Source organism: Danio rerio, chromosome 21 (genome assembly GCF_052040795.2).
Source record: "Danio rerio strain M-AB ecotype USA chromosome 21, GRCz13ab, whole genome shotgun sequence".
In the NCBI taxonomy this organism is placed as follows: Eukaryota; Metazoa; Chordata; class Actinopteri; order Cypriniformes; family Danionidae; genus Danio; species Danio rerio.
In genome coordinates this window covers 12869056-12941144 of record NC_141041.1, presented here as the reverse complement: position 1 = coordinate 12941144, position 72089 = coordinate 12869056, and the positions used below count along the sequence as shown (strand labels likewise).

At 35.6% G+C, this 72089-nt stretch overlaps 1 protein-coding gene and 3 long non-coding RNA genes across 6 annotated transcripts in view; 2 read left to right on the top strand and 2 right to left on the bottom strand.

Annotated features, from left to right (window-relative positions):
• The window catches only part of LOC141379995 (uncharacterized), a 26285-nt gene extending 25508 nt beyond the window's left edge, over window positions 1-777 (top strand). Inside the window, exon 2 of the long non-coding RNA XR_015520107.1 lies at window positions 732-777. This is a non-coding gene — a long non-coding RNA (uncharacterized LOC141379995). The remainder of the gene's footprint in view (window positions 1-731) is intronic.
• An 18540-nt stretch (window positions 778-19317) lies between these two features.
• pcsk1 (proprotein convertase subtilisin/kexin type 1) lies at window positions 19318-62638 on the bottom strand. Of its 2 annotated transcripts, none has more exons than XM_087299063.1 (14): window positions 62286-62638; window positions 60516-60620; window positions 59952-60077; window positions 47706-47852; window positions 45603-45679; window positions 38688-38776; window positions 38215-38387; window positions 34383-34595; window positions 33761-33861; window positions 30857-31090; window positions 28932-29089; window positions 26151-26284; window positions 25897-26058; window positions 19318-25567 (listed from the first exon to the last, which is right to left on the bottom strand). In XM_087299063.1, exons 1-14 carry the CDS (start codon window positions 62457-62459, stop codon window positions 25196-25198), a joined length of 2265 nt encoding a protein of 754 aa, XP_087155189.1. In that variant the 5' UTR covers window positions 62460-62638; the 3' UTR covers window positions 19318-25195.
• On the top strand, window positions 53041-54754 carry LOC108180799 (uncharacterized). Its single transcript, XR_015520056.1, has 2 exons — window positions 53041-53252; window positions 54361-54754. It is a non-coding gene; the product is annotated as an uncharacterized LOC108180799 (long non-coding RNA).
• Window positions 62639-66969: 4331 nt separating the features above from the next.
• The window catches only part of LOC147838793 (uncharacterized), a 25010-nt gene continuing 19890 nt past the window's right edge, over window positions 66970-72089 (bottom strand). The window contains exon 4 of one of the 2 annotated variants that reach the window (XR_015520080.1): window positions 66970-68822. This is a non-coding gene — a long non-coding RNA (uncharacterized LOC147838793). The remainder of the gene's footprint in view (window positions 68823-72089) is intronic. The other variant, XR_015520081.1, reaches the window with a different exon arrangement.

The window sequence follows — 72089 nt, the reverse complement described above, 5'->3', positions numbered from 1 at the left end:
CGTCCAGCTTTACCTTGCTCAAAAGGAGTGTTTTCTTCACCATTGCTAAAACTTGATTTGCCAGCTGTCATTACCCCTCCCAGTCTTCACCTTGGTATACACTAGCATAGAGATGTCAGACAAGTGGTTGGATCCAGCCTGCACATGTATTACTGTACATGTCTCAGTGTTTGTACACAGTGACAGACTGCAGTCATCAGCCAGTTGCATCAGGGTCATCCTGAGTCATGGTCGGTCCATGGTTTCATCACAGTAATACGGTGATCTGCAGGAACAAGTTAAACAAGAAAACCACAGTTTGCAGACATGATTGATATATGCCTCTGCATTTTTACATGTAGGTGTGACAAACTATTGCATTATTTGTATTCCAGCTGAAAACCAAGCCTTGCAAAGTTATTGGAGAGTTGAAGCAAAGTGGAGTGAAGGTTTTTCATTTGCACATCAGCGTTCAAAGTATTCAGGCACAAGAAATTTTACCATTTTGAACTTGAATAAAGCATAATTTTATCGAATTTTTTATAAAATAATTTTTTTAGTGTTATTTTACATTTGATTATTCAAATTCTGTGCCTAAATACTATTTGACTGCCCAGGAAAACAATAAATCACTGTTTATTTCACTGTTATCTTTGCTTTTAATTTATTTTTGATCATTTTTATTGAATGATTAATTTCCCTACTAAATCATTTCAATCAACCTGAATAAATAAGTTCTTTTTAATTAGCAGTTTTCAAGTCATCTGGTGAAATTGTATATAAATCGCAATATTTATCGCTAAAAAACAAAATCTTGCAATGTCAAATTTTTCCATTATCGTGCAGTTCTAATATAATAGTTAATTTTTTTGAACATTCATTCATTTTCTTTTCGCTTAGTCCCTTTATTAATCTGGGGTCCCCACAGAGGAATGAACCGCCAACTTATTCAGCATATGTTTTACGCAGCAGATGCCTTTCCAGTCGCATCACTCTGAAACTCTCATAGACACTCATTCACACACATACACGAAGGACAATTTTTAGCTTACTCAATTCACCTGTACCGCATGTCTTTGGACTTGTGGGGGAAACCGAAGCACCCGGAGGAAACCCACATGAACACGGGGAGAACATGCAAACTCCACACAGAAATGCCAACTGACCCAGCCGAGGCTCGAACCAGCGACCTTCTTGCTGTGAGGCGACAGCACTACCTACTTTGCCACCGTGTCGCCCCTATATTTGAATATACATGTATATATTTGTAATTCTAATGGCTGAAAGTGAAGATAGGTTAACATATGAGCCATTCTTGATTTGTAAATGTATACAGTTAAAGTCAGAATTATTAGCCCCCCTTTTAATGTTTTTTCTTTTTAAATTTTTCCTAAATTATGTTTAACAGAGCAAGGAAATTTTCACAGTATGTCTGATAATATTTTTTCTTCTAGAGAAAGTCTTATTTGTTTTATTTAAGCAAGAATAGAAACAGTTTAAACTTTTTTAAAAGCCATTTTAAGGACAAATTATTAGCCCCTTTAAGTTATTATTTTTTTTTCCAATAGAACAAACCATCAGTATACAATAACTTACCTAATTACCCTAACCTGCCTAGTTAACCTAATTAACCTAGTTAGGCTTTTAAATGTCACTTTAAGCTGTATAGAAGTGTCTTGAAAAATATCTACTAAAATATTATTTACTGTCATCATGGCAAAGATCAGTTATTAGAAATGAGTTATTAAAACTATTATGTTTAGAAATGTGTTGACAAAATCTTCTCTCCGTTAAACATAAATTAGGAAAAAAATTAACGGGGGCTAATAATTCAGGGGGCTAATAATTCCTACTTCTTCAACTGTATGTGCTGCATATATTGCTGATTCTCGAATTCTCCAAGGTCTCCAAGATAAATCTTCTATTTTTTCAAAAATACATTTTTTTTTGTTCATTTTTAAACAATAACACAAATTATATCTAATTATCTCTAAAAATAATGTTTGTATGTGTATTTAGCTGTTATATTTAACTACATTTAGCTGTCTAAATGTCATTTTAGATGTCATCTTTAATTTTTGTTGCCACTACCTAGTTACTTTCATCAGGTCAAATAAACATTTGCATGAAACATCTATTTTCTGTATTGTTTGTAATTTTATCTATAAAGCACTCATATAATGCATACGATGTGATGTCACTTCTCCTGGCGGGATATTTTAGGAGGCATTGAGGCATATTGTTTATTCTTCTGTCATTAATTTGTATAAAATATTTAATGATAGACCAGAAGTAGATTAATTATGTGTCAACTCTGTTATTATGATATTTCAGCAAATTTCTCAATCACTCTTTAAAAAACAACATGATGAAAATACACAAAATTGTGCTTTAGACATGCCGTGTGGTATCTGCTTTGAGGTTAGCATCTTGAGCTAAATCTCAAAATGGTGGAAAGTCAAGTCTTTTTCTGTTGCACGTCATGATTTTACCAAGTATGATGCGATCCTGATTAACATCTATGTTAAACCTGGAACATATTTTCGTTCGAAAAAATGTAATCCATACCTTTTCCCTATCCCTAAACCCAACCATAACTGTAAATTATTCCTGAAATCAGAAAGGAATAATAGTTGCATAAAAAATCATGTAGAAGTGCATAAACCGTATTTTAAGCCTAAACTTATACTAAACGGTAAACATGTCTCTCAATTCTGATTGACTGATTGGAATGTTGTTCCAGATTCAACATAGATGTTAATCATGTCCTACTTGGTGAAGTCAGGTTGGCGGTTACTGTCAGCTTTGTTAGTGGTTTAAAAAGTTTAACAATTAGTAAATAGAGACAGAATCAAATGTTCCCCATCACATTTTGCATTGTTTTACAATAATAATACATATGTTGTGTGTCATTCCAGTTTAAGGAAAATGATTGGAGAAACCTGTATCCGCGATTCTGAAATGAATATAAATATGAAATTCAAACATGCACTGTTAACAATTTCCTGTAAAATCTACAGCAACTTACTGTAATTCACTTATACCAAAAATACTGTATTTATATTTACAGCACCATTTATCTTGCTCTATATATATAGAATTGTATGTATATCTTTACTGTAACATATACAGTAATTTTCACAATCTAACTTTAAAATACTGTAGCATACTGCAAAAATGTAAAATACAGTTCAAATCACAGTTAAATACTGTGTAATTTACAAAAATCTTTAACAGTGAGTATGTGATTTGCATATATTGCTATAAACCATATTTATAAACAGTATGGGATCTGAATATATAGATCATCTGAAGCAGATTGGGTCAAAGTGTCACCTAAGAAGGTCAGCCATTTTTCATGAGTCTCACTGTAAAACCTGCTTGGCAGCTTCTGGCCATTTTCCCCCCAGCACACATTCACACCTGCTGTTCCCTACAGAGTCTTTCTGGGACGGAGTGATTATGCAGAGTGTTTTTGGTGTGGTAGTTTTAGGTTGGGTGCAGGGAAGCCACTGTGAATCCTTGAGATTAGGCCTGCGTGAAGAAGCCAACCACACCCTTGATTAAAAACAGCTTTCAATCAGCCCTTCAATCCTAGCTAACAAACATACCAGCTATAGCTCACCAAACCTTTATATGTAATGCAAAACTAATTTTAAAGGGATGCATTGAACTCCTCAGGTGTGTATTTGAGTCTTTGATGCTAGCTAGCTAATGTATAGCAACCACATTAAACACATTATCATTTTTTAATGATGTTTGGTCTTTTTGTGATTCTAAACTATGTTTATTTGGATTAGTAGTTAAGGATATACATAAATTACAAAAATACTTCCATTTTTATAAACTTAAACACTTTTTGGAGGACTGCTAGCTATAGTAACACTAGCTACGTTAGCTAGCTCATTAAACTTCCCTTTTTGTCAATCCTGGAGGCTTTTTTGTATGTAACAGAACACATTTACTTTAAAGAGACTGTAAACTGTCTAAAATGATCAAGATGTAGAAATGCCAAACCACTGAAGTGATGTTATTAATTGTCAGAGATTGTTTTCTTAATCATTAGCATTTTAGCACATTTATCATGCATAAAACATACACCTGACACACTTTAATTGAAGCCTAATGACTTTTATACAATATATATCTTTTTAATAACTTACTATATCTTACAAATCTGTTATTTTTGTTAATGTCAAAGACGTTTTTTTTTTTTTTGTATATAGCATGAAATATTTACTTGAAGAGAAAGATTTCTTTACCTGTTGGCATTGTAGCAATAACGTTGAAGATAAAACACAACAAAACACACAACAGTTTTGCTTTTATTTAGTTGTTTGTTTTTATACTTAATATTATAATATTTATATATTATTAATATTATTAATATTTTATATAATATAAAATGTAGGGTCTTTCAACCACTCCAATTCATAAATGTATTAAATGGGATTTTTGTATTAAATTTATATGACATGCAGAGAGTCTATAGCAGGCGAGTGTGTGTAAATAATGTTGACTTGCTATTCTCTTTATTAAAAATATATAATTTTTTTAATATTATGTGTAGGGAAGCCGCCGTGAATCCTAAAGATTAGGCCTACATAAAAAGGAAAGTACTGTAATAAAAACAGTAAATTAAAGGGAACTAGTTTAGCGATTAAAATAATAAAATCATAAATATGTTTCTAAAATGTTATCCTAATGTTTCTGAAACATTATCATCTCATCCCATTTTCATCTGCTTTTCCGGGGCCGGGTCGCTGGGGCAGCAGTCTTAGGAGAGAACCCCAGACTTTCCTCTCCCCAAACACTTCCTTCAGCTCCTCTGGGGGGATCCCAAGGTCTCCAAGGTCAGCCAAGAAACATAGTCCCTCCACCGTGTTCTGGGTCTTCCCTGAGGCCTCCTCTCGTTGGGACATGCCTGGAACATCTCCCTAGGTAGGTGTCCAGTAGGCATCCGAAACAGATGCCAGAGCCACCTCAGCTGACTTCTCTCAATGTGGAGGAGCAGCTGTTATATATAAGGGTGCAAAGAAAACTCATTTTGGCCGCTTGTATCCTAAATATTGTCCAAAAGCTTGTCTAAAAGTTCATGACCATAAGTGAGAGTAGGAACCTAGATTGACCGGTAAATCGAAAGCTTTGACTTTCGGCTCAGCTCCTTTTTTTACCACAACAGACCGGTAGATCAACCGCATTACTGCTGCCGCTGCATCAGTCCGCCTGTCAATCTCACATCCTTCCCTCACTCGTGAACAAAACCCCAAGATACTTGAACTCCTCCACCTGGGGTACGGACTTTCCTCCAACCTGGAGATGGCAAACCACTTTTTTTCCGGTGGAGCACCATGGCCTCGGACTTAGAGGTGCTTTTTCTCATCCCAGTCGCAAATCACTCTGCAGCAAACTGCCTCAGCGCATGCTAAAGGTCCATGTGCGATGAAGCCAACAATACAACAACATCGTCTGCGTATAACAGAGATGAACTCCTGTGGTTGCTGAACCAGACCCCTCCAGCCCAATACTGCACTTTGAAATTCTTTCCACTAAATTATGAACAGAATTGGTGACAAAGGGCAGCCCTGATGGAGGCCAACACAGTCGGCAATAAAACATTATTATAAAAACAGTATTTCTGATCATATTCTGGAAGCCCATAAAAATGAATTAAGTAAAATAAACTGAAAACATGCAGTGAATTATGTTCATTTTTAAAACCTGGAAAAATATTTGTTGATAGCTTTGAGAGAACTTTTCCAGAGTGATTCCTGTTTGTTTGAGTCTTTTTGCAGTCCGGAATGCGACACAGACAGAGTAACGAGCTTATAAGAGAAGTGTTTGTAAAGCAACACTCTTAAAGTGAGTTTTAGCTGAACAGCATGCGTATAAATTAAGTGGGCGTTAATTAGTTTCTCATCACGCTGATGCATCTGTCAGCAGCACAATGGCTGAGGAGTGGAAACATTCAGGCACATTAAAGTCACCGCATCTGATTACATTTCCTCTGATTTCCATGGCATTGTTGACACAGTCAGCGTAGGGTGTTGTCATGGTTCAGTCCTGAGCAACTGGGCTGCTTTTATGAGTAAAGCCGCTCTGGAACACAACAAAGAACATCAGGTAGGACTGAAGCAATTAATTCAGTCACCTCTGATTAATATGAGAGACTCCGTAGAGATTCAGCTGTAAGTCCAGCCTATAATGTTGAAGAGCAGATTTATGAATAATTCTTGAATAAGTAAGTACTTAAGTGAATAAATAAATAAATAATTTATAAAATATTAGAAATTTTACACTAAATAAATCAAATCTGAAAACATTGTATTTACTGCAAAAACCCATTGCCTTAAAAACGACAAATTGATTTTTTTGTAAAAACAAATATAAGTATTTTTGTTGTAACAGAACTGTTTAGTAAACTTAACTTAATTTTTACAATTATGCACATAGTTTAATTGCTTAATAATTTGAAGCCAATGAATTTACTCACTTTTTCAACTAATCACTTTTACAGTGTATAATATATTGTCTGGTTTATCAGTAAGACAAAAATAATAAATGCATATATCCTTGAAAAAGGTATAATTTTCAGCTACACTGTAAAGTTAGCTGCTGCCTTAGATGTTTGAGTTGAATCAAATACATTTTATAAGTCATTTCATTGCATCGATTTAAAATAACTAGCTAGCTAATGTAGTAAACACATTAGACATTAAACATAATTTTTTTGCTGAGGTTTGGTCTTTTTATGATTCTAAACTATGTTTATTTGGATTAGTAGTCATAGATTTACATAGGCTAAATAACAAAAATACTGACACATTTATAAACTTAAACACTTTTGCATGACCGCTAGCTATAGTAACACTAGCTACGTTAGCTAGCTCATTAAACTTCCATTTTGTCAATCCTGAAGGCTTTTTTTTGTATGTAACACAACACATTTACTTTAAAGAGACTGTAAACTGTCTAAAATGATTAAGATGTAGAAATGACAGACCACTGAAGTGATGTTATTAACTGTCAGAGATTGTTTTCTTAATCATTAGCATTTTAGCACATTTATCATGGATAAAACATACACCTAACACACTTTAATTGAAGCCTTATCACTTTTTTGATAATTTATAATAAATATATTTCAATCTAACTCTATCTTACAAATCGATCATTTTTGTCATATATTAGTAGTAATAGTTTGATATATAATTAATTATAATATTTTTGATATCATATAATTTTATACAGTGCAATTTTATTTACATTTTTTCCATTGTCAAGATCTTACATAAAAGACTTTTACACTATATAGATAGATACTTATTCATATTAGATATGCATATTCATATATACAGTATACAAGTATACTAGGCCCACATGGAATCTGCATGTGCAGAAAGCCGCAGATTTTTAGCCCATCGTTGAGTTTATTTATTTACTTGTGTAAATGTGTGTAAATTTATATTCAGTTTTTAAATTAATTTCCCTAAAATGATAATGATATATTAACAATAATATTAAAATGTTCATATTATTTATTTACAATACAGTTTGTAAAGTAATATTTCCAGTTTTTTAGTTGCTATATTATTATGTGAGAGCTTTGTTTACCAAATAAATGGATCTAGATGGATTTTTATTGTAGATGTTAAATAAAAGTTAAAAAATGTATTATTTTTATATTTTGTATATTAGGTTTTTATTAATGATACTCTCAAAATCATTTAACATAAATCCACAGATCTTTTTTTTTTACAAAATTCTCAGGAGAAATAGTTAACAATGTCCGCAGATTCTGACTGGCTCTACTTATAAGTAACTATACTCATATTATTCTGATTGATCTTAAAGGGATAGTTCACACAACATCCGTTTTAAATGTATTTATTTTTATTTAATTTCTTTTTCTTTCCTAAACAAAAAACGAGATATCTTGTGGATATCCTGCGAAAAACTGCCATTGCCTTCTACAGTATTTTTTGTTTCTACAATGGATGTTGATGTTTGCTTTTCCCCCAACATTCTTCAAAATATATTCCTTTGTGTTCAACAGAAGAAAGATATTTATAAAGTTTAGAAAAGTGAATAAACGGGGGGAAATTATCAAACAAGTCACTGAGCTTTAGAAACGAGTAAATCTTCAAGGAAGCCTTTTTGGTTGTGTTTACCAACAGATATTTAAGATTGTTCACATGGGTGTGAGTCTGTCTGTAGTCACTTCAACACTTTCCGCTTACTTTAGTCTGCTGGTATTAGATTACAGAGCTAGATTGTGGATCTTTTGACCTTAGTACTCCATGTGGGACTGAGACACATGTCTGCGTCGGCAAGCAGAGAGCGCAAAATGTGGGAGAAACCCAGCTGGACTGAAAAATAGAGCTGAAAATAGTAAACATTGATAGCACTAGATAATGCCAATGACATGCTGTTGAGAATATAAAGGAAGCATGCTTATCAATAAGGTCTAATGTTTATCTTTGTTTTGTGTGTTTGTTCTACTGGGTTATATAAGCATTTGCATGAAAAAAATCTGCGTTTTCTGTCATTTTAGTTATAAACAAATACATTTTGTGTCTGTCCCTATATGTTCTGGTCATCTCTGTTACATTTTGAAAAGGCATAATAGTAAATCACTGATAGAGAAAGCATGTGATTTGCTAGTAATGTCACTTCCTGTGGCGGGAAACTATGGAAAGCATAGAGGGATGTCAATTAATCTTCTCTCATTCATTTGTACAAATTGTTTAATGATATGCCAGTAGTATTATTTTATGTCAGCTCTGTTATTGTTATATTTAGGCGAATATCCTCATTCACTCTTTAAAAACAGTAATATGATGAAAATACATACAATTGTGCTTTAGACATGCCGTGTGGCATCTGGTTTGAGGTTAGCATCTTGAGCTAAAGCACGAAATGGTGGAAAATGTCAACTCTGTTAATGTCAGCTTCAACATGGGCTTATTCTGAAAACGTAGCCCTGTATACGTTTCTGGAGATTGCAAACTTTTAAACTACTTATCTTTAAAACGAACGCTATGGAGTGGTATGACGCCGTTCCTTTTCTTGCTAACCAGCTGACTGCTTACTTGCATTTGGATGGCTTTCCTGCTGCCACCTGTTTGTTCAGTTAGCTTGACACGTACGTAGGATTTGAGATGCAGTCGAAGTTGACCACGACGACAGGTTTCGAGTCTGATGAAGAATGGTTCCAGAAAGTAGGTAAGACAAAAACAGAAGCTATAAAATAAAATAAGCAAGTAAATAACAGGGTGAGAATGTGGTAAAAATCAGGCGAGGGCTTTTCTTTTTCTCGACTGCTTATGAAAACATTGTGGTTGGGTTTAGGTAAGGAGATGGATGGGTCAATCTGTATATTTGAAAATACTATTGGTTGGGTTTAGGGAAGGGGGAGGGTGGAAGATCGGTAGGTTGGTCAGTCAGTAACTGAGTTAGTTAACAGCGGCCTCTGGTGGATTTACGTGAGAAGAGCAAGCGCAAATGGCACTCCCGAGAGAAATTTAAGATCTGATAAAGCATACACGGCGGCCTCCGATGGTTTCATGAAAACACAAACTGCAAAAACATGCACTTCCTGGGACATATTTTTCTCTCTGCAGAAATGCATCAATGTCAATATTTTAATAAATAAAAAATGCTAAAATGAAATGACTGAATCCAAAATCAAACAAAAAGTGCTCAGGGGTAGCTTAATTAATGTGTCGGTGCTCTTTGGGTAAGGGATTCATTCAAATAAACAGCAAACGTAAGTCCAAGGCACTTGAAAAATGTGGAAAAAATGTTAAAAAGGCTTTATTGCCATGGATATTGCTTAAATCTGCACCCACGCATTTCGGCAAACATTTGGCTTGATCAGGGTGATGAAGGCAAGTGTTTGCCGAAACATGTAGGTGCAGATTTTAAGGAATAGCCATGCCAATAAAGACCTTTTAACATTATTTTCCACATCAGGACTGACTGTATTGAAATGACTGAATGTTTGATGTTGAATAAAAAGCTAGAAAAGCGTGTTTTACAACGTGACAAAACAAGGAATGACACAAAGAAATAATAATTGAATGAGTTTATTGTGGCTCTAAAGTACTGTTTACATTAGCAAACTCCACCCATAGAAATCACATCAGCCTAAACCAGTTCCCTCTCCTGGAAAAATCGGTCCACACTATAAAAAGCGATTTTATTTCTGAAAAAGAAGTTGATTCAGTCCATCTAAATGGTCCATGTAAGATGCAGTGTTAAACACGATTAGTTGACTTTACTTAAAAAAAGTAAGTAAACCCCTTGCCCTAAAAGTGACAATTTGACTTTATTTAAAAACATTGTAAATCCATTAAGCTGATCTAACTTTTATAACTAAGCACTTAGTTCATTTTAAGCACAGTTAAATGTCATGGCAATGGCTTTACTCAGATTTTCATATAAAGTCAACTAATTGCATTTAACAGTACATCTTTCATGGACCATTTAGATGGACTGAATCAAGATCTTTTCCTAAATAAAATAATTAATTCAGTGCATGTAATTCTGGGTCTATATTTGTCCATAGTTTCTACTCAGTGGGCATCTGTGCAAAATGTTGAAAAAGCTATAACATATGAGCTTAACTCAGGTTTACTCACAATTTACTCACTTTGAATTAATTTTAGACCTTTATGAGTTTTTTTCTGTTGAACCCAAAAGAAGATATTTTGAAGAAAGTTAAGTAGTTAAGAAAGTTAAGTAGTTTGAAGAAAGGCCAGTAATCGTTGACTTCTATAATAGGAAAAATAAGTCAAAGTCTGTTATTTTTTCAAAAATTCTTCTCTTGTGTTTAACAGAAGTAAAAAGAAAAAACACCAAAAACAAACAGGTTTTGAACAAGAAGTGCGAGTAAATGACGACTGATTTTTCATTTTGCATGAACTATCCCTTTAAGGGAACGTTCCATTTTTCAAAAATTACAGGAATGTCACCTTTGACAGCTTTTTAAGTATTCTAAAGCATGTGTATTGTTATGTAACATATATAACAATGCTAAAAGAATGTCCAGCAGAAATACTTCACAAATAAAAATGTCCATGGACAATGCAGGAGTCATATTTTGTATTAACGTTTGAATCAGGATTTTTTAGGGTCCTGGAAATGATAAAAAATGCACCTAAGATTCATGATAAAGCTACTGCACAAACTAAATAATAACTAATGATTGCATCATATTAGTTTACTAAATTAAACTAAATTATTATACATTTACACCACTATATATATGTATATATATATATATAATTATTATTTATAATGTAGTATATTATATTACAATATTATACATCACTTTCCAGTAGTAAATTCAGAACAGCTTACCTTTTATTTTACATCTCTCTTTTATGTTACGATTGTCTTCTTTTAGATGTATTTATTTTATCTATTTGTGATTTTTTAAATATATTTTTATATTTGATTGAGGGTTAACAATATTATTTGGGAGAAGTATTATTTTATTTTATTTTATTTTATTATTTTTAAAATCTTATTTTAGATTTGTTTATTTAATTTATTTGTGTTTTTTGTATATTTTTATAGATTGAGGGTCCGCAATATTATATGGGAGAAGTATTGTTTTTATTTATTTATTTATTATTATACCTTATTTTATTTTTTATTTTGTTTTATACTTATCTTTTGTGTTATGTTTATCTAGTTTTAGATAATTTTTGTGTGTGTTTTGTTTCTATTTATTATTTGTATTTATAAATTATTCTTTTATTTGTATTTATAGATTGAGGGTCCACAATATTATATGAGAGAAGTATTAATTTAATTTAATTTCATTTAGTTTAATTTTGTTTTTTTATTGTATTTTATACATCTCTTTTAAGTCATGTTTATCTTATTTAGATTTGTTTATTTTATTTATTTGTGATTTCATTTATGTATTTTATAGATTAAGGGTTCATTTTTGAGGGTATTGATTTTATTTTATTTTGCTTTTCTATTTTTTTTATATTAAAAATATGTTTTATTATAACCTTTTCCTAAGTTCTTAACGTTGCAATTAATCCCTATAAAATTTGCTGAAGTAATTATTCATCGGTAAAAGTCATTCATAAATATCTAGGGCTTCAAAGAAAACACAACCACCTCTGTTTTGAAACATGACACCAGCCACGCCGTCTGTGTCTGTTGAAAGATACCACTGGAGCATTAGTGTTTTTACATGATAAGAACCAATACAGCTGGTGCCACTTGTATTTCCAGATGATGGTCAAACATTAACAGGGTTAGCTGTGTTCAGGACCTTTTAAAATGCCGGAAATGACAGAGAGGAGCTGACAGCAGGGCATCAGCGTCACCTGAAGACTTAAAACAACCCGTCATGTGCTTTCTGAGAGACAGCCTGTTCTGACATGGAGAACTCAGGCTGTCCTTGCATGGCTTTTGCAGGACATTGTGCTAACAGAGCAATGAATTAGTGCAAAGAACAGATTTGTGCGGTTAATAGATGGATTTAGGCAACACTGACAGCACTAGCAGGCCTTCAACTGTCAAAAACAGTGGTTCAGAAAAACGGGCTCATACACACCATAGAAAGAACAGGGCCAGCTAACAGGGAATGTTTTCTGAATGTTTTAGCTAGACTCCCTCATTGTTGTGAATAAGTAGTTGGTTGCCTCGGCCTACATTTTAGTGAAACTGTATGTTTGACTGCAGTTTCTAGGGAAAATGAACACTATATGCGGCATTATCAACAAATCTCTAATCTATTAATCTCCATATTGACAACTTTTCTGGTGTAGTTGTACTTGCGATGCAGAGTCTTTGGGTTTCGGATTCAAAGAGAGGACAAAAATAATCCATAAAAGCAATGTAAAATTAAAGGTAAACTACAGCATGTGATTGTAGTGCACTTTTTCTGTACATTTGTTTTTGAAAACACTATAGGTTGGGTTTAGGGAAAGGTGCTTCGTTGATCTGTACTATAACCCCCACCTTCTTGTGGATCTGTACGATAAGGAACAAGGGTCTGGCTGCGGACTGTGTACACATGCACTGTCAGACATACGGTTTTTTAGCAACGGCCACACCTGACAGTTTTTATTCACATGACCTGTGCGGAGACCTGGTGGACAAAAAAAAAAAAAAAAAAAAAAACTATGGGCAGACTTGATTTTCTATAGAAACACATACAAACCAGTCATATTTCTTTCTATTTCAAGCTACAATAATTTGGATTACATATTAACGGAACAAAACAGAGATATAATCACAAGCTGTAAATTTTGGCATTCATATTCTGCACCTGCAGCTGTTTTTTATTATTTTAAAACTGTCTCTGTCAGAGCTGCAATTCAGCATTGTTTACATCTATCTTTTAACTATTGTGCAGCGATTTAGTTATTAGTGACGGCGTTATAGCATGAAAGCAGTTTACATTTTTGTAGAAATATAGAAACAGTGCCCTCTAGTGGATTTGTCTTCTGAAACTTGCATTAAAACGTACCCAGAGCAACATATTTCAAGTCAAAAATGTAGACTGAGGCATGTATTTTTCAGTGAATTTCAGCCTTGGTTGGATATTGAGTGTGTTCAGTATTGAATTGTTGATTCAAACCATTTGTTAATAGCAGCTGATTCATTTTAAAATCCCAAAATCACATACTAAATAATGGGCAAAAAAAAACAAGTTGTATGTCTTTAAAAAGTAGGTGTTTTACGCAGCAGATGCCCTTCCATCTGCAACCCAATGCAGGGAAACACCCATACACACTCTTGCTTTGTGAATACTTATAACAATAAATGTAGGCTCAAAAGGCTCCAGTATAATAATATTCTTTATATATTAAAAAGACATGATTTAAGCAATCATTTGTATGCATAACTCAAAGAATGATAGCTTCAAGAGTAAATCAAATGAGAGCTTCCTCAAGCATTTTGGCACTGGAAGTTTTTGTTTCTCAGAAAATGTCCACAGGTTATTGAGATCTCCATTATATATTTGTCTGCCTGGGAGAAGTATTAGTTTCAAGGCTATAAACTTTTCCAGCATCTTCTTTTGTATAATCTAGCAAAGCTCAGATGTCTCCGCACATTTTCATAACTTCCAAACAACTTTAGCATTACCTCCGGCTGGACGGAGAACGATGGCATTCTGATGATTCCGGAAAAATGCTAAATGCTTATTCTGGATGCAAAGCAGGCAATGAGAGAGAGAGAGAGAGAGAGAGAGAGAGAGAGAGAGAGAGAGAGAGAGAGATTTGATCTTCATTTCTGCACTCTTATCTCTCATCCCCACCAATCTCTTCTGTTCGCACCTGCTCTGTCAGTGTTATTGTAATGTTTTCTTTTCATTTTGCTGCTCTTAACTCTGCTTGCGCTGCTCTTTATTTTCTGTCTTCATTTTCATCATCTGAGCTGTAGGCTCTGTTTCTCTGGCTCGTGTCCAAAACTGGCAGATTTTTGGGAATGCAGGCAGAATGAACTCTTGATGCCAGTGAGAGAAGAAGCATGAGAAAATGAGAGCACTGAAGAGATCGAGAGCGATAAAACAAATGTTTCTAAACATTCATTCATTTCTAAACATTCATACAGACAATTTAGCCTACCCAATTCACCTATAGTGCATGTCTTTAGACATGTGGGGGAAACCGGAGCACTCGGAGAAAACCCACGCCAACACATGGAGAACATGCAATCTCCATACAGAAATGCCAACTGACCCAGCCGAGGCTCGAACCAGCGACCTTCTTAAAAACGTAAAATCTTAATTACAGCAAATTTTGGTGCAACACATTCTGATATGCAGCATATGTATCACTTCATATTTCATTTTATTATAGCAGACATTTTGGCATTGACATATATATTTATGAAGAGTTCAAATGCAAAAACCTCTAAGTGCCGTCTGAAATTTCCATCGAAAATGAACATCTTTTCTCAGCCTCCGTTATTTATGCTGAGTTATTTCACTTTAAAGACCAGAAAAAATTCTTTGGCATAAATGTGATATTACTGAAACTACACACATGAACCTGATAAAAATTATATATATATATATATATATATATATATATATATATATATATATATATATATATATATATATATATATATATATATATATATATATATATATATATATATATATATATATATATATATATATATTTATTTATTTATTGCAGGCTAATATTAAATAAATAAAAAAGAAAGAAATAAGTTTTTAATTTTAATATAACATGGTGAATAATAGTATGTGTATATATGTACACATTGCCTATAAATATAAATAGAAAATATATTAATATTTAATATAGAATATAATAAATACTGTTCTGTATCTTTTAAAATAATATATTATATTATAGCTTATTTAATATTTGCAAGAACTGTTTTGTTTGCAGAATAAAGCATTAAAGTAACAATGCATAGGAAAAGAATAAAAAGAAAGCATATAATCTAGATGATGTCGTTATGATGTCATCCACTAGCGAGCTGTTCATTATTTTTAAAGCTTCTACATAGGTGGCAAACTCATTTTTAAAGACAATCAATTGAAGAGCTGCTTTTAAAATGTTGCATTTATGAATGAAGAATTTAAGTAAAATGAGTAAATAATTTGCAGTTAAGTCATCCTCTTTGCTGTCCAAATGTACTTCAAATGTCTCAATGTTCCAACAAATAGAAGGAAACATTGAAATATATTGTTTTATCCAGTTGCCATCAGACCAGAAAGGATTAACCAAATAATATTGAAGAAATGAATGTCCAACAGTTTCAAAATCACTATTGCACAGTTGGCAAACATTACAATTCACATTAAATCTTTTTCTCAAAAACTCATTTGCAGGACAAATATCATACATCGTTTTAAAATGTACTTCTTTGTATTTGGAGGAAGAGGAAATGTCAAATATTTGCATCTAATTTTCTCAACTAAATTCTTATTATGATAATATGATTTCTTTTGTTAGGTCCAGGATAGCATTCCTGTACAACAGTGGTTCCCAAAGTGGGGGTCGGGACCCCCCTAGGGGTCGCGGTATAATGAAGAGGGGTCGCCTGGTGATTTCCAAAAATCTATTTATTTTCAATTAACCACTAGAATTACCATTTTTTACTGAAGAGAAAAAAATAGTTGTTTATAGTTGCATGCAATATTGTTACTATAGTAGCTTATAGTTACTAGTTCTATTGGATTGCGACCCCTGGGGTAATTACATAATATTAAAGAGACAGCAATAGCGTCAGATGCAGCAAACTGATTTTATGGCACCAGGTTAAACTTTCTGGCCCATTTACAGCACTGACATACATTAAAAAAATTAAACAAAGAATAGACTTGGGTGTATTGGAGTGTGTGCACCATTGCATGCAAGGTTTCTATATTTATAACCACCTCAGATGATATGGGGGGTCACGAGTCACTGGCATTGTCATTTTTGGGGTCGCAGGCTGAAAAGATTGGGAACCCCTGCTGTACAAGACCCCTAATTATATGGCCCTATCTACCCTCTACTGGATGAATCAGCAACAACACAGTTCTAGAAATGCATTTAGGCATGTGCAGTAACATACTACTGCCACCAGCACAGCAGAGGCAAATCCGTTACCTGATCGACATCATGCCTTTTTGCAGCACAAGATGGCGCTACGTTTCTTCATGAAATATAAACATGCTGACAGACTACAAAACAGGTTATTTGGGTTTTGCTTGTTCTTAACCAAGAGTCTACCGATCAAAGGTAACAATTCAGTTTTCACTTCTTAAAACAGTTGGGTTAATAATAACAGGTAACACAATAATAGGTCGTTTGATCGGTTATGAAGCACGCGTTGTATCATCAAATTAAAAAGTGCTGGTAAACGTATATAAAAAACAAGGCAGACAGGTAATTTGATGAAAAATATTATCGTGTTAGAGTTTAAATAAACTTTATAATGCAAAAACAACATTACTTAAGCATATTAATACAGCTGTTCTGTGTCAGTTAAATTCAACATTTTTAACCTAACTGGTTGAGTTAGCCTATTATTAAATAACCCAATAAAGGTTTTAAATAGCCCAACAAAGCACCAATTTTTTTTTTTAATTCCACCAATGGGTTAATTAACTAACTCAATGTTGTTTAGAGTGTGGCTAATTATATTGCAGATTAATGTTAAACTATGACTAGATTTATTAACGAGATCATTGTTAATTTGTGGTTGAGTTATAATTTTTTTTAGCCATGGTATTTGTAGTAACTTTTCTTGGTAGTAACTGATAAAAGTCAATCTGTCAATGTAAAAAATAAATAAATAAATAATCACTACAATTTTACTATTAAAACATGGTCAATTTTTTTAAAGGCTACTTTCACTGCAGTTCTGTGACCATTTAGGCCTTTGTTGAACACAAAAGAAGATATTTAAAAAATGTTAGAAATGGGCAATCATTAACTTTCATAGTATTTGATTTTCCAATTGCTGCTTAACAAAATTCTTCAAAATATCTTCTTTAGTGTTCACCAGAAGAAAAAAAAAAACTCATAAAGCTTTGGAAAAACCTGACAGTGCGTAAATTGTAATTTTTAGGTGAACTATTCCAGTAAATGTCACCATAAAGAAGTTGTTGAAAGAATTGTTGAAATTCCAATTTCACATCAGAAATACAATTCTTGTTAGTTAAACCTTTTTATACATTGTTATTAGTACAATTGTGAATTTCTGACATCAAGAATTCAGTTGTCACTAGCTGAAATGTTATTTCTTGATATCTGTAATTGCATTACGACATATAGCATTTGGCTTTTCTGATATATGAAAATGTATTTAGGATATCAATAAGTTATTTTATATTTATATTGCCTATATGGTGCAAATACAGCTCTTGATAACAAAAACACATATAGTTGAAGTCAGAATTATTAGCCCCCCCCCCACCCCACCCGTTTATTTTTTTCCACAATTTCTGTTTAACGGAGAGAAGATTTTTTTTCAAAACATTTCTAAACATAATAGTTTTATTAACTCATTTCTAATAACTGTTTGTTTTATCTTTGTCGTGATGACAGTAAATAATATTTGACTAGATATTTCTCAAGACACTTCTATAGAGCTCAAAGTGACATTTAAGGCTTAACTAGGTTAATTAGCTTAACTTGGCAGGTTAGGGTAATTAGGCAAGTTATTGTATACTGATGGTTTGCTCTGTAGATTTTGTCCCTAAAATGGGTTTTAAAATTTTTAAAAAACTGCTTTTATTCTAGCCGAAATAAAACAAATAAGAATTTCTCCAGAAAGTCTGTGAAAATTTCCTTGCTCTGTTAAACATCATTTGGGAAATATTTTAAAAAGAAAACAAATTCAGAGGGGGGCTAATAATTCTGATTTCAACATTTTAAACCCTTTAGATAAATATAAAAGTCAAAAGAGCTTTCCATAATCTGTGGACATACTTGAGTGCTGTTACACAAAGCTCTCTCAAGGCAGAAATGTTTGAATTATTAATGATGTGCAGCAGGAAATTAAGCATTTAATCTCCATCTCCACACGTTAGTGTCTCTGCGCTCCAACATGCATTTATTACGGTACTTGAACTGAAAAATGGTGTTTACTCCCAGCAGGCACAGGACGTCAACATGACGTCAGATTGATGTTATACCCCAACGTCATGGGGACGTTGCATTTTGTTAGGAAATGAAAATCGGGTTGACGTCAGAACCCAACAACAGATCGACATCAATGTCCAATGAAATATCAACGTCTAATGATGTTCCAGCTATCAGACGTTGGATTTTGGTTGCCGTATCTGATGAACAAATGTCAGTATTTGACACCAATATGATGTTGGTTTAAGATGTTGCCTCGATGTTAGATTTTGGTAACTTTCAACACAACCTAAAATCAACCAAATATCAACGTCATTTGATGTCATTATTGAACGTCAAAATAACGTTCTCCTTAGATGCTGGCCAGACTTGAATTTTGGTCACCTGACGTCACGACCTAAATCTAACCTAATTATGATGTTGTGTGCCTGGTGGGCTGAGGCTTACACATAGCACCGCACACGCGTATACATACACATTATACAAAGGCATGTTCGCTTGCAATATTAATGTTCAGTTTATTACGATAAAAGTCATTTAATGTTGATACATTATATATTTTGTAAACAACTTTGGACAGAAGCGTAAATTGGTATAAACACTGACCACATTGAAAAATTACAGGGTGTGTCTGTGTGTAAACGTCCCCTTTATTGTCATCACCTTAACACAGGCCAGTTATATAATATATTTAATGTACAATTCATAAAAGACTTCTCTCTAAATCTAAAAAATAAAACCAAGGATGTGCTGAACCATGACAGACATTTATTAAATCACTTGTTATTTTGACAAGCCGCTATACCTCCAGCAGTTTCAGATTATATCAAAACAAAGGGTTTCGAATTTATGTTTTGCACTCGGATTAACATAGTAAACTAGGTAGCAGTAGGTTGTGCGAAAATAGAACAGCCTGTTTCACAAATGCACACCACAGACGGTCCCTTTCAGAGCAACATCACAACAGCTGGAGTTTATTCATTGGAAACCAGACATTCAGGTTAAAGGTACAACAACACGTACAGGAGACGAGTTAGGAATTGCGATTTAGGCTTATGAGGTAAATGGCGATTTAATATATTAGGGTTCTATATAGATATTACTCTGTTTACTCTCATAAACTACTATGAACTCTTAGAAAAATAAAACTTTATCTTTGTTTTATGAATCGTTTTAAATACAAAATCAGTCGATATATAGTCGCTTGGGATGAAAAGCTCTCGTTTTTCATGATTGAAATATAGAAGGCTTATCGGAAAGCGCATGTTTTGTGTAGAGCAGGGTAAAGAGGTATGTGGTAAACGTTGTGCAAAAAAAGGGCAGAGGAATTTAGGCTTTAAGGTGTCCCCCAGGTAAATGTCCTCGGTACAATACAGTTTACTGAATGATAGGTTTATATATCGAAATGCTGTCATCCTGAGCATTACGGTGATCTGAAAGCACTCAGTTGTAGAACCAGGTGTTACTGATGTTTGTTTTTTAATGTCTAAAGCAGGGATTGCCAACTTTTTTTTTAGCCAGCAGTAAAAACAGTAAAAATGCTACAGTAAAACTATGATATCTGATTAACTGTAAGTGTCCTTAATATTTAGGGTGAATATCCGTAATTGGACATTTTCAAAATTCCCTGCATGACACTTTTTTTTTGTTATTGTTGACATTACTATACACTCAAAAGATTTTAGCTGATTAGTCAAACTAATTATTTAAAACAAGTTTTTATTTATTTATTTATTTATTTATTTATTTATTTTGGGGGGAGGGGGGTACATTTATTGTTTTACATTTACATTTAATCCACTTAAATTTGCAAACAAAACTAAGTTAACTTAAGAACCCAGCACTTTTTTCAGCTCTTTTTTTTTGTTTTTCTCCTCATCAGTGATCTAATAAAAGTTCAATAACGTTTACTCCAATACTTTAGTGTAGGGCTGGGCGATATGGCAAAAATGCAATCTTGATTATTTCTTTTCCATATTGAACAATAGCGATATATATTTCGATATCAGTTGTTTATGCTTCCAAGTTTTAAAATAGTACCCCAACATTGACTGAAGCCACAAATTAGAGGGTCCACTAAACAGCATAACTTTCTTTTGGTGGCATCTCTAATTCTTAAATTTGGTTCATCTCTAATATAAAGAACCTTTTAGATTCCCATTGTTGTACATTTCTGCTGTTTGATTGGCGTTAGATCAATATAGAGTAAAAAAGTTCAGAGCTTATTGTTATTGACATCAATTATTATCATGATTCGATATAATATTGTTTATCAGCCCAGCCCTACTTTAGTGTTTAGATAAGCTGCTTTTGTCTATGTAACAAATGTACAATGTGTAGATGTTAGTACTTCAAAATAAGGGCGTATTAACACTGTATAAATTAAGGAAATACAGTAGTTTACCGTAGAGTTTGAAGGTTTCTAGCTTATGTTTATCTGTAAATTCGTTACCATCAATTTTATTGAACTATTTTTACTAGAAGTACCTGAATAAGTACAGATTCATTTGCAAAGTTGTATTTGAGCCATTAAACCAATATACTGTACAAGTGTTTAAATAAATTATATTCCAAGTAACAACTAGGATTTAAACTATTAGTAATTTGTTGTGTATTTTCAAATGGGTCTATAAAGTTTTAGAAATTTTATGTTTTAATATTAGTCGTTTTAGGTCAAGTTAAACAAAACAGAAATGTGCTGAGCTTACAAAATTGTATTTAATGGGATTAGTTTTAATTACCAGTATTACCTCTAAAGCAAATTATGCACCACCTGACAAAAGCCTTGTCGCCCATCCACGTTTTAGGAACAGAAAATAATAACTTGTCTTCTAGTTGATCATTTGGTATCAGAAGAAGCTTATGTGAAAGACAAAGGCCTCTAGATTACGCTTATTTTTCTTAAATAAAATATGATCATGCCTCGATTTTTAATTATTTAATTAGGACAGTAACATTTAACCTAGCTTAGATAAAATTCTTGAAAATAAGTCATAGTGCAGTGGAAAAATGATTAATATAGTGTATGACTTCCATGAGCTTGGAGGACTGCATCCATATATCTCTGCAATGACTAACGTTCTTGCAGGACTCCCAGAGTTCATCAAGATTCTTTGGATTCATTTTCATCTTACCCCAGACATGCTGAATAATGTTCATGCCTGGTGACTGGGCTGGCCAATCCTGGACCACCTTGACCTTCTTTGCTTTCAGGAACTTTTAATGTGGAAGCTGAAGTATGAGAAGGAGCGCTATCCTGCTGAAGAATTTGCCCTCTCCTGTGGTTTATAATGTAATGGGCAGCACATATGTCCTGATACCTCAGGTTGTTAATGTTGCCATCCACTCTGCAGATCTCTCACATGCCCCCAAACTGAATGTAATCCCAAACCATGATTTTTCCTTCACCAAACTTGACTGATTTCTATGAGACTCTTGGGTCCATGCAGGTTCCATTAGGACTTCTGCAGTATTTGTGATGATTGGGATGCAGTTCAACAGATGATTCATCAGAAAAATCTACCTTCTGCCACTTTTCAATGATCAACTAGAAGTCAACAACTGGGATCGACGACAAGACTTGTATCAGGTAGTGTAGATGAATCAGAAAATTTAAATGAAAACATTTCAGTTTTAACACAGTATACTAGTTTACGAACCCTAGTTGGAAAACCCTGCTTTAGAATAACAACATAAACTATTTTAACTATCAGTCTAAATGACGACAATTGGTTGTTTCATGTCAGAAAAGAACCGAAAAGCAAGAGAAATCTCTGACATCAGTCAAAAAGGCAAGTCGTTTTAGATGCAGAGAGCGAGTTGTTACATTTAGCTAAAATATCAAGACGAACACCGAATGAATCGGAATAGCGCGCACTCACAAATCGTGCACAACACCAGGAACGTGCACCGATTGAATTTCACAATGACTTTTTTTTGATTGCAGTTTCCTCACATGGTCACAATTTACAATCTTCATCTTTATAGTAGAATATTGGCGTATCACCCTACATGTAAACGCTTTGATAGCATGCAGAAGTTGGTGGCAGTGAAGGCAACATGAGTTAAATCAGCAAGAGGGCAAAGGGCAAGAGACGCCATGATTGGTCCTGACATTGGTTTTTCTATTAGCGACCTGGTTCAAAACTGAGGGATAAATAGAGCTGGCTGTTCACCACAGATATATACGAACACTCACACTGACAGACACAGGCCGTAAAATGCTTATAGTCGATAACTACATGTGCAGATTAAAACAAGCTCGCCTGGAAGAGAACAAAACGCAGCGCTCCTTTCTGTCTTTATTCATCCCTCTCAAGTTGCTCTGTTCAGCAGCTTACTTTATTTTCTTGGCCCTTCATCCTGCTGAAAAGACCAGATTGGCTCGTTTACTTGCTGAAGTTCAGATGTTGTGATGTATAACTGGCTTATTTCCCTTTAACTAGCAACACAGCCTTTGTAGTAATAGTGCAGCCTTCAATAATAGTACACTGTAAAAAAATGTAATGACAAAAAGTCAAGACAACATATTTTTTGATGTGGCTTTAACTTATTTTTATAAGTTAATCAGGTTTTGACTACATTTTTAAAGTTATATAGAGTTTAACTTAATATTTTTAGTCAGTTTGACTGACGTAAGTTGAGGCGGCTCGAAAAGTCAATCTGATTCAACTAAGAAAGTGAAGTCAGCAAGAATTTCTAAACGTTCATAAATGAAGATGCATTTACTTGTGACGTGAACTCAAATGAGTCTTATTGTCTGAAAAAATGTATCAAAGTAAAGTCTATTTTTCTTAGCCTGTTGGCAGATTTTTTATTTATTTTAAGCATAAATTTGATCATTTAAAAAAAGCTATTTATCACAGCATGTACATTATTTTTTTTATTATTTTTTTTTTACATTTTAAGTTGATGTTAGGTGGTTCATTCCGCTGTGGCGCCCCCTAATGAATAAAGGGACTAAGCTGAAGAAAAACGAATGAATGAATGAAGTTGAATGAATGAATGAATGATGTTAAATTTGAAGTGTGTTTTAAGTATAAACTTGCTTGATTTAGATTTTCTTTTAAGAAAAAGTATTTTTTTCCTCATAAGCAACTGTAAATTAAAGAGCCTGGATATGTTACTTTATCACACAACACTTTAAAAAATTACTGTAAAATGTACAGTATTACTGCCAATTTAGGTAGCCAGTAAGGCCGTAAAATTTACAAGTGCACTAAATTAATAATTACAGCACAATTGTAATTAAAAATTTACAGTGAGCTTGTAAATTTTGGTTGCCAGTACTACTGTAAATTTATAAGTACCTTGTAAATTAACAGTTACAGTTGTGCTGTAAATCTACAGCACAACTTATTAATTTACAGTACGCTTGTAAATTTGAATATTTCTGGCAATTTTTACAGTATTACTGGCTAAATTTACAAGCGCACTGCAAATTTTCAACTACAATAATGGTGTAGATTGTACAACAAGTGTACTTATAAATTTACAATAATACTGGCAACCAAAATTGCCAAGCGCACTGTAAATTAATAATTACAATTATGCTGTAAGACTACAGCACAATTATAATTATTAATTTAGTGCACTTGTTAATTTTACAGTATTACTGGCAACCTAAATTGCCAGTAACACTGTAATTTGAACAGAAATTTTTTTTTAACAGTGTTTCATTATAAAAATCTGAATTTACTCACAAATTTATGCTTAAAACAAGAATAAAAATCTGCCAGTGTGAATATAAATAAACACAAACATAAAATATAAACAAAAATAAAATTTTGCTTCTGCCAGTGGTAAAATAAAGACATGTAATTTACTTTTATGCAGATTTATAATTCATTGATTTTCTTTTCAGCTTGTTAATCGGGGGTTGCCACAGCAGAATGAACCACCAACTTATCCAGCAAATGTTTTACACAGCGGATTCCCTTCCAGCTGCCACCCATGGGAAACACACACGGCCAATTTAGCTTATTCAATTTACCTATAGTGCATGTTTTTGCACTGTGAGGGAAACCGGAGGAAACCCACACGAACACGGAGAGAACATGCAAACTCCACACAGAAATGCCAACTGACCCAGCTGGGGCTCGAATAAGAGTCGTTCCTGCTGTGAGGCGACAGAGCTAACCACTGAGGCACCATGCCGCCCATAGAATTATAATATCATTGTAAAATCAAACATAAAACATAAGCTACATTATCTTGCTTCTCAAGTATCTTGATTAAAGGATGCGTAGGTATGAATACTGTAAAATCCAAATGACTAAATAAATGACTGTTTGCACAAAATAACAGTTTACTAAATGTTGGGTATAATATAACCACAAACTGCGGCTCTGAAATGTTTTGGGCTATTTAAAGCAGCATGAGGCTGTCAATATATTGTCCATCAGCTGCAAAATAAATTATTCTGAAACTAATTTCAGTGACATTGCTCCACAGTGTCATTATTGTTATAATTATGTTATATATTTCACCAATTATATAAAAATTACATTGTATTTTCATTCGAATTGTAAAAATCTTTCAGCAATAGTAAACCAGCACTGGTGTTTTCAGCAGGACGCGGAGCTTCTTTTACCTACTCTTCCTGTCTTTCTCCACTTGCACAAGTCTCACTGCTGGTCGTCCCGGAGCATGTCGAACAGAGCCTGCAGCAGCCGGTCGTCTCTGTGTCTGTACGGCTGGGCTCTGTAGAAGTTGTCGCTGTAGTCATTGAACAGGCCGTTTTGGGAGGCCCTGTAGCGGTTCAGCAGGTCTAGGGCCTGATACAGCTTCTGTGGCGGGATGCGCTCCTGCTGGAAGCTCTTCGGGGGAGCCGCCGGCATCTGCCTGTTGAAGGCTGACTGAAGGAGACGCAGCAGGGCCAGGTTGGCAGTGGACGGGCCGGAGTTTACTTCTGGGATGCTCATGGAGGCAGTGGAAGGCGGAGAGTCTGGGATCGCTTGATTTGGAATCTCAGGTTTGAGAGCTGGAGTTGGAGCTTCCTGCTGTAAGAGGGAGAAGGGAAACAAAGATGTAAGATTAGAGGAAGAGGAACAGTACATATTACATGTTTTAAAGGAACACTCCAGTTTTTGGAAAATAGACCCATTTTACTGATTCCCTAGAGGTAAACGGTGGAGTTTTACCATTTTTGAATCCCTTCAGCCAATCTCTAGTTCTATCACAGTTGCTTAGCTTAGCATAAATCATTGAATCGGATTAGACCATTAGCATCTCAAAAAAAAAAAAAAAAATTTCTGCCGTACCATGGCTGCGCATATTAGGCTGTAATGAGAGAGTATATACACATTGACATTTCTCCTGTTCTGACCTTCATCATGTCTTCCATCGGCTCCACTCCTCTGCGATCATTTTGTACGGCGTTGTACGGTGTGTATACTCTCGCCTTCTTCATGTGTTCAGGCTTCTCAGACGTCCCGTGCAAAATTAACTTCCAGCTGATGATCTGACCCTCATTCTCCATCCGTCCTGACTGTGAGCAACAGAAAGAGAGAGATGAAAAAGTATTTCGATTAGTGAAAGCTCATATTTGTTAGATATTAGTTCAGGGATGCTGGTCTCTACCGTATCAGTAATCTTCAGGATCCAAGTGCCAGTGGGATTCTCTCCCCATGTGTGCACAGACATGAAGGCCCAGTTTCGGAAACCATTAGATGAAGTGTCCCTCTCTCTCTCCGCCAGTAGGACTGTAGTGGTACCTAACGGAAAAAAACAACAACAGTCAGTGGGCTCTATTTTGACGGTCCATGAGCAGAGTGCAAAACGCAGGGCGCAAATGCTTTCAGGGCGTGTCAGAACGCATTTTTGCTAATTTACGGACGGGAAAATCTGCTTTGCGCCGCGGCGCATGGTCTAAAAGGGTTGAGTTTTTTTTTTTCTTAATGAGTTATAGGTGTGTTTTGAGAGTAAACCAATTAGAGTCTCATCTCCCATTCCCTTTAAGACCCAGCTGCGTTGTGCCAAGAGCGCATTCGCTATTTACAGGACGCAAAGTAAGTCTAAGTGGAAAAAATGAGCATTTCACAAGTAAACAGTTAACAGTTTTTTAACAGAAAACTGTTAAACAGAGCATCTACTGCATGAGAATGAGAGATAAATGATCTACTTTCACATTCGCTCTTGGATAGGGAAACCTTTACGCACAGACATCAATTAGCCTATAAATAATTAATTTCGTTTGTTAAGCGCAAAGATTCGTTTCAAAACTATTTCTAAATTTCTATTTCTAGTTCTAATTTCTAGCAAACGAATAAATCAACAATAATGACCAAGTGTGGTCAAAATACTGAGTTATTTCCAAATACACCTGCCATGCCCCATATGGTCTTAAACCTAACAGGTGGGCAAATCTAGGCTTGTTTTTAATAAAACAAATATAAATATGATTATATTAAATAATACTGCTAATAATAATAACATTATACAAAAGCAAATTGTTATGAATGAACTGAAAAAGCCTCCCGAGATGAAGAAGACATAAAAGCAGTGATTTTTCATATTTATGTAGGCTAGAAAATAATATGTTTTGTAATATTTTAATCCTTTATATTTATATCCTATATCTATTCTTATTATATCCTATACATATTCTTAATATTTAAATTTTTTCATATGTAAAGATATTTGCCTATTGCTCTTTTGTGCGTATTAAGCAGTGTGTAAGCGAGGCGCAACTCTGCGCCGGAGTTTAGACTGGGTTTGTTTTGGTCTAATGAAAAATCTATTATAGTTTCTCAAAATAGCAATGCGCCAGCAGTCCGCCTTAGAACGCCTTCCTTTTTAGACCAGTACGCCTATGGGCGCACAAATGAGCGCTAATGCATTTGCTATTTAAACAGCGTAGCGCAACGCCTCAAAACCACTCTTGCGCCAAGCTGAAACTACCAAAAGACTATTGCGCCACTTCTTGCACCACACTGCGCCGGGTGTTTGATAGGGCCCAGTGTCTGTTAAAGTTTAGAGGGATAGTTCACTTGATGAAAGACTAAACTGTATTATTATACATTTTTTATTTCTTTTTATTTCTTTTTCTTTTTTCATAAAGTTGTTTGCTGCAGACCTCTTGGCCAGGTCAACCTTGTAAAGAGGTATATATGAAGAAACATATATAAGATGGATCTAACTTTTTTCTTCAATAAATTGTGACCCTGGACCACAAAATCAATTAGTTATATTTTTACCAATAATCAAAAATACATTGTATGGGTCAAAATGATAGATTGTTCTTTTATGCTTAAAGCCATTAGAATAATAAGTAAAGATCATGCTCCAGAAATGTATTTAGTAAATATCGTACTGTAAATTTGATTAAAACCCAATATGATTAGCATTGTACACTGCTAAAAACTTAAGGCGAGTTTCTCAATATTTATACCCTCAGATTCCCGGTTTTCTAATAAAAGTATCACAGCCAAATATTGTCCTATTCAAACAAATACATCAATGAAAAAAGATTTATTGAGCTTTCAGATAATAATGTCAATTTTTAAACATTTCAGAAGGGTCACAAATATTAAAGAAGTTAATATTTAGTGATTTAAAAGCTGCTTCTTTGATAGTACAAAAAAATATACAGGCAAAACATAATTAATCCCTGTGGCTCCTGATAATACAATGAGGTCTTACAAAGCAAAAGGATCAGTATGTAAAGAAACTGAACATTTACAAAATTATTAACTTTAATTTAAAGCCTCAGCAAATATTCCGAAGCATGATCGTGTCAGTCGGAAGCACAAGCTTCCTGTTTATGAAAATGTATAGGTTATTGTACGGACTGATCATATTTATGTATCACCAGAAGCCATTCAATCAGGGTTTCCACAGGTTTCATCAAAGTCAGACGTTTTAAGATCCTTTTAAGAGCCCTTTCTTAAGGCCCGGTATTTTGATGAGGAATCATGTAATTGTGCTTACGTTTTTTCCCTGATTAAGAAATTTAATGTGAAAAAATTGGCTTTATGAATGTCTAACGTTGTTGTGAATTATGTCTCTTTGCAATGAAAACAACTGAAATATAAAAACTTAAGGTTTTATTGAGGTTTAATTGTTGGTCATTGTATTTAAGACCTACAACACCATTTCAGTGAATTTGAAACTTGTTAAAGCCTACAATTTAGTTTTTGAAATACTAAACTTTGAAACTTTTTGAAATACTACTACTTTGAAAGACTTTTTAAGACCCAACAGACACCCTTATTTTATGTATTGCCTGAATATTTTTTGACCTTCAATACGCTTATTTAACTTTTTACAGAAGAAACAGTGACCTACATCTCAGATGAGTAAATAACCAGCAAACTTTCATTTTTAACAGTGAATATGACTATAAGAATGTTTAAGTCTCACCTGATGGAGATGTGAGTGTGATGTGGAGGTCTCCTCTTCTTGTATACTCAATGCTCACCTCCACCTGCACATGCTCCAAGGACATGACAGAATTTGCCTGTCCTGCACAGGCTTTAGTAGGGATCTCAATGGAGATCTCGCCCGCAGCCTTCAATGGTCTGTAAACACAAAAAAAGCACAGGTTGTAATATCATTTCACATGCTGGCAGCCTTCATTCATTTTCCTTTAGTTGATTATCATTGGTCGCCGCAGCGGAATGAACCACCAATTATTCCGCCATATGTTTTAGGTAGTGCAGGGGTTCCCAAACTTTTCAGCCCGCGACCCCCAAAATGGCAATGCCAGTGACTCGTGACCCCCAATTTTCTCTGAGGTGGTGGTTATAAATACAGAAACCTTGTGTGCAATGACGCACACACACCAATAGACCCGAGTCTATTCTTTGTTGTTTTTTTTATGTATGTCAGTGCTGTAAATGGACTAGAAAGTTTAACCTGGTGTTACAAAATCTGCTGCATCTGACAGTATTGCTGTGTCTTTAGTATAATGTAATTACCCGAGAAGTCGCAATCCAATAGTACTAGTAACTATAAGCTCCTATAGTAACTATATAGTTTATAGTAACTATAAACGACTATTTTTTCTCATCAGTAGGTTATTGATAAAATACAGTAAGTCTTAAAGTTTAATAAAAATTAATTGATTTTTGAAAATCACCAGACGACCCCCCTTCATTGTCCTGCGACCCCTCGGGGGGTCCCAATCCCCACTTTGAGAACCTCTGAGGTAGTGGATGCCCTTTCAGCCGCTCATACACTCTCACATTCACACACACACACACACATACACTACAGACAATTTAGTTAATCAAATTAACCTACAGTGCATGTCTTTGGACTGTGGGGAAACCAGAGCACCCGGAGGAAACCCACAGAAATGCCAAGTCAAGACTCGAACCAGTAACCTTCTTGCTGTGAGGCCACAGTGCTAACCACTAAGCCACCATGCATGCAATATCTCTTTAATTTTTTTAAACAATATTCCCAAACCTGTTAAAATCTAAATCTAAAAAGCTCTATATCTAAAAAGTTTAATGAAATACAGAAAAAAATAAATACATTAAAATATGATAACATCATCATCATGATCTATGAATGAGTTTGAACAATTATGAGGGGATTTTTTTTCTCTCTACTGTTCCCTGGACAGATATGCATGAGTGATATGAACTGTAATCCCAACAGATTATCTAGAAAGCCACGGACTTTGCATCAAACAAGAGCCATGGTGATAATGCACACATGCTAAAACATGACCTTATGGATGGATGAATGGATGGATGGTTAGACATAAAGTATAGCACAACTTATAGTGTGTCCCACTTTCTCATTCCATAATGCTTTATCTAGGCTACATCACATGCCCAAAAATAAAAAAAAAAGATTCCACTGAGAATTTGCCAATGGCAGCTTGCACTTTATGTTATTGCGTGGCATGCAATAAACACAATTATAGCGTGTCCCGACATTTGCATTAGCATCAAGAAATGCAGTTCCAGGAAAATGAAACATCTGTTCAGGTGCACTTTTATTCCAGCTAAGCCTCACAATATCCAGAATTTCATGACGTAAATGTAAGAGGAAAAACAATGCATGAGTCAAAACCAGATTCCAGTTGTTAATTCCCCAAATATAGCGTCCTATTAAATCCTTCCGTTTGAATCACAAAAGCAGTTGTAAAGAAGAAACAGATGGGCGTAAATGCACACGCACACATACTGGCTCTGCTGAAATTATGGGGCTATTAATGAATAGCATGGCAGCAGATGGCAGGAGATCAGGGTGGCTTTGTCAAAACTCTGCTTTTGTCTCAACTGCAAGCAAAAAGAATTGGTGCTTTTTTAATATCTAGAAGCAAACTCTACCTTGGTTGAAACGTCTCATCTCTGACGATGCACTGTTTCTTCTCGGGAACGTGTTTCCAGACTTTAGGATCGGCCAGGTCCACCAGGGCTTTGGCATTCAGGAGACCAAACCCAAAACGACTGTTGACCATCAGTCCAGCTCCGTTCCTTTTCCAGCCGGGGTTATTGGCGAGAGGGTCAAACTCAGACGTCCAAACCACCAAGTGCTGAAGGTCCCGCCATGTCAGATCGGGACTAGTGTGGAGAGAAAAAAAACACACTATAAAAAAATTCTGGGTTCCACACAATTCCTCAATTCAGGCTCTTTCTGAAAACGTACCACTATATACATTTCTAGAGATCGCAAAATACATCCCAGGAGGTCGTTTTTTTTGCAGTTTTTGTTTTCGCAAATCCAACAGAGGACACTGTGTATGCTTTTTAAAATCTCAAATTTATCTTGCGAGTGCCATTTACGTCTGCTCTTCTCATGTGCCGCTGTCGACTGACTGACTGAGCGATCGACTGACCCACCTCCTCCTTCCCTAAACCCAGTCAATAGTGTTTTCAAAAGCATAGATTGACCCACCCATCCACTTCCCTAAACCCAACTGACAGTTAAAAAAAAAATCCAAAAAACGAAAAGCCCTAGCCTGATTTTTACCATGTTTTCATATTTTACCACATTCACACCCTGTTATTTACTTGTTTATTTTATTGGCCTGTGTTTTTGTTCTACCCAGTTTTTGGAACCGGCATTCACCGAACCCTGTCGTCATGGTCAACTCCTCTGCGTCTCAAGTATGCTGACGTAAACGGTGAGCTACTGTAACTAGACAAACTGGTAACAGTGCAAAAGCCGACCATTCGGAGTTAAGCAGTTAACTTGTAAGTGAGAAAAGGAACAGTGTCATATCGCCCTGTAGCATTCATTTCAAAGACAAAAATGCAGCCATATGTAGCTCTGGCTACATAATTTGCGATCTCCAGAAACATATATAGGGCTACATTTTCAGATTGAGCCTATGTTGCAACTCCATGTTGTCCCAATGCAGATCGATTAAGTTAACTCAATTGTTTTTACAAATTTAAGTGGATTGAACGTAAAACAGTTCAGTTGTGCCCCCCCAAAAAAATGCAAGAAGATTCAGCTCATTTAAGTAGTTTGAAAAAGCAGTAAGTCTTTTTTTAGTGCATCTAGATTTGTACTGAAATGTACACTCAAAATAATAAGCAGGTATTTGATTACATATAAAATGTCCATCTAATTGGATCACACACTTTTAACTTAAACTAATGAACTTAACGTCAGCTGATTCAACTTCTAGCAACACCTTCTGACCACCTTCATTTAAATGAAATTTACTTTATTTTATGCTTGGTAATGCAAATACAGTTGAAACCAGTTTACATACACTGTATATAAAGGCACATAACTATTTAAAAAAAAAGTCAGATGTTAATGTGACTAAACATTTCCTCTGTTAAAAAGCTCAGATGATGGTGTCAAGGTTTTGGAAGTTTCTGATTGGCTAATTGACAACATTTGAGTTAGTTGGAGGCACAACTGTAGAATAGTATTTAAAGGAAACCTCAAACACGCTGCTTCCTTGTGTGACAACATGGGAAAATCAACAAGCCAAAATCAACAAAAAAGTCAGATTACAATTTGCTAAATTACACTGGGATAAAGACTAATTTTTGGAGACATGTCCTCTGGTCTGATGGTACTAAGATTGAACTGTTGGCCATAATGACCAGTGTTACATTTGGAGGACAAAAGGAAAAGCCTATAAGCCTAGGAACACCATCCCACCAACTGTGAAGTAGGGGGGCGGCAGCATCATGTTGTGGGGCTGTTCTGCTGCAGGAGGGACTGGTCCACTTGACAGCAAAGATGGCATCACGAAGAAAGAATATTATGTAGAAATACTGAAGCAACATCTCAAGACATCAGCCAGGAAATTGGAAAAACTTGGCCACAAATGCGTCTTCCAAACAGACCATGACCTTAAGCATGCTAACAAATTAGTTCAAATGTGTTTTAAGGACAACAGAATGAATGTTTTGGAGTGGCCATCACAAAGCCCTGACCTCAATCCTATAGTAAATTTGTGGGCAGAGTTGAAAAAGCTTGTGCGAGCAAGACAGCCTACAAATCTGACTCAGTTACACCAATTCTGTCAGGAGGAATGGGCCAAAATTCCTTCAAACTATTGTGAGAAGCTTGTGGAAGGATACCCAAAACATTTGACCAAAGTTATACAGTTTAAAAGCAAAGCTAAAAAAATAAGAAGGAAATGTTTGTAAACTTTTAACTGTCTAGAAGTTAATTAAATAATTCTCAAAAAAAAAAATCTCTCATTATTCTGGCATTTAGCAAATGTAAATCATTTAGGTAATCCTAACCGACCTAAAATAGTATACAGTATGTTCAGTATGATTTACTATCAGACATTTTTCAAAAATGGTTATGCTCCTTTTTTTAGAGTGTATGTAAACTTCTGGTTTCAACTGTATCTAATTAGCCAATCACGTGGCACCAACTGCATTTAGGCATGTGGGCAAGAAGATCTGCTGAAACTTATTGATTCAATTTAGTGGCATGATTGTTGATTGAGTATTTCTGAAACTGTTGATCTACTGGAATTTTTACCAGTTCAATACCAGTAATAATAAAAGGCACATATGCAAAACAGCTCAAATGTACCAAACAGTTTAACCAGTCAATATTTTGACCCTAAAATTGACATTTTCAGCAGGGTATAATAAATAAAGTATTTCGAGCTAAAAAACCAAAGACACCAATGATTGTTTTACGTTGTACAAAAATGGCATTACATGAGCCCTTTAATAAAGTTTACAATACAAACTGATGTACTAAAATTCTAACATAACGTGCAAAATGCTAAATGTTTGACATACTTTTGCTCCAAAGCCAGTGCAAATATCCCAGCAGCCAGTGGGGCAGATGCAGATGTGCCAGTGTGTGTCTCTGTGCATTCATTGTGCAAATCAGCACTAGTCTGCAAGACAAATAGATAAAAGATGACATGCTAGCACAACAAAACCCAAACGGAGGACAAACAAAAACAGCAGTAAAATCTATGCTATCTAGTAAAATATTATTTACAGTCATCATGGCAAGGATAAAAGAAATCAGTTATTAGAATTTAGTTTATGTTTAGAAATGTGTTGAAAAAAATCTTTTCATAAAACAGAAACTGGGGGGAAAATGTACAGGGGGCAAATAATTCAGGAGGGCTAATAATTCTGATTTCAACTATAATTTGGTCATTCCAGACCATAAGCCAGGGGTGTCCAAACTTGGTCCTGAAGGGCCTGCATAGTTTAGCTCCAAATTCCTCCAACACGCCTGCCTGGAAGTTTTTAGTATACCTAGAAAGAGCTTGATTAGCTGGTATAGGTGTGTTTAATTGGGGTGGGAACAAAATATGCAGGACACCGGCCCTCCAGGACCGAGTTTGGACACCCCTGCCATAAGCAATGCAATAATAACAGGAAAAACATCTAACTGCAGACTCACTATTCTCTGGTCGGTGTAGTCTCCGCTGCTGTAGGCCGTGGCCAGCGTGGAGGAGCATTTCTCAGCGTACCACGGGGACAAACCCTGCTGGGATGCGCTGCTGATGGAGATGGTGTACAGACTGTCTGTGTATCCATCACAGTCACAGTTATCGCCCTGTCGACCCCCGTTACCAGACGCCCACACAAAAATGGAGCCTTTACCACCACGCCCCTGGAACAAAACCATTTTTTACAGCTTATTAGGTTATAATGGGTTTGTGTTAAAGTAAAACATTGCATTTGCTATGTGGTTGTTGAATCCTTGCTGGATGGTCACTAGAGTGTTCTGGTCATTAGGGCATTCTCGAAGGTTGCTGGTTACTTGTGTGTTCTCCCCGTACAAATCATGTCCTTGAGGGTACAAACTGCAATGGTACAAATTTGATTCTTTGTCTTACAGTACAATTCTGTTCCATGAAAAGGTACTGCCCCAGTGACAAGTGTCTGTACCTTCTTTGGTACAACATACTATTTTTTTCTGAGAGGGTAGCCATACCTGCCAACACAAAAGGGGAGTCTCCCCTATTTCAGACCCATCTGCCAATTTGTTCTATCTCCCGGAATTTCACCCCCATGACTTGCAATATAAGTGATGACACAACAGCAGTTTAAGAGCCCATATGCTGTATTTTGCTCCTTAAGACACCAACGTTGGCTTTTTCTACATTAAAACGTTAATATGTTGTAATTTTAAACTACATACCATCACTGCATTGTACAATAGGCTTTTATTTTGCAAACATATTCAAATGCTGTATTTCAAAGTACAACAAAAGCAGTGCATTGCTGAAGTAGGCTTCTTCTACATTTAAACACATTCATATGATATTGTTTACTGCGTAACAATAAGGGATGCAACAATTATAGATTTTGGTTGTACGATTAGTCTGATGAATAATCATGGTTTCACGGTTATCACCATTATTAGGCATTTATTAAATTCTAAACACTCCTAGTTTAGAAAATCACATAAAAACTGCTCATATTTTAGTGTTATTTATCGCCACTCAGTAATCAAATACAGCACAAAATATTAATAAAAACAAACAATAGTCAATTTCTCTTTTTTGACTTAAAAACAGTTTTTGATTTAAACATGAGTGATAATTTTACAATGAAAATAAATGACAGAACAATGAATAAATACATAAAATAAAAATAAATAAAAAATTGTATTTGTCTAATGTTAATTTAAGCAACATATTAGCAAAGAATTTAAATAAACTGTTGTTATCATCTGCGTTCGTACATACATAATCATGTTAAATAATTCGTCTAACGTATCTTTCGTTTACATTGCACTGAAAGCCACGCACAACTCACCGATACTAGGTGAGATCATTTCTACTGTGTCTACCTGGAGTGCGCGAGTGCGTCGCCCCACTTGCAAGTCACAGGCACACCGCTCCCAACATGCGCACTTCTCCATTAGAAATAATAACTTGCGTGCGGAAAAAACGCAAAAGCGCAAATAAGAAGAGCGGCCTGCTGTTATAGTTAATCCAACGTGTGTGCGTACTGGCATAACTTTGTTTAGTTGCAGCAGTTGTGTTGCGTGAAACAGAATCGCGGCGTCGAGAAACCTTTCTAATGAATTTCATTTAATTCGTAATTAATTAAAGCGTGGTTAATAGTGGAATCGGCTAATAGTTGCATCCCTATTAACGATATCAGTGCATTGAACATTTCTTTTCTACAAACGTATCCAAATGTTTTCAGCTGCTCAAGCCACTCGCTTGTTGTCAAGTGACTCACACTTTGCGCAGCCTTCAACTGCTGCTTGTGCTCTATTGAACAGACGCACGTCACTTCACAACTACAGCGGTTGTTTTTGATGTCTTGGTCACATTTTCTCCACCAATTGAATAGCCCTGTGGTACAGACTTCCCCCTCTTCAGTTCGCAAACCCTTGGTTGGATGGCTACTAGTCTAGTGCGTTCTGGGTGGTTGTAAAGTTTTGGCTTTGATGTTCTAGATGATTGCTAAGTGGTTGGCAGTGTGCTCTGGTTGTTATGGTGTTCTGGATGGTTGCTAGTGTGTTTGAAGAGTTTCTAGTATATTCTAGATGTCTGGATGGTAACTGGTTACTTGTGCTTTCTGGGTGATTAAAGGGATTTGTTAGGGAGTTGTATATCTTTGCTAGATTTTTGGTTGTTAGGGTATTCTAGATGGTTGATAGTTTGTTTTTAGTGATTTCTATGGTGGTTTTGATCAAGGATATTTTAGTAAACAAAATCTAAAACTACAACGAAAACTGTTGGTCAACAAAAAATTTTCGCTAACTAAAATAAAATTGGGCGTCATAAGTTGACGGTTCATTCCACTGTGGGGACCCCTGATAAATAAAGGGACTAAGTTGGAAAATGAATGAATGGAACTAACTAAAATTAGTGTTTTGGTTGTTCTTGATGGTTGCTTGAATAGTTGGTAGTAAGTTCTATGTGGTTGTAAAGTAATTGTTAGGTTTTTCTGGAATCTAGATGATTGTTAAGTGGTTGGCAGTGTTCTCTTGTTGTTAGGGTATACTTGATGGTCGCTAGTGTGTTTGTGGTCATTGCTGAGGTGGTTTAGACGGTTTCTAGTGTGTTCTGGATGGTTGCTACATGACTGAATGTGTGTTTTTGGTAGATGCTACCGTGTGTTGGATGACTGCTAGTGTATTAGGGGTGGCTGTAAAGTGGTTGCTATGATGTTCTAGATGACTGCTAAATGGTCAGCACTGTGCTCTGGTTGTTAGGGTATTATGAATGGTTTCTAGTGTGTTGTTGATAAGGTGGTTTCGAAGTTTCTGCTATGTTCTAGATCAGGGGTCACCAATCCTGGTCCTGGAGGGCCGGTGTCCCTGCAGGGTTTAGCTCCATCTTGCCTCAACAAACCTGCCTGGATGTTTTAAGCATACCTAGTAAGACCTTGATTAGCTTGTTCAGGTGTGTTTGATTAGGGCTGGAGCTAAAATCTGCAGGACACCGGCCCTCCAGGAACAAGTTTGGTGACCACTGTTCTAGATGATTGAAAGTGTTTTTGGTAGATGCTAGCATGTGTTGGATGGCTACTAGTGCATTCTGGGTGGTTGTAAACTGGTTGCTATGATGTTTGCTAAATGGTTGGCAGTGTGCTCTGGTTGTTATGGTGATCTGGATTGTTGTTAGAGTGTTGTTAGTAGTTTATAGTTGTTGGCATGTTCTAGCCAGTTGTTAAGTGGTTGCTATGTTGTTCTAAATTGTTTTGGGTGTGTTCTGGATAGTTACTAGAGTAATGCTACTAGTTGCTAGGTTAGTTGATAGTTGTTCCCTGCTGAAAAAATCCAGCTTAAACCAGCTGGTTGGCTGGTTTTAGCTGGATGACCAGCCTGGTTTTAGAGGGGTTTTGGACATTTTCTGACTTGTTTCCAGCAATTTCCAGCCTGGTCTTAGCTGGTCAGGCTGGTTTTAGCTGTTTTGGCTGGACTCCCAGCTTGGCTAGGCTGGTCAAGCTGGTTTTAGCTGGTCATCTCCCAGCCTGACCAGCTAAGACCAGGCTGGAGATGGCTGGAAACCAGGCTGGAAGTGGCCAAAACCCCTCTAAAACCAGCCTGGTCAACCAGCTAAAACCAGCCAACCAGCCTAGGCTGGTTTAGATTGGATTTTTTAGCAGGGTTGGCATGTTCTGGCTAGTTGTTAAGTGGTTGTTATGTTGTTCCAAATGGTCTTGGGTGTGTTCTGGATGGATAACATAGTGTTGTGATGGTAGATAATGTAGTGTAAATGTATGTGGTGCTTTGTGGTTGTTAGTGTTTTCCTGTGGATTCTCACCTTCTGAATACCGTACTCAAAAGCTTTCTGGGCAAGGCGTCCAGGCCCCTCCACAGTCTTCCCATCATCATTAGGACCCCAGCTAGCACTGTAGATGTCCACATGGTCAGGGTTATAACCAATGGAACTGGCTTCAATGGCATCAGTCACGATTCCATCCAGCATTCGTATCCCTACAGATGAGAAGCACAATAGCTGACCTTCACTGAGATGTCGAGAGAAAGAGTGTACAAGTGATTGAATGGTGCTGTTAAATGCATCGTGTAATCTGTGCTGCTTTATTAGGTTATGACTTACTAAAGCTTTTATGTCCAAATGGACATGGACAGGTGGGTTATGTACGTGTATGACTCGTTGTACAGGTCATTGCTCTTATATAATTATGCTGTCATCTCCTCGCTGCAGGGTACACACACCTGACCAGCAAAAGCAGAGAATGACAGATACAAAAAAGACAGCTTAATGAAACAAACCTCCCACTTTCGAGTTGTAGGCCACTCCAACGCCACATTTGTTGTTGTCTGCTTGCATGGCAATCTCTCCAGCACATCTGGTACCATGCCTGAGGACAAACACCAGACAATATGGTTACAATTCGGTTCCATTCGAATTTAATACAACTGGCATGCTTAAAACTCATTATACCTAAATATGAAGAGCGACACAGATTTTCAATAGCCAAATATAGCCAAAGGATTGTCTTTGTGGGAATTACTTGTTGACTTTTAGACTATATTTTAATCATTTAAACAAAAAAACTACAATAAAACTAATAAACAAAGCAAAATAATACAACAACATACAAAACTATTTTAATTTATAGATGTCCTTAAGAGAAAGGCACATGCTTATTTAAAGTGACCCCTTTTCTGTTCTACATCAATTATAAGTAACAATTCATAACAATAAATAATAATCCATAACAATAATCATCAAATTAACTCTAATACACTATTCATACATATACTGTATAACTAAAATAAACTGTAGGAACACAATCCAATATGTTACTCTGTTAAATCTGTTACCAATCAATTACTACACAGTTGCACAGTAGATTCTGTTGTGTCTATAGCTAAGATCCCCAAACTAGGTGGCCAAAGTTGGCCCATGGTAAGCTTTGATTCGGCCCATCATCCTATCTGAGAAGAGAGGGGGAATTTTGGGAAGAGTTTGGGTTAATCCTTTAATACACATTGTCATTTCTAAATTATCGTAACCTTTTTCTGGTTTATTTTACTGTTAAGCTACAAAAAAAGCAAATATTTCAATTAAATGTTGTAAATGAATCCTTTTTTTTAAGACCACAATTCAGTCCTCAGTGAGCAAATCAAGGCAAAGGCAGCTTGGCTAGTGTATTCAGCATTTGACTCCATTGTGTTATAAATTGAATTACAGTTGAATTCAGAATTATTAGCCCCCCTTTTAATTTTTTTTCTTTTTTTTATTATTTCCCAAATTATGTTTAACAGAGCAAGGAAATTTTCACAGTATCTCTGATAATATTTTTTCTTCTAGAAAATGTCTTATTTGATTAATTTTGGCTAGAATAAAAGCAGTTTTAATTGTTTTATGAACCATTTTAAGGTCAAAATTATTAGCCCCTTTAAGCTATATATTTATCTGATAGTCTACAGAACAAACCATCGTTATACAATAACTTGCCTAATTATCCTAATCTGCCTAGTTAACCTAATTATCTAAGTTAAGCCTTTAAATGTCACTTTAAGCTGTATAGAAGTGTTTCGAAAAATATCTAGTCAAATTTTATTTACTGTCATTATGAAAAAGATGAAATAAATCAGTTATTAGAAATGAGTTATTAAAACCATTTTCTTTAGAAATGTGCTGAATAAATCTTCTCTTTTCTCATAAATCTCTCTCTTCACTTTTAGCCCTTCATAAGAAAAGGTTTGGCACCCCTGGTCTATAGGGTGCTACTGATGTTGCTAGACAGTTGTTAAGATGTTCTTGGTTGTTTCTGGGTGTTCTACAAAGTTGCTAGGAGGATAATTGGTTGATTGGTGAACTCAAGAAGGTTGGGATTGGTCATTAATGGTAAGGTCAAATACTAAGGTCATTAATGGTTACAAAGTCATTGCTAGTGTGATTACTACATGGATCCAAGTTCTGTTGTTTCAAGGGTGATATTGATGGTTGCTAGGTGGTTGTTGGGATGTTCTTGAGTGTTTCTAGGTGCTCTATACAGTTGCTAAGTGAGTGCTTGGTGGATTGGTGAACTCAACTAGGTTGGGATTGAATAAATAGTTTGGGTAACTGCTTATAATGGTTGCTATAGGGTTGTTAAAATGTTCTTGGTTGTTGCTATGTGTTTTAGACAGCAGCTAGATGACTTTTAAATAAGTAATATTGTGTTTGGGTGGTTGATTAATGGGTGTTAGTGTATTTTGAGTAGATCCTGATCTATAATTTGGTCCCTGATTTTGTGATTGTGCTTAGGATGGTTGCTAAGGTGTCCTTAATTGTTGCTAAGTAACTGCTAGTGTGTTCCAGGTGGTTGTCAAGGCATTTTGGATGGTTGCTAAGGTTTGTAGCATGTGGTTGATAGGTGGTTGTTGCCTTGTTGGGATGTTCTTGGGTGTTTCTAGGTGTTCTATAGAGTTGCTAGGTGGATTGAAGAACTCAAGAAGGTTGGGATTGATACAATAGTTTGGGTGACTGCCAATAATGGCTGCTATGAGGTTCTTAAGATGTTCTTGGTTGTTGCTAAGTGTTTTAGACAGCAGCTAGACGACTTTTAAATAAGTAATATTGTGTTTGGGTCGTTGATTAATGGGTGTTAGTGTATTTTGAGTAGATCCTGATCTATAATTTGGTCCCTGATTTTGTGATTGTGCTTAGGATGGTTGCTAGGGTGTCCTTAATGGTTGCTAAGTCACTGTTAGTGTGTTCCAGGGGGTTGTTAAGGTATTTTGGATGGTTGCTAAGGTTTGTAGCATGTGGTTGATAGGTGGTGGTTGTTGGGATGTTCTTGGGTGTTTCTAGGTGTTCTATAGAGTTGCTAGGTGGATTGGTGAACTCAAGAAGGTTGGGATTGATAAAATAGTTTGGGTGACTGCCAATAATGGTTGCAATGAGGTTCTTAAGATGTTCTTGGTTGTTGCTAAGTGTTCTAGACAGCAGCTAGACGACTTTTAAATAAGTAATATTGTGTTTGGGTCGTTGATTAATGGGTGTTAGTGTATTTTGAGTAGATCCTGATCTATAATTTGGTCCCTGATTTTGTGATTGTGCTTAGGATGGTTGCTAGGGTGTCCTTAATGGTTGCTAAGTCACTGTTAGTGTGTTCAAGGGGGTTGTTAAGGTATTTTGGATGGTTGCTAAGGTTTGTAATATGTGGTTGATAGGTGGTGGTTGTTGGGATGTTCTTGGGTGTTTCTAGGTGTTCTATAGAGTTGCTAGGTGGATTGGTGAACTCAAGAAGGTTGGGATTGATAAAATAGTTTGGGTGACTGCCAATAATGGTTGCAATGAGGTTCTTAAGATGTTCTTGGTTGTTGCTAAGTGTTCTAGACAGCAGCTAGACAACTTTTAAATAAGTAATATTGTGTTTGGGTGGTTGATTAATGGGTGTTAGTGTATTTTGAGTAGATGCTAGTTGTATAATTTGGTCACTGATTTCGTGAACCGCCAAATATTACGGCATATGTTTTATGCAGTGGATGCCCTTCCAGCCACAATCTAGTATTGGAAAACAACCATACACACTCATACTCAAACACTACGGCCAATTTAGTTTCTCCAATTCACCTATAGCGCATGTCTTTGGACTGTGGGGGAAACCAAAGCACCTGGAGCAAACCCACGCGAACAAGGGGAAAACAAGCAAACACACAGAAATGCCAGCTGGCCCAGCCAGGACTCGAACCAACGACCTTCTTGGTGTGAGGTGATAGTGCTAACCACTGAGCCACTGTGTCACTCTGTGTCGTTATTCAAAAAAAATCCTTCTCATAGCAGTCACAACTAATCATTGCACAAATTACAGAGGAAAATTAGACTTAATGTCTGATGTCACATAATAAACTAGCAATGGATTCACTGTTGAATTAGCAAGCAAGGAGTCATTTTTTTGAAACGATTGCAGTTTTGCTTGATCTTAAAGATCGTTAATGATTATTTGTTTTCCTCCTTCATAATAACCGTCATCTGAAGCCATCAGTGAGTTATTGGTGCATGATACACCATACAGACAATTATGGCAAAGCACCTTGAGCCCGGCTGACAAAAGACTATGTTGACATGGGCGGGTGAGAGGATGAGCGATCATGCGTGTCTATTGAAGAGTGTGTGCGCGAATAATTATGAGTGTTTGTTTGTGTGTGTACAGTATGAGTCATTCACAGACACGCGACCACATGGAGAAGGAATAATGAGTGTTTCTGTTTTTATGTGCATTTTTTGTGTTGTTGTTGGAGAGCTTCAATTTCACGAATGCGAATTTAATGAGTTGATCAAGAAATGAACGCAATTAATCATACTGCCCAATCCTGTATTCAAATGTAAAATTATAAAAGTTAGAGATTTTCCAATGGCACTAATTGGATCGGAGACACTGACAAACAACAATATGCAGTGTGCATTAAAGGTCTGATAACATTTCTTCCAAATATTTATTAATATCTATCAAATATTACTATTAGTCAGATTTTTTTTCAAACTGACTGAAGTTAACACAGAAGTACCATGTTAAAAGCATAAACATGTTTGAAACATGGCACCCTTTTTAGATATTTAATGCAAACAAAAGCTCTACATTATGATTTTTAGTTTAAATTTTTTTAAATCATCAGGAAATTTAATTTTCACATACCTATGAATCATAAATCCAGAAAATATTCAAGTGATCTTTTTAATAGCTGTAAATGAAATAACATGCCAATTTAAATGTTTTTTTATATATATATAGGATTGTATTATAAATTATTTTAAAATATTATTTTGGTTTAACAAATGTCGGGGTGGGAAGGTACATACGGAAATATATATATATATATATATATATATATATATATATATATATATATATATATATATATATATATATATATATATAATATTATAAATATTATATAAGTTAATATTCTGCATTGTTTTATAGGTTTTGTGATATAATAAAAAAATCTCTAAAAAATAAGTTCGCAACACGGTGGCTCAGTGGTTTGTATTGTTGCCCCACAGCAAGAAGGTTGCTGGTTCGAGTCCCGGCTGGGTTTCCTAAGTGTGCTACCCCACAGTTCAAAGACATGTGCTATAGGTGAATTGAATAAACTAAATAGGCCGTAGTGTATGTGTGTGAATGAGTGTCTATGGATGTCTCTCAGTGCTGGATTGCAGCTGGAAGGGCATCTGTTGTGTAAAACATATGCTGGATAAGTTGTCGGTTCATTCCGCTGTGGCAACCCCTGATGAATAAAGGGACTAAGCCAAAGGAAAATGAATGGATGAATGAATGAAAAACAAAGAAAAAAAATGGAATAAAATGGAACTTTTGTGAATTGTAAAATATATATATATATATATATATATATATATATATATATATATATATATATATATATATATATATATATATATATATAAATAAACAGAGGGTCTAATAATTCAGGTGGTCTAATAATTCTGACTTCAACTGTATATCACAGTCACCAACGATCTAGCCCATACATATCGCTGGAGTCTCACAAATCTGCCAGCAAAAGAACTACAAAATCCAGTCATGCACCGCTCACACGCACTTGTTCCTGGATCTAATTGGATTTGCATTGTAAACATTAAATAAAAATTAAAAAGGTATTACTTTTTACTTCATATATTAAGGTTAGTTATTATACTCCTAAAATAATTCTGCATAAATCCTGCGCAGAAATAGCAAAAAATTTCCTCAGATTCTGTCTGGCCCTACCTATGTATTTGACTACGACTCTGGATTTGCCTGCATACATCTGTTTGCTCCTGATCGTGACCATTGCTTTGCCTGACCATTCTCAATAAACCTGCATTTGGATTCGCACTCCCTTGTCAACATCTTACTTCACATTACAATATGGTGTAATGTACATAAAATGTATATTTTGAACTAATAAAAACATACAGTAAATTAATTGTTTCAAAGTATTATTTACCTTTGGTTCAAACTATAAAATGTCATTTAATTTAAATCAAAACTATTTATTGTGATCAAGAAAACATCCACACAAAAGCTAAAAATATTGTTTAAGTGACACTAAATATATAATTTAATTTTAGTACAAAGAAGAAAACGACCTTGTTTTAACCTTAGATCAAAGCATAATCTTGCTTTAGACCAGCTTAAACCATTACTGTAATTTGTTCCAGCTAAATTTATAAATTACCCTCAAAGCATAGTTTTGACTAGGCAGAAAATAAATAATGTACTTTAATATATTCATTCATTCATTTTCCTCCAGTTGAATCCCTTATTTATCAGGGGTCGCCACAGCGGAATGAACCACCAACTTTTCTGGCAGATGTTTTACACAGTGTTTGCCCTTCCAGTCGAAACCCAGTACTTGAAAACACCCATACATTCTCACATTCACATACACAATCATACGCTAAGGTCAATTTAGTTTGTTCAATTCACCTATATGCATGTCTTTGGACTGTAGGGGGAACCAAAGCACCTGAAGGAAACCCATGCAAACAGAGGGAGAACATGCAAACTCCACACAGAAATGCCAACTGGCCCAGCTGTGACTTGTACCAGCAACCTTCTTAATGTGAGGCGACAGTGCTAACCACTGAGCCACCATGCCGCCCACTTTAATGTATATTAATCAAATATTTATTCTGCCCAAGGAAAAAAATACATTTACTCAAAGGTAAAATGTTGTTTTACAGACCATGACTAATTAATTAAATTACTTTGGTTAGATAAAATTAAAATCCAAGTAAAACATGTATTTTGGACAAAACTTGGTGCTCAAATATGTGTGTGTCTGTGTTCTGATCCTCTTATGTAAGACTGCACAAGTGATGCGTATACCGCTGGACGAGATTACACTCATTCCCTGATGGACAACAGACCTTCTCAGATCAGATCTACTGACACTCTCAGTTCTCCCTTCACATCTGCAGTCTAATTCTCCCTCAACAGATTTGGCATGATGTAAATAAATCTGCAAATCTCTTTAAAGAGGGCAACTGTGCCAGTCAGAGGCCCATAACATTTTCTAATCATGTCCCGTATTGCTGTACAGTATGTGTGGTGCTTAACATAATTGAAAGGTCAAAGGCTTGGGAAAATCTGTCCTTGGGTTTATCAGGTCAGGATCAACAGTTGTGATCTCAAGATCTCTTGAGGTCTTCCGTCCATTCATGCGGCTAGAGATTGATTGACTCACTTGTTTTCATTGGTGGAGTCGTATCTGGGGAAGGGATCCGGATCGTTGTCGTTAAAGTCATAGCTAGCAGCAGGATCCTGCAGTGAGGAAAGCAGAAAGGATAAATGAGTGATTTCATATGTACAGTCACCGGACACTTTATTAGGTACACTTGTTCATCTTCTCGTTAACGCAAATTTTTAATCAGCTAATCACATGGCAGCAACTCAATGCATTTAGGCAAGTAGAAAAGTAGTGCAAATTTCTGTGATGCCAGGTAGGGTCAGAATTTGGCAGTAACAACATGAATGCATGGATCCATCCTGCCTTGTATCAACGGTTCAGGCTGTTGTTGGTGGTGTAATGGTGTGGGGATGTTTTCTTGGCACACTTTGGGCTCATTAATACCAATTGAGCATTGTGTCAACACCACAGCCTACCTGAGGATTGTTGCCGACCATGTCCTTCCCTTTATGACCACAGTGTACTCATCGTCTGATGGCTACTTCCAGTAGGATAACGCACCATGCCATAAAACATGAACCATCTCAGACTGGTTTCTTGAACATGACAATGAGTTCACTGTACTCAAATAGCCTCCACAGTCACCATATTTCAATCCAACAGAGCACATTTGGGATGTGATGGAATGGGAGATTCGTAATATTGACTGTTGCAGCAGACAAATCTGCCGCAACTACGTGATGCTATCATGTCAATATGGACCAAAATCTCAGAGGAATATTTCCAGTACCTAGTTGAATCTATGCCACGAAGGATTAGGAAGTTCTGACGTCAAAAGGGGGTTCAACCAGGTACTAGGAATGTGTACCTAATAAAGTGGCCGGTGAGTATTTATCATACACAGAAAATAATAGTAGTGTCTTTGTATAACCAACGCTATCTCACAACAATTCATAACTTTTTGATTTAGTGTCTAATTCGTATGAATTTTTTAAAAATCTCATTTTAGTACGATTTGTTCTCCCAATAATGATGGTTTAAAGTTTAGAGGTGGGGTCTGATGCAACTCCTTTTAAAAATGGTACATTTTTGTACGACTGAACATTTTGGCCACTGAGCTGACAAAAATTTTAATATTTATGTTTCCTCATGAGATACTTGGTACATGGTACTGCTCTTTATAATTGGAGTAAATTGCAAAAAAAAAAAAAATTAATACAAAAATTGGGATGTAATTACTATTATATATGATACAATTGTATTTGGAAGTTTTACTAGTAACTGGAAATTTTTTCTTTTCTATCAAAACAGCAATTTTAATAGTTCAAACAAGCTATAAAAACATTAATATTTTGCTTGAAATGTAATTAACATTAACTCAATTTTTTGTGTGTTTTCTGTTTTCATTTTTATTTTGGTTAAGGTTTTGATAGGGTTGTCCAAACTCCATCCTGGAGGGCCGGTATCCTGCAGATTTTAGCTCCAACTTGCCTCAACACACCAGCAAGGATATTTCTAGAAATCCTCTTAGAGCTTCATTAGCTAGCCCAGGTGTGTAAGATTGGGGTTGGAACTAAACTTTGCAGGACACCGTTGCTCCAGGACGAAGTTTGGACACCCTTGGCTTAAGGTAACTGGTTAACATTTATTTATTTAACATTAATCTTTATTACTTTAGTATATATTTTTTATTTATACACGTTTAATTTTATTTATATGACTTTTTCTTTTTTTTAAAAAGTGACCTGAAAACATTAAGATTTAATGAGTTTATGCAAATAACAATGTATGCCTTATTAATAATTAATTTTAGTGCTATTCTGCACTGAAAGCTCAGTATTTTCAGTCTTTTCATTAATACCATCAAATATACAAGTCTCAATTTAAGCTTTTTTTTATAAGACTGCTGTGTGTAAACAAGCCAAAAGCCGAGCGACAGCTGATGCCATGCTTTACTCAAATCCTAACAGGAGACAGATGTTTGCTATTATGCTATGATTCATAAGTCTTCTCTAGTGCAAAAAAAAGTAAAGCTGGGCTCATTGCAGAGTTGTGTAAATAGGACACGTTAAATTTTTCACATCCAAAATAGCTACTTTTGTTTTTGGTTTGTTTGTGGCCTCCTATACCAGTAGTCTAGTTGTAGTAGGTGTCACTTACGTAGTTTGGATAAATGTCGGTGTGGTTCCACTCCAGACCGTCATCCAGTACAGTAATGACCACTCCTTTTCCCGTGATGCCCTTCTTCCAGACGGGGATCACATGCAGGTCTAGTTTGGGAAGGGATGATGATGTCCGGGTGTCTTGCTGGAAAACAAAAATGAGAAAACTGATGCTGTGTCCCAATTTATTTAAAGGTACCGTGATTAGTGCTTTGAAATGTGCTTTTTTTTTGTTTAATGTGTGATGTAACATGACCTAAAATATCAAAACAGGGCGGGGCATAGAGTAGCTCCTCCTACTTAAATAAAACAGCCAGTAGCGTGTCAATTTTTATCACAGATTTGCCATTGAGAGTGGTTGAGCTCAAGAGCATATAACAATTGTGGCTTGAAGGGGGCGAGCCATGTCAGATATTAGAGAGCATTTGATTGAAGTATGATGTTAAGAAAATCATTGATCCATTTAAGCAGGAGTGAGAGTGCAAGCTTTGTATGTGTTTATCTTCTAAATTTAAATGTTGTCACTGTTTTTGAGCACACTAGCTTATAGATATCCTCAAGACTAACATACTGATACCAAAAAAAAAAAATAAATAAAATTATTTTGATTTCATGAGAGCTTGAAAGGAACTGGTCATCCGAGGATTTTTTCTTCTTCTGTTATTTATATTTTGTATTTTTATTTTATATAATTTACTATTTATTTATTATTTACTATTTATATTTTGAAGAATGTTGAAAACCGGTAGCCATTGACAGCCATAGTAGTAAAAAAAAAGACTCCAAATTTCCAAAAGTCTTGTACTTTAGCAATATTTGTCATTTTTTAAACTTTTTAAGAGTGTTTGTAGTGTTATAATAAAATTCACATCCAATGTGCAATGTGTTGTAGGCAACAGAAGCAGGAATAACCATCAAGGTAACTTTGGAATACTTATTTACTCATATAAAGTCTGCATTAAAAGCAAAACTTTCAATATTAATATTGCTAAAGCACATTGTTAGTCTTAAAATGAACCATGCCAATTTTGTTTTGGTAGTCTGTAATCAAAATCTGACCATCAGCTTCAACTCTGAAACAGCAGTGCTTTTCTGATGATGTCAGCTTTTAGGTTATAAATGTGAAATATATTTAGCCACGCCCTATCAACTATTGGTTTGCTGCGAGTGTAAGATGAAACTTAATCATCAAATTAAATCAACATACTGAATAGTGTTGTTATGATACTGAAATTTCCAACATAAGATACGATACCTTAAAAATATTGATATTCAATACCATTTTCAATACTATGGGGAACAAATTCTGCAAAATTTAAAGAATAAAATAACAACGATAAAATAACTAAGCCATATAATGCTTAAACCAGGTACGTCAGCCATCCTTAAATCCAAAAGGCAACAAAATAAGCTAAATCAGTGCAATCTTATCTTATTTTCTGAATAAAACAAAAGTGTTAAAATCTTTTTATTTTTGTTAATTATTCGTCTCCCTGCTAGCGAGGGAGCAAAGCCAGAATCAATACTAACCAAAATCAAGATTGTATCATTTAAAATATTTCAATATCGATATTTATTAATTCATTTGTTCATTTTCCTTCAGATTAGTACCTTATTTATCAGGAATCACCACAGCAGAATAAACAGCCAACTATTCCAGCATATGTCTCAGCCTCCACCGCTGAGACCACAGCTCTGCACAAGACTTTTGGCCAGCGGAGAAATTAAAATGGTCGTGCCAAACTGAGTCTGGTTCTCTCAAGGGTTTTTTTCTTCACTCTCCTATCGGTGAAGTTTTCTTTCCCTCTCCGCTGTTGCCACTGGCTTGCATGGTTCAGGATTGGTAGAGCTACGCATCGAATGAATTTTCTCTTCAGTATTTGAACTCTCAGTAATGATTTTAAACCACACTGAACTGAGCTAAACTGAACTGAACTTAAACACTAAAAACTGAACTACCCTGATCCAGTTACTATGACCATTTATGTGAAGCTGCTTTGACATAATCTACACTGTAAAAGCGCTATACTAATAAAGCTGAATTGAATTGAATTGAATGTTTTATGCAGCCTCAATCTATTACTGGGAAACACCCATACACTCTCACATTCACACATGCACAATTTAGTTCATCCAATTCATGTCTTTGGACTGTTGGGGAAAACGGAACACCCATAGGAAACCCCTCGAACACGGGGAGAACATGCAAACTCCACACAGAAGTGCCAGCTGGCTCAGCCGGGACTCGAAGCAGCTACCTTCTTGCTGTAAGATGACTGTGCTAACCACTAAGCCACCGTGTCGCCATATTTATTAATATATCTATATTTTTGGCAACACTAACACAAACAAAAATTGTGCAAAAACCTCTGATTTATGCTGACTTCATACATATTACATTTATACATTATATTTAAATTCTATTTAGGATGGAGAGCACATGAATCGTGACGCAGCATGAGTGAACGTACATGAGTAATAGCACTCACAGGTCCTTTCAACCTCTTCACCAAGACAAAAGCGGCTTTATATGACACGACCACTGACCCTTACAACAAAAGCCGTTCGCTTGAAAATGAAAGCTGGCGATGTAATCTGCCATGCTGACCTTTTGGTTGGTGGAGACTATTTTCAGTCCATACTAGAGCATGAGGGGATTTCTCCTTATTGACCGATAATTAAATCTCTGAGAGCGGCTGTGCAGTGATGGGGGAAAAACACAACGATGAACAGCTAATAATTAAAAAAGCAGATAATGTGAGCAATGGTGAAATGCCTTAGAAGACTTTTTTTTTTTTTTTATCTGGTTATAGCGTTAACAGTTTTGATTGGATAGCTAGAAACTGAATTGATTTTTTCAATAAAATTCTGAGTCTGTGAATTAGTCAATGCATATTTGTTTAAACAAATTGTGCTCTAGAAATATTATTCATTCATTTTCCTTTGGCTTCATTCCTTTATTCATCGCCACAGCGGAATGAATCACCTACTTATCCAACATATGTTTTACATAGCGGATGCTCTTCCAGCTGCAACCCAGAAATAGGAAACACCCACTCTCACATTCACACATATAAACTACGGCTACTTTAGTTTATTTACTTCACCTATAGCGCAAGCACACGGAGGAAACCGACACCAGCACAGGGTGAACATGCAAACTCTATTCAGAAATGCCAACTTATCTGGGACTCGAACCAGCGATGTTCTTGCTGTGAACCGAGAGTGCTAACCACTGAGCCACCGTGGCGCCCTCTAGAAATATTAATATTTCTAAAAAAAGAACTTGTCTACTAATCTAAAAAGTTTTTTTTTTAATCTGAAATATATAGTATAATCTTAAAAATGTAAATTTAGTCAGCTTCTGACAGTATTAAACATAGTAACGTGAGTAAGTAATTTGTATTTATATAGCGCATTTATCATGCATGGACATACACCCAAACTGCTTCACAATCATGCCTCTCCACTCCACCACCAGTGTGTAGCATCCACTTGGATGATGCAACGGCAGCCACAGGACAACGTCGCTAGTGCGCTCATTACACACCAGCTATAGGTGGAGTGGAGAGACAGTGATACAGCCAATCAGTGGATGGGAATGATTGTGAGGCCATGCATGATGGGTGAGGGCCAGTGGAGGGAATATGGCCAGGACACTGGGATTACACCCCTACACTTTCTGAGAAGTGCCATGGGATTTAATGACCACAGAGCCAAGACCACAGTCTAACGTCCCATCCAAAAGATGACATAGTTTAGTAATAGGAATTATAAGGTAAGACTTAATAATTATGAAATACTTTAAATTGTGACCACGTAACACTTTTGAGATCACAAGTCCAAACAACATTTCATGCTAAAGATGTAAAAAATTTAAATATAAAAATATGACAGATCATATAAAGTTCTTAGATGGAGCATCATAATTATAACAAAAGTCAAATTGTGAGATACAAAATCAAAACTGTAATAGTTGTGGCATAAAAACAACAATGAAAATGTCAAAATGGTGAAATAAAAAGTCATTATTATGACACAGGATTGAAAATTTAGATTTTTATAAAATAGGTCTATTAAGCCAAAGTAATTAAAGTAAAATAAGATGAACATAATCTGTAATGCCTCATTTGTTCAGTTTATCAACAAACAACATACCGAAGTTATTTCTGTTTGTTCACAACACAGATATCTAGTTCACTTCATACAGATACCTAGAGCGTATTGACATGTTTCACAAAACAAAGGCTATTGTTCTAGAATTTGTTTACTATGATTTGCTTACTAAAAACAGTTCTCTTATATGTATTACATATATGAGTACACCGCTCAAAAATGTCTCATTTAAATAAATATTTACTATAGGATGATATTATATTTGTGCATATACATTAGATTAGTCAGTACTGCAGCCGAATCTGGAGCTAATTTAATAAAATAACTTACAATAACTGTTCAAAAATTAGTACACCCAAATTTATGTGTTAGGGAAAAATACAAAATAATTTAAAAACAAAAGAGCAAAAATCAAGAAAAACAAAAAATATTTGAAAATTTGTTGTAATTTTTTTGCAATATTTTGCTTGAATTATAATGTATTATCTTTCTATTTCAAAAGATGTTCGCCGACAAATATTATTTAAATAAACATATCTGTTTAATAAATCTGTTTTGTTCAAATGCACCGAAATATATAACCTATATTCACTGGGAAATTAATAAAAATATTAATATTTAAAATGGAGTGTTCTCATTAATGCAGAACACTATCTATATATGCATGTATTACCGATCATAAATGCATATATAAATATACAAAGCTCTGGATATGATGTAACAAAGCTATGTGAGGCATAAAATCTCTATAGAACAGAACTGAAGGGAAGGAAAAGCTCTGTGATCTGCTCACGAATTCTGCATAGACGCTGCAGTAACTCCACCATGAAGCATGACTCATAGCTGAGGTCTGACTCTAGAAAGACACGACGGGGAGGGAGAAAAAAAGAAAGGAGACGAACAGCCACACATGACGGCTCTGCCACATCACAATCTCCTCAGGAGGGCTGAAAAACCCCACAGCTCACATCCACGTCACCGATCTACAGCCTACATCACACCTCTGAGGGCTCATCCACACAGAGCCTTGTGAGCTTCCCTATCTGCTCTTTTCAATCAAACACAAAGCATACATATTGCACACAAAACTACCTAGACTGATTCAAATCCATGTAGTAAACATGCCAGACCAGTATGTGGTGCTGTCTTTCTGTCAAAGAAACACTCTAAAGACAGAAAAAAAAATGGGCTATATGCACGCATTACTTCCGCGTTTTGTCTAAGGCCGCGGTCCAGCTTCCGGTCCGGGTGATTTTAAGCGGAGGTAAGCAGTATTATGGCAGAGTCGTCAATTATTTACTCGCTGTTTGCGAGTTAATTATGGTAAACGATGTGCAAATGATTGTCCGGATGTGCACTACAACACCGCAGAGCAAACTTGAGAAAGGTTTCAAGTTTTATGCATCTTCCTACCTGTGCAATTATGAAGGTAAGTTCAGCTAGCCTGTAGGCTAACGTCAATACTATTCTAACAATCTGTCCATCTGCAGCTTTATCACGTTAGTACAAATGATCATATATGTACGTAATTCTGTCTCAAAGTGTCAGGTAAAAACAGGGCAGGAATAAGATCTCAGTGAGAGCTCATTACTACCGATAGATCAATGAAGAAATCGGAGTCTCCTCACCAGCTGAGAGTAGGACAGCATACATGTGAAGTTCTGTCCCATTCATATTTTTACTGTTCTAAAGTGACCACCACTGTTCAGTTCGGATAATTACAGAAACACAGATGCTGTCTTAGCTTGTAAGCATGATTATTGAGCAAGATATATTAGGAATAAAATAATACAATGCCGTTCCATCCAAAACAGACAAATAGCACTGTGTCAATGCTGAGATTTATTGCTGAAACAGTGAAGATGACAGATGCAGTGTAACAGTGTAGATAGCATGCTTTCTATTTAGTCTATAACTTTGTAATTAAATGGGAGGTTGAACCAAAACAATAAGGTGTCATTAGTTGATTTCACATCAACAATTTGTCTAACGTAATATTTATTAGTTTTTTATGTTAATGAACAAATGCTTATTCATTGTGCTTGTTAACTCACAATGTAATAGCTAATGTTAACAAGCATGACTTTGGATTTTTATTCATTAGTAAATTAGTTTAACAATGCTAACTATTAAATATTAAATAGTTATTTTAATAGTGAGCAATTACATTAACTAATGAAACCTTATTTTAAAGTGTGACTAAAAAGAGCTACTTTTAAATGATTTAAAATAATGATTAACAGTGTAGTTTAATCTAATGATATTGCTGCAGATGCCTTTAAAAAGAAGATATTTTGAAGAAAGCTGAAAACCTGTAACCATTGACTTCCATAGTAGGAAAAAGAACTACTATGAATATCAGTGGTTGCAAGTTTCCTGCTTTCTTCAAAGTATTTTTGTTTGTGTTAAACATCAGAAACAAACTCAAAAAGGTTTCGAACAAATGAAGGATGAGGAAATAGAATTTTCAGTTTTAAATGAACTGCCTTTAATGACTCTTTTTAAAAACCTATTAATATTTTGTTTCTGTTTTCTAGGTAACATTATGAGATTCAGAGCTAGACATTTTTGTGTGTTACTTCATCCTGGAGCGGACATCCGTCAGAAAATCCATGCCATCGCCTGCTAGTTAATAGCTCCTGCTCTTGTGTGGCTGAGAGTGGGATATGCAAACATTTGGTTGCTTTGCTTTTCCAGACAGCCCATTACTCTGAAATGTGTAATGTGTGTTGTCACATGAACAATTGTTTGGAATGGATCAATTATGTGTTAAGTTCCATGAAACAGATGGGTGTTTATTTATTTATTTAATACGTATCAGCCCAAATACCTCTCTATGCACAAGTTACAGAAGAAGCACCTGATTCAAGAAAACAACTGATTCAGTTATTGTTTCTGTTCACCTGAATAAAATATTTTTTCAAAATGTTACTTTTTTTGACAATTTTTATTTCAAATTATATACAGTGAATTATATTTGATATGTACAGTGAATAAATAAAGGTCTTTATTCTGAATTAAAAAATTGCACTTAGAAAGTAGCTTAAGAAATGTTTATGTATATTAATGTTCAGTTTTTTTTTTACTTCAAAGGCAATGAAAACAAACTATTATTTGCCATGAAAGCTCCTTTATTTAAATGTCTGCATCCGGTTGGCACTCGAGCCTCCATCAGTTTGCTAGACTGAAAATGTCAGCTACACTCTTGTCTTTTTCTGTTTCTGTAAAATTCTCACGTTTAATATCAACAACCCACCTCTTCTGCACGACTTTGTCTTTTGGAAACGTGTGGAAACTAAGGTAAGAGTTCAATTTCTGACGCTGTGCGTTGCTGAACACAGCAGTGGTAGCTATAAGTACTGTTCTCACGTCTTTGAAATGACACTTTTAAACGTTTAAATGTCATATTTATGTAGCTGACATAAACGTATATAAGTGTGCTATAATGGCATAAAACATTAAGACAACTGTCCAAAACATTACTTGTTTTTATCAGTAGCGCTCCTGTTGTAGCACTGTACTGTACGATCGGCGGAAGTTGGCTCGGGGTCTTAAATTTTACCGGAAATGCGTCACGCGCCGCCGTGCATAGAGCCCATTGGGTGTGTGATTCAAGTCCGCATAACCAGGAAGCTGCAACTGTTTTTTTTTAAATATTGTGACACAGTTCCTAGAGAAAAAGAATATTAAATGAGAAAACAGTGGGCGTGGCTTATTTTTTTCTACGGCGACCCGATTGGATGTAGTAAAGTAGGCGTTTTATTCAAAAAGATCTGGAAAAAGGGTTTCGGGAGAGTGTAAATGTTATGAATTTATTTCTACTCTAATGAAATACAGTACTTTACCATAACATTTAGGAAATTCTGTTACGGTTTCTACAGTTCTGGCAACCACAGCTGCTGTTTTTTAACGGGATATTTTACAGATTTGTTTTACAGCTCAGACTAGCACAGAACTATTAAAAAAATACTTCTAAGCATTTTGACAGCACTATTTGAGTGGGAACCTACTAATAAAGGTTATATCTGAGATGATATTAGTTGAATAATGCAATATATGCTATCTTATTTTTCAATGTTTTTCATCAGCTGTTTTCAGGTCGTCAGAAAGCAAAATAAAGCTAAAATGTGAATTTAAGCTCACCGTGTTTCTCAATAGAGAGCGGGATATGATATGAGTCATCTTTAATTGAATTATCAGCCATCCTCCCTAGTGAAGCGTAATCTTTTTCCATGAGCTGTCTTTCTCCTCTATAAATCAATATTCTTCTTTTCTACCCACCCTTTCAGGCCTGAAGATCGAACGTCATTCTTTCGTTCTCTGTTCTTTTTCGGCTGCCTTCACTGCCTTATAACTCAGACTGACCAATGGAGCGCAGCAGCAGTGGACGCCCACTTGTCAGCAGCCTGCGACTGTAGTATTTTTTCATTTTCATGGGATTTAAAATTGATTCTGTGATAAACACTTATAAGGTAAACCAACCAGCTTTTAAAGGAATTCGAGCATTACAAACTTTAATTTTGAGCTAAATATATAGTTATAAATTATATTAATTTATAACTATATATTAATATATAATATATAAACTATATAAATAATACATTCATTAATTTTCCTTCGACTTAGTCCCTTATTTATCGGGGGTTGCCACAGCAAAATGAACAGTCAAATATTTCGGCATATGCTTTACACAGCGGATGCCCTTCCAGCCCCAACCCAGTACTGGGAAACACCCATACACTCTCACATTCACACACATACTCATAAGCTATGACCAGTTTGGTTAATCCAATTCACCTGTAGTGCATGTCTTTGGGCTGTGGGGGAAGTGCAAACTTGCCCTGTCAAAAATCAAACCAGCAACTTTCTTGCTGTAAGGCGACAGGTAACCACTGAGCTGCCATGCCGACCATATAAATAATAATAATAATAAAAAAAAACTGACATAATCAAATGATAAACATGTAATTTTATGTTTTTAATTTGTGCCAACTATCATTTTAATGGTATACTCTCGGAAATAATGGTATAAAATCTGTTTATGAGGCAGTACCATTCCAAGTACATTTTTGTTCCTAACAAGTCCTTAAAGATACATATTAATACCTAAAAAATGTACAAAAGGTAACAAAAGTTACACTTAAAGTATATAAGGCAACCTTAAAGGTACAAAAGTATCCCCAAATTTCAAAAATGTAAAATTTCACTAATACTTTAATAGATAGAATAGACACCAATACTTTAATAGATGACCTTCATCCGACTAATGTCATTACTGAGCTAAACAGAAATGGAATTAAGATGTGGAGTATGCATATATTTGTGGCATTACTGAAGTAAACACCGCAATCAAACTATTACCGTCATGTAGGACTTTTTGCCATATTTTCTGACAAAATCCACACTCACGGCTGTCAGTAAAGGATTGGAGACACTCAGATCGTGAAATGAGGAGGTTTTGTTCTTTCATTCGGCATGCGGCATCAAATTCCATTAAAACAACTCTCTTCCACCAGTCCTTACTCCTAATTTGTGTCTAATACCCCAGTTTGCCACAAGGGCATGAACGAAATGTATATGAGTGAATGTGAAACTGCCGAACTGCAGTTAAAGTCACCCAAAATTACAGGAAACTCTTACATGAAAGCAATTCACGTAAACACCTTAATTAAATTATTGTCTATTAAGGCAATTAACTAGATCACAGATGTCCATATAAACGCAGTCAGTAGTGTCTTCAAAAGTAAGTGAAAGATCCAGAAGGGCATCCTGCTGATTTGATTCAGAAGGGTACTTTTTTGTCAGACGGCTCACTGGTTTTAATTTTTATTCAGCGTCATTCATTTTAAAAAGCACCCGGTCCATTTTATTTTTATATGTTTTACTCGAACGCATAAAACTCTACAGGTACCTGATAGTTAGATGTGGAGCTAACATTAATCAGATTCACTAGTGAACACATAAAAATTGTCATCATAATTTACTCAAGTGCACACCTCAATGTCTCGCGCCCATGGTTGTAAACCCCTGCTCTAAGGGTACTAATGTCCACCTGTACGGTACAATAGTGTACCTTTTGAAAAGCACCCCGCCCAAGTGATAGATTTTGTACCTTTATTTCTGAGCGTGTAAAATTTACACATAAACTGCACAATTTAGCAATTAATCATGACTTATTTTTGAAAGTATTTTTAAAAATCCTAAAGATTTGTGAGCTTTAAGATCAAACTAAGTTTGTTTTGAAAACAATATTAATGTTAAATGAAATATTCTGCATAGTTATTTCCCTAAAATGCAGTGTACTTCATTTTTATTAGTATCTCTGGTGTATTCATTCAGCATCAGCGGAGACACAGACGTCTGCTAATAAGCTAAATTTAGTGACAAGGTTTAAAATGTAGTTGGGGAGGAACTTTTTGAGCCATTAGGTTAAGAGCTCACCCAAAAAAACTAAAAGAGGTTTAGAAGCAGCACACTTGTTGAAGCAAAAGGAACAAAAGGTCACCGTCGGTTCATGCCCCACTAAATTGCTTTTTAGAATAAAATGTTTGCCCAAAAAAATTAATCCTTGTGTGGGAAATGCAAATGGAGGTTTTCAATTTGATTAGAGTGACTTGCTATATAAACCATGATCCATATTAGAGCCGGCTGAACCGTTCCCATCTGTGGCTCTGCAGAAGCCATTCTCTGGCATTAAGAGCTTGGCCATCCATAAGATAAACCCATCAATCCATTGTGTTTTGGTAAATTGGTACTAATGCGTGATTGGCTCTTCTGTTGTTTGGGATTAAAGGGAGGTTTCCTTTACAATCTCATTTTTTTGTTTAGCCATACTATGAACTCTGAAAGCCTGAAAACACTGCGCACACAGTCCAGAGGGACAACTGACCCAGTAATGAAGGCCTGCAGACCGGAAATGTATTACATCAGCCTGAAGAGGATTGTTACAATGGCTTTTAGTCACATCTGCTGTGATTGGTGAGGCTTTAGAGAAATTTTGTGTATGTATATACAGGTTCTTTAGTGTTGATGGTTCATGTACCATTTTTAGAATCTTCTATTTGCACAAATATCCTAAATAATAAAATATGAATAAATAAATACAGTTATTTATATTAATAAGGGTTTCTACAGGCTTCATCAATTCAACTTTAAGACTTTTTAAGACCTTTTTAAGACTTTAAGGCTACACGCTAAGGATTTTTTAAAAATGGCCCAGTTAAAAACCTTAAAAACATTTAAAACAAATGTTATTGTAAGAAAGATAATTAAGCCATATTGTAAATACTGTTAAAACTTTTATAGAAATAGACCGTTGGTGATTGGATGGGTGTTGGTCCGTTTGGGTAAAGCTTACATAAGGCCTGTCTAAAATGATTTAGGACCTACAACACAATATTTCAGTGAATTTGAGACTTTTTAAGACCCCACAGATACCCTGATTAATTAAATGCTCTTCGCACATAGAATAACGGCACATTTCTTAACCTATAGTTGTTTTTTCATTGAAGTTTCTGATTCCCAAAAGAGCCATTAGGTCATCATAATTTCTTAGTTTGAAGGAGATTGCAACTATCTAAAGATGATTTTGTGAAATAAAATGTTTTTTTGGATTCAAAACATAATTTTTTAAATAATTGTTGCTAATAAAGGACTTTTATTTTGAAGAGTGAATAGCATTTAATATGGTTGATCAGTTGTCAGACCCTATGTAGCCAAACTACTGATATGCATGGTATTTTATATTTATAATAACTGATTTATGGTCAATTTTGTTATGCTTCTAGAGTTTTTGGACAACTGGATAAGTTGTTTTTACAATTAGAAGTTAAATTGTGCCAAAAAAGCTCTGAAGTCTGAAGTGATTTCTCTCATCTCTCTAAAATTTTTGGATAGCTAATTTTTATAATGTTTTCGTTTTTAGCAATAATCTATAGTTTTTTATTTAAATTTACTAACATTTGAAACAAAAATCTTTTAAAGTTAGTTTATCTAGCTTTGATTCCAGATTTACACCTAAATGGACACCATGAATGGGAGAAAATACTTTCCGTTTCAACATCTGAAATAATGCAGAGAAATCCAAATCCCACTTTTGCCAAAGGAATATTAAGACAACAAGACTCACCAGATACCACTGCTGGTTCCACATGGGGTCATCGAAGAGTTTGTCCACTGAACAGTCCTTACATTCGACCCCCAGCGGCGCCCGTTTGGCCCTCCGTTTCTCATACTGCTGTTCGGCCCAAGACACCTACGGAAGAAGCCACGGGTGGCATTCACAACCAGTTAGCACTGTTAAAAAATCCTGGTTTTCTTACATTTTTAAGCTGAATCAAATTAACCTTATGAGTCATTTAAACTTATATTATGTTAAACTGACTTAAAACAGCTTGCTTAACTTACAAAATTAAGTTAGAACATGATTAACTAAGTTCAATAAGTTACAATGACCTAAAAATATGCTGTCAGAACTTATTGATCATATAGTTTTTACAGTGCAATGATGACAAAAACAACCTTTTAGCTTTTTATCTGATATTTAAGAATGATTTACTGTTTGTAAATGCAATTAAAAACGCCAGATAAAAGTCTACCCTGTTTGATACTCATTGGTGTTTCTGAGCAAATTCGCATTACATATCATATATAGAGTGAAAGCAATGCAAAGGGGTTATGAAAAGTCTCATACCCTGTCATCTTCCGACAGACGTTTGGTGATATGATCTGCACTCCGTTTGGTCCTGCTAGGGTGACTGTGCCGCTTGAATAAATAATGGTTTTCCAGCGCACCAATCTGCAGACAAATGAGAGAAAGAGAGAGAGGAAGAGAATTGACTGAAGAGAAAGGTTCATATTTAGAGCTAAATTAAGCCTGGCCATAATGACGCAGTTCCCATCTGTCTGGTCTAGTCGGCCTGGAGCTACTTCACACACACACACATAGACTTGTACAGCTATCTTTAAGGAGACTTGCCATAGAAAGAATGTTTTTTTAAATGTACAAACTCCATATTTTATCCCGTACCACAAACCTACCTCTAAACACAACCCTCAAAGGCAGTTTGCATCTTGTAAAACTATATTTTCCCATAGATGTGATGATTTTTATACTGTATAACTGTATACTTTATCCACATACTCCAAACATAACCTTGAACACAACCCTCAAAGACAGTTCCCATCTGTCTAGTCAGCCTGGACATAGACTTGACAGCTATCTTTATAGAGACTTCCCATAGACATAATGATTTTTATATTGTACAAAATATTTATTTTATCCCCGTAACCCAAACCCCACAACCTTCAAAGGCAGTTCCCATTTTGTACAGCTATATTTTCCCATAAACGTGATTATTTTCATACTGTAAAAACTGTACATTTTATCCACATACCTTAAACCTACCCCTAAACACAACCCCTAAAAGCAGTTCCTATCTGTTTGGTCTAGTCTGCCTAGACATAGACATGTAAAGATATCTTTATGGAGACTTCCCATAGACATAATGATTTTTAAACTGTACAAACTCTATATTTTATCCCCACACCCTTAAACACAATCCTGAAAGGTAGATCTGTCTGATCTAGTAGCCCTGGACATAGACTTGTACAGGTATCTTTATGGAGACTTCCCATAGACCTAATAATTTTAATGCTCTACAAAGTGTATATTTTATCCCCGTACCACAAACCTAGCCCTAAACACAACTCTCAAAGGCAGTTCCCATCTGTCTTATCTAGTGGGCATGTACATAGACTTGTAAAGTTATCTTTAAAGAGACTTCACATATACGTAATGATTTTTATAATGTACAAACTATTTATTTTATCCCCATAGCCCAAACCTACCCCTAAACACAACCCACAAAGTAAACAATCTACATTTTCAGAATAATTTATTCTGTGATTTCTGAGTTTTCATCGAAAAGGATAAAAAAAAAATGTCCCTACATGGTCAAATTGACTTATTAATTTTTGTTTGGTCCCCACAACTGAGGAATACAAGGTAAACACACAATAAACAAAAAACAGAATTAACAATTGGAAAAACGTACTCCGCATTACATTTTACTTGATTTTATTTTCATTTCCATGACACAACAGGTGTTTTGTACTGTTTTTGAGTGAATTACCATGTAAAAATTCGATTAAACATATTTTAGTATTTATATTGCTCACTTATTGACTCGAAAACGCTTAGATTTAAGGATTATAAAGACAACCAAAATGTATTCAGATCAAATAACAAGCCTCTTATCCGAAAAACACATTCATTCATCTCCCAACAGATGCTTAAGTGTTTAAATGCCCAAACAAACGCTCAACCAAACTCCATGTCGAGGAAAGCAACAGTGTTGTCATGAATAAACGCGTAACACAACCACACGAACTTGCAATTGCATGCAACACTGATGCAAAGCAGAGCCAGATGTGGAAAACAGTGGAACAAAAAAGCCAGTACCTGTCGGACTAATTGGTATCCGAACTCGTCGGCGATGGATCGTGCATTTTGGACACCTCCAGGAATCTCCACCGCCCATTCGTTGAGATACTGCCTGTCCACGGCTGAAGACACGAGCGCACACACCAGAGCAAGAACACTGCACAGCAACATTGGACGACATCTTTCTTCCATTTCAAATCAATTACAACCACTTTAAAAAAATGATCTGGATGATCGCGACGAATACAAAACGGCGGAATAAGTTAATTAATAAATAAATACAGAAAATGTATGTAAACACAGGGGGCGAAAAAAATCAGTTAAGCTACGAAAGCCCTCGCTGGGTTCTCCTGTTAATTCTGATGCAGAGTGAGCGTGTAATTGAACAGCCACCAATGAGAGAGTCGTGCAACGGGGAAGGGATGTTTACACGTCAAATTACGACTGCTCTGACGTCAATTTGTACCTGGGGTAGGACGACGCTCGGGTCCCGGGGGAGTCGGGCGGGGTGAATTGCGCATGGAAGAGGAGGGGAATGTTTCTCTATAAATAGCCGACGACCATTAATGCACTGAGATATCAAGCAAAAAACAGGGAGAGCTTTTGTTTAGAATGATTACATGCACGATTCTGCTCTCATACATCATAGAAATGTCTAACATTGAATATTCTGGATGTGTTGTCCACACGAGTTAGGATGTAGGCTAAGTAAAAACAATTAGGTTTTGTCTGATTCTATTTCACTATCCTAATAGGACTTGCATATGTAGCCTATGATTGAAGTTAGACTTCTGGATAAATAAGAAGGAACGGAAGGTTTGGAAATAGATAAATAGTTGGCGTAACAGTTTGCGTCACGAGGACGTTTCAGCACCGCATCAGTGGACAGCTCCACACGGGCTGCATATGTAAAAGATGGTCGAGCTACATCTGAATCAAACGATATGATATGCATGAACACACACACAAACTAGATGAATGTTTTGTACTCCTTAAAACGTAGTTTTTAAAAGCTATTTAATATTATTTTAATATTCCTTTCTACTGCTAAATTCTTACATTTCTTCCGTCGTTTCTCTTGACTTATTTGTTTTTTATTTTACTTTGTCTTATGTACAGCACTTTGGTCAGTCTTGTGACTATTTTTAAATGTGCTCTATAAATAACTCAACTTGAACATGCACACAAATAGAATAAACATTTAAATAATAATCACATTTTTACCATGATATACAGAAGACAACCATTAAAATGTGATTTAGTGTATCAGTATCATATACAAAACTATCTTCAGGCATATTGAGAATAAGAATAATTTGTAGACATTAAAATACTCTAAAATTAATTTATTTTATTTTCGGCTTGGTCCCTTTATTAATCTGGGGTTGCCACAGCGTAATGAACCGCCAACTTATTCAGCATATGTTATACGCAGCGGATGCCCTTCCAGTTATAACGCATCACTGGGAAACATCCATACACACCCATTCACACATACAGTACAGACAATTTAGCCTATACCAATTCCCCTATATTGCATGTCTTTGGTCTTGTGGGGGAAACCGGAGCACCCGGAGGAAACCCAAACCAACATGGGGAGAACATGCAGACTCCACACAGAAACGCCAACTGACCAAGTTGAGGCTTGAGCCAGCGACTTTCTTGCTGGGAGGCGAATTTGCTACCCACAGCGCCACAGTGCAACCCTAATACTCTAAGAGAAAATATATGTTGTTTAAAAATTAGAATATTTTACTAGAAAATATATAAGTTACACATACACACATTCATAATATCATTACTTAAGATATTTAAAACAATTTTAGCAGAAACCACATAACACAACAGATGTTTTGTGCTGTATTTGAGTATATAAAAATTCCACAAAATATTTTAGTTCACTTCTTGACTAGGAAATGCTCAGATTTAAGTATTATTAATGAAAGCTAAAATATATTCAGATCAAATAACAAGTATATTATCTGAAAAACACATTCATTCATCTTCCACTACATGCTTGAGTGTTTAATGACCAACAAACGCTCACCCAAACTTACTTTTTTAACATGATATACGGGAGACAATCATTAAAATGTGATTCAGTAGATCACTAGTTTCATACACAACACATTTTCTGACATTCAAATATCCTAACAGAAAATATATTTTGAATAAAATACAATATTTTAACAGAAAATATATAAGTAACAGATAATATAAGCATACACTCACATACACAGACATTTACAAGAGCATAACTTAATATAGCGTTTAGACTGTTTCAAGACTGTTTCTCTTATCCGAAAAACACATTCATTCATCTCCCAACAGATGCTTAAGTGTTTAAATGCCCAAACAAACGCTCAACCAAACTCCATGTCAAGGAAAGCAACAGATAGATAGCATTTAGACTGTTTCAAGTAAAATGGTAATATAAAATAAAATAAGGTTAAACATTGACAAATTCATGACTAAGTCATGATGACGAACAGTAATAAATGGAAAACTAATGTTCTCCAAATATTAATGCAGTAAAAGTAAATAAGGAATAACATCATGGAAATAACTCAGTGACATCATGGACAAACAATAATTACACCACAACCTCAATAGTTAAGAATGGGGTAAGAAATAATGCATTTACATTTCACATTTTTGTTTTTTTGATTTTTAATGTGTCTTTTTTAGTATTTCTCATAGACAGACAGACAGACATATAGATATAAAGACAGACAGATATAGATAGATAGATAGATAGATAGATTGATAGATAGATAGATAGATATTGTGTAATGTATATAACATATATGGAAATGACTGTAGATCTATAATTTATACAGTAAACCATTATTACTTATACTGTTAATAATTAGAAATAACTAATCCATACTAAATCATTTAATAAAAAAAGAGACATTAGAACTGACACTCACACACACACACACATATATATATATATATCCGTTTCGATTATGTCCACAGAAAGAATCATGTCCACGGTCCATTGCCCTGCATGTGTATGAATACCAAGAAGACGATGAAGAGGTCAGAGGCCTCATGAATAATCAATTTTTTGTCAGTGTCAAATGGCCCAGACAGAGCTAACTTTCAAAGCTCTGACTATGAACATGAGAGGAGTGTCGTGCCAAAACAAGTGCTGTTATCAAAGAGAGCCTGAAATCTGTTTAAGGGCTATATTGACACGGACTCTTCTGCTCTCTTTTGATGTCATCGCCTTTTGTTCAATGCTCGATTCACGGGTTCATTTGTTTTATGAGGTTTATGACGCTGTTCATGCCAGTTGAGTGCTCGTTTTCTCTGAATGGACTGCTCTCAGTATCTCAGTGCAGATTGCATTTAGTTGTTTTTTTTTTACAGAGAGTTTACGTAATCTTCCATAAAAATGTACATTCATAGAAACATTATGATTTGCACAGTTCATGTACACAGAGCTTAATCTTCAACTGTTTACCTGATGCACTTCCGTGTGAATTGAAGTGACAGGAAGCTTCAGTACACCCATAGGCTAGCTAGCCTACTTGAAAAATAAATTCTAAAATAAAATTAACAAATAGACGACGCGTATTGCTTCCCTTGTAGAAAATTGATGCTGAAAAGTCTAAATAAAGTAAATAAAATAAAATAAATGTCCACTGTCAGTGTTTGGCACCAGAGTCTGTGCAGCAGCCTTTTGATCAGGTGTGGTGATATTAAAATTCTGCCCAAACTCCACCAAACTCAGTTTAATTAGCATCAACAGGCAAATGTATTAGGATCACCTAATCATATGTGTATTCATAAGCATGATGCAAACTACCACAAAACTATGAAGAAATTTATTTAATTTATCAATAATTGATTTATTGATGGTTTTATTGGCTCAAGTCCAGGGCGGCGGGCATCCAATGTATATTTGTTGTTTCATTTGCATTTCCACTTAACCCCTTCAGACCCAAATTATGTTTCAACTTTCTGAAAAATGCTGATGGTCCATTTGAGTATTAGTAGACTGTCTGCTTAATATCATTCATTCATTTTCTTTTCAGCTTATATAGTCCCATTATTAATCTGGGGTCGCCACAGTGGTATGAACCGCCAACTTATCCAGTACGTTTTTACGCAGCAGCCACAACCCATCTCTGGGAAACATCCACACACACTTATTCCCACTCATACACTACTGACAATTTAACCTGCCCAATTCACCTGTACCGCATGTCTTTGGACTGTGGGGGAAACCGGAGCACCTGGAGGAAACCCACGCAAATGTAAGGAGAAAATACAAACTCCACACAGAAACGCCAACTGACCCAGCTGAGGCTCAAACCAGCAACCTTCTTGCTGTGAGATGACAGCACTACCTACTGCGTCGTTGCTTAATATCATATGCAATGTAATTTAAATTCAACAAATGGATGGTCTCTTTACAGATGGTCCAAAATAAAGTGTGACCAAATGTAAAAGTATGTTTTTAGTTCTTGAGCCTCCTATAAATTATAAATATATATATATATATATATATATATATATATATATATATATATATATATATATATATATATATATATATATATATATATTCCCGAATAATATACAAACATAAAATACAAAATACATACACCATTGCTAGTATAATCTTGAAATTTACTTTTCTTTTTTAAATCACAAACATTAAGATTGTACCATTTTTACTTTAATTTTTGAGGTTTTTGTTATTTAGATTGCACCTTGCTTATAACAAACTTCATCTTCATCTTCCTCATCACTCCACATGTGAAATATTTTCATCTGCTATGCATTCAAGAATTTCAAGATCTGTATATTCTGCATATAAAATTGTTTCAACAATGAATTAGTATGTCAATATAGTTATATATATATAGGTTCAATCAGCATTACTGGAGATTTCAGATTCTGTACCCATGATACATTCTAATGAACAGAAAAAAATCCTGATCTAAAGCTTGCGGTGTTACAAAAGATTTTAAACTTTAACTAGAAGCTGCAATCACTATTTTTTACATATAGAATATTGGCAAACATATCAATAAATCTGAATAACAATATTGTAAATGTGGCTTACGTCTGTGTCTGGGGTGAAATGATGCCATGCTGCTTTTTAGTGTAGTGGATTTTTATTACAACATGCCGAACCTAACCACCATTTGATTGGATGACAATTGTCCATTCCCATGGACTTCAGGCTTTAAATTTGATGAAATGCTCAGGAACCACATGGGCTGACATGTGATGTCCATTGTAATGAAGACAGGGTCCATAAGGGGTTAATAAAAATAAGCAACCTTTTTCTATACAAAAAAGAGAAAAAGGAAACATGATTATTGTTATTTTAAAATAGCAAATATTATCCACCGATCAGCCATGATATTGGTACACCAACCATTGTTTATTAATATATTAATAACATTGTAGTTATACATAATAGTAATTCATTCACTTATTTTCTTTTCAGCTTAGTCCCTTTATTAATCCGTGGTCACCACAGCGGAATGAACCGCAAACTTATTCAGCATATGTTTTACGCAGCTGATGTTCTTTCAGCTCCAACCCAGCACTTGGAAACATCCATACACACTCATTCACACTTATACACTACAGACAATTTAGCTTATCCAATTCATATAGCACATGTCTTTGGACTGTAGAGGAAACCAGAGCACCCAGACGAAACTCACACAAACATGCAAACTCCACTTAGAAATGCCAACTGACCCAGCTGTGGCTTAAACCAGCAACCCACTTGCTGTAAGTCAATCGTGCTACCCACTGCGCCACCGTGACACCAATAATAGTAACGAATGTGCCCAAATAACATTATTTACACATTATCAGTCATGCATTAACAAGTTAAATCATGGTCAATTTTCAAAGCATAGTTTATTTTATGTTAGGCTGGGTTTATAGATATCATTATTTCAAAATGTCATAAACTAAAATTAGCAGTAACAACTTTATTAACAATTATTTGTGGCTTAAACCTTTTTTGTTTAGCCAAATAAGTCTGTTATGAAATGTTAGTATATTATTCACCTTTGGTTGCCTTATAAGTTTGTGTTATAGGCCTGTCATGAATAAGTCTGTAACAGAAAATAAAATAGTAAAGTATGTTCTACAACAACAGAAGAAATCCTAAGTGTTTTTCAAACAAATATGTGGCATCTTATAATAATAAACACTTACCTGGTTATTTTAGTTACTGTTAAATGGTTTTGGGGTTCCGTTTTTTAGTTTGCTACCAAAGCATACAGTAGGCCATGGGTTTGATTTACAACCATAACCTTAACAACCATATGAATAAACACATTTTACTTTATATCTCTTTTTAAACTATTGGGGCTTAAGATTGTGTGTGTTCTTGTAATGTCATTCTGCAGCCAAGAAACTGTCATTGAGATGAATGGGAATGCTAGAAGATGGCCAGACATTTCATGTACATAAATCAGCTGGTCTGTTCTCCGGCCTATCAGATGGGCTGTTGAGCAAACAATCCATTTGCTGTAGCAGCTGCAGTCATCCATGTCCACCTAGCAACACCTGTTTGCATTAAGCACAGAACAAGTTAGACTTTGAACCAGGAAAAGCAGCAAGATTTAGTCACGATGCATGTTTTATATTATTAAAGTGTCCTATTTATCCTCCATGCAGTATGTATCAAAATGTCTCAAAGATCAAAGTATGCAATAAATACTGTTGTTTTCTTCCAAAAGAAAGATTTTGAATTGTAAAAATTAGTCATTAGTAATGCAAAGTAGCAAGGTACGGTAAGGTATAGTAAAGTAAGGTTTGTTGTCACACCCTGTATTTTTGTCCACATGAAGTCCACATGAACCTGAGAGTTCTCAGTATGTTGATGTATTTCCAACTGAAACAGAATATTTAGTAGGGGGCGGAGCTTTCTTTTGTACATCATTCTCTTGTAGCCAACTAATTGTCAGAGGGGTGTGGTTAAGAATATTGTGACTAAAGCTGTCAAACTGGCATCAACAGAGAAGTACCGCCCCTCCATTCAGTTATTTTTTTTTCGGCTTAGTCCCTTTATTAATCAGGGGTCGCCACAGCTAAATGAACCGCCAACTTATCCAGCACATTTTTTACGCATCGGATGCCCTTCCAGCTGCAACCCACACACTCTTGCACATACTCATACACTACAGTCATTTTAGCTAATTCAATTAACCTATAGCGAATGTCTTTGGAGTTGTGTGGCAAACCAGAGCACCTGGAGGAAACCCACACCAACACGGGCAGAACATGTAAACGCCACACAGAAGCGTGAACTGACCCAGCCAGGGCTTGAACCATCGACCTTCTTGCTGTAAGGTGATTGTGCCACTGCGCTGCCCATCCGCCCCTCCAAACGGAAAAAAAATAATAATAAAAATAACACAAAAATTTCACATGGATTTAAATATATATTGTCAACATGTTGAGCAAATGCTCTTCTGTCCTGTGAAAGCAAATCCAATACTTATACGGCAAAACCAACATCATCGTTTTTGTTTGTATCACTGTGCCGGAGCAATAGAGAGAGAGAGAGAGTTGTGACAACTCCATTGGCACCAATAGAACGTTGGTTGCAACATAGGCTCATTCTGAAAACGTAGCCTTACATTTCTGGAGATGGCGAATTATGTAGCCAGAAGTACGTATGGCTGCATTTAATCTTTTAACCAAATGCTACGGGGCGGTATGACGGCGTTCCCTTTCTCGCTTACAAGCTGACCGCTTACTGCTTACCTCAGGTCGGCTTTTACACTGTTACCAGTTTGTCCGGTAGCTTGACATGTACATCGGCAGACTTGAGCCACAGAGCAGAGTTGACCGCGATGATGGGGTTCGATTCCGGTGAAGAACGGTTCCAGAAAACAGATAAGACAAAAACAAAAACCGAAAAATAAAACAAACAAGTAAATAACAGGGTGAGAATGTGGTAAAATCTAAAAATGTGGTAAAAATTGCACGAGGGCTTTTCTTTTTCCGAATTGCTTTTAAAAACACTGTCAGTTGCGTTTGGGGAAGTGGGTGGTTGCTGGTTGATCGATGCTTTTTAAAACACTATTGGTTGGGTTTAGGGAAGGGGAAGGGTGGGTCAGTTGATAGGTTAGTCAGTCAGTCGACAGCGGCCTCTGGTGGATTTATGTGAGAACAGCAGGCGCGAATGGCACTTGCGAGGTTTGACTTTGAGGTCTGAAAAAGCATACACAGCAGCCTCTGGTGGATTCGTGATAACAAAAACTGGCAAAAAATGTAGCTCCTGGGATGTATTTTGCTTCCTCCAGAAACATAGGGGTACGTAATCAGAATGAGCCTGCGTTGCTTTTTTCAACAGCAATGGCAGCTCATGGCGCCTCTCACAAGTTCCTGGAAGTTAGCACTTACAGCTGAGTTACTGCTGATGAAGGCTGATTTTGCACTTTCGAAAGATACAAAGCTTCTAAAAATAAGATTTTCTATGTTTTAAAGTTCATTCATTTTCTTTTTGGCTAAGTCCCTTTATTAGTCTGGGGTCGCCACAGCGCAATGAACCTCCAACTTATACAGCGTATGTTTTACATAGCAGACGCACATCTAGCTGCAACCCATCACTGTGAAATATCCATGCACTCTCATTCACACACATACACTATGGACAATTTAGCTTACCCAATAAACCTATACCACATGTTTTATGGAGGAAACGGAACACCCAGAGGAAATCCACGTGAATACATGGAAACTCCAGCCGAGGCGCGAACCAACAACCTTCTTGCTGTGAGGCGATTGTGCTACCCTTGATACCCTGTTTTAACGTTATTTAACATTATTTGAATTAACTGCAAAGCAATTCCTGGAACTATTTGAGTCTACATGAATGACAACTGAACATTTTGTACTGCCATTGTTGCAACTCTCTGTCTCTCTATGGCTCTGGACTGTGCTAAAGAAGCCTCCTGAACTGAAATTTAGATAAGGCAATGAGTGATTTGTTTCCATTCAATCACAGCAGACTGAGACATCCGACCAATCAGAGCAGAGCAGGCTTGTACAGAGAACAAACTCTTGAAACTAACTGCTTTAGACATGAAAAAGCTGCTGCAGCATTGTGGATTATGATAATATCAAAGTGTTTTTTGACTTTGACTATGGATGGCTGCGTCTAAAGCAAAATTAGGACCTAAACAAGAGCTATTTAAAAATGGGTTGGACCATTAAACAGAAAAAAGACCTTCCTAAAAATTACCACCCCCCAAAAAATATTTAATTATCCTCAAGTGGTTCCAAACCTTTATAAGCTGAACATTTGTTAATATTGACTTCCATAGTAGGAAAAACAAATACTGAGTAAGTCGATAGTTACAATAAAATATACTATTTTGTGTTCAAACAGAAGAAAGGTTTGAAAAAAGTAAAGAGTATGACAGAATTTAGATTTTTTGAGTGAAATATACCTTTAAACTCAATGATTTCTTCAGCATCATTACTCAGTCATACAAAATGCTATTTTTTAAATTCTAAGTAGAGTTAAAAAGGCTTCACTGATCAAACATGTACACACACTTAAATGCAAACAAACACGTCAAATGTGGAAAAACCGGATTAGCCAATTGGGATAATCTTTCACATCTGATTACCGCCATCGCATCTGAGCTGTCACCATAACAGCTGGAAGTTGTCATTAAGAGACGTGCTAACATGTAATGGTGTATGAACAATAAGCAGAGTGGGCTAAAATCACGGCTTGTGGAGGGGGATGGTTTAAGACAGCAGGAAATGAAAGGTCTGATGGAGAAGTGGACGCTCTGAATCAGGCCAGAAGACGTC

What these genes read in the sequence shown, in the direction of transcription:
- pcsk1 (XM_087299063.1), bottom strand. Translation starts at nt 62,459, where the DNA reads ATGGAAGAAAGATGTCGTCCAATGTTGCTGTGCAGTGTTCTTGCTCTG. An exon ending in ACTACACCGACCAGAGAATA is followed by an intron (nt 33,862 to 34,382) that starts GTGAGTCTGCAG and finishes TTTGTCTTGCAG; the next exon opens with ACTAGTGCTGATTTGCACAA. An exon ending in GATGAGACGTTTCAACCAAG is followed by an intron (nt 29,090 to 30,856) that starts GTAGAGTTTGCT and finishes TTGTGTTTACAG; the next exon opens with ACCATTGAAGGCTGCGGGCG.